We start from the raw sequence: 60,379 nt of genomic DNA, 5'->3' as shown, positions 1-60,379 counted from the left end.
GAGTGTTCATGGTTCTTTATAGAACCATTTTCTTTACTAAAGAACCCTTGAAGAACCCTCTTTTTAAGAGTGTATATATACTCGTTCTGAAGTTGACGCCTGAAACACATTCCAACCTTTACTAAAGAAAGGTTCTTTAAGGAACCATGAACACTCAAAGAACCCTTTGCATGATTCTTGGCATCATGAAACGTTCTTCAGATTGATGGAGAATGTGATGTAGATAGTTTTACATAGAAACTGTTTGAAAAGGGTTCTTCTGTTGTTACAAGCTTGACATGGTAACCATAGAAAACACTTTTGGGTGCTATATAGAACCCTTTTCAAAAAGGTTCTGAACAGAACTATCTACAGCACATTCTGAAGAACACTTTCATGATGGAAAGAACTCTTTAATCATGCAAAGGTGTTCATGGTTCTTTATAGAACCATGTTCTTTACAAAAGAACCATTAAGGAACCATCTTTTATAGGAGTGTAGAAACACTGTAACATGCTCAAAAAGCATCTGAAAGGTGGTGGTGATGTAATCAGGTTTGGGTAAATCATGATGTTCGATACCTCAGCGTTAAAAAACAGCATGTTTCTGTGATGAATATCACATTAGCTCAGGAATATTTTGATAAACTGTTGTCAGTTCATTGCTACATCTGTAAATACAAGCTAAGGCTGTACTATGCACAACAGAAGCAGTATATCAAAAAACAGATGACACAGAATTCAGACAGAGCATTAACTGCACTTCACATACTGTCCCAAACCTTTTTGGAAAAGAAGTTTGTAGCTTTTAGAGACATTTAACCTCTTCAGACGTCTGGTTCCTATCACCACCACTGTGAACAATTCTGACTGTCTATGCTTCTCTAGAACAGAGTATTTCACACCAAACCACTCTGAATGACTTTGTTGACTCTAATATTGTAATTATGAAGAAATCTGTGAAATACCAGTGGAATTTCCTTTAAATATATCGTTTGGCTTAGCTTGGAAAATCACATAATGCTAACTGATGGCTACAGGCTCAACAACATTAGCTTGTATGGTGGAGCTCCTCCTTTAAGAACCAGTTTGGCCCTTTTTCCCCAAAACCAATTCTTTCAGTTCGAATCTGTAATGTTGTAAATGTGCTTTAATTTATGCCTGAGGTTTGTGGCTTTTCACATGACCAGTGACCGCAAGATAGACGCTCTGTAAGAAGTATTGTAGATTTGTAGACTTTGCTGTGAACAGTAATGCAACATCAGACTCAGCCACCAGAGGGCAGCAACCACTAGACTATACAGCTATGCAAAATAAAGGAGCTTATTTACTGAGGTCTTTTTTGGGCTTCTGCGTGGTCATTTAATAACCTGAAGTCGAAAGTTGTAAGTTGAATTCTGCAGTGAAAATATTCTAAGGAATAGAGCAGTAGGCTTAGTATCGTCCTATAAGAGATATATTTCTATAAGATTATACAGCAAACACTGCAAATACACTGCATTGATAACACAGTGGGATAAACATACACTATGTGGCCAAAAGTATATGGACACCTGACCTATATGAGCTTGTTGAACATCCTGTTCCATCCTGTGGGGCCTCTTCCACATTAATGCCCATTGTTTTGGAATGGGATGTTCAACAAGCTCATATAGGTCAGGTGTCCATATACTTTTGGCCACATAGTGTATGTTTAACCCTTTTTTGCGGCTATAACAGCCTCTAGATTTTGGAGTGTGTCTGTGGGAATTGCCCATTCTGTCAAAAGAGCTTCTGTGAGGTCAGACACTGATGTTGGACGAGAGGGCCTGGCTCACAGTTGACGTTCCGATTCATCCCAAAGGTGTTCAGTGGGGTTGAGGTCAGGGCTCTGTGGAGGCCAATGGAGTTCCTCCACACCATAGTAATCAAACCATGTCTTTATGGAGCTCGCTTTGTGCACAGGAGCTCAGTCATGCTTGAACAGGAAAGGGTCTTCCCCCAAACTGTTCCTGCAAAGTTGGAAACATAATTGTCTAAAATGTATATGCTGTAGTATTAACATCAACTTTCACTGGAGCTAAGGGGCCCAAACCCTGAAAAACAGCCCCTGCCCATTACCCCTCCTCCACCAAACTTTACTGCTGGCACTGTGCTTTCCGGTAGGTAGCGTTCTCCTAGCACCTGCCAAACCCAGATTCATCCATCAGACTGCCAGATAGTAAAGTGTGATTCATCATTCCAGAAATCATGTTCATACTGCTCCAGAGTCCAGTGGCAGCGTGCTTTACACCACTCCAGCCAACACTTGGCATTGCACATAGTGATCTTAGGCTTGAGAGCAGCTGATCGGCCATACAAACCCATTTCACCAAGCTCCTGACACACAGTTCCTGTGCTGATGTTGCTTTCAGAGGCAGTTTGGAAGTCTGTAGTGAGTGATGCAACAGATGACAGGTGATTTTTACTCACTATACACTTCAACACTTCCGAGATTGTGTGGTCTACCATTCCATGGGTCAGCTGTTGTTGCTCTTAGATGCGTCCATTTCACAGTGATAGCACTTACAGTTGACTGAGGCAGATCTAGCAGGACAGAAATTTCATGACTTGTGGCAAAGGTGGCATCCAATGACAGTGGCACGTCTGAGCTCTTCAGTACGATCCATTCTAATGCCAGTGTTTGTCTATGGAGGTTGCATGGCTATGTGCTTGATTTTACACACCTGTTAGCAATGGGTGTGGCTGAAAGACTTGAACTCAATAATTAGGAGGACCGTCCACATACATTTGACAGCATAGTGTATCAGTGAACTACAGGGTTTTCAGCAGGGTTTAATCGTAAAGTGCTGAGGAAAACTGCATCAGGTATTCATGTTTATGAATGTTCCATAAAGACCCTTATTCATTATTCACTCCTAGCTCCCCACTACAGCTCCTCTGAGATCACGAGTCTGTTTTCAGGGATGAAAGAGGCCTCATGGAAATCCCACACAGGGAAACCAGAGAATCTGCTGGATGAAGTCCAGTTAGTTGATCACAGCAAACGTCAAGCCTGAGCAGCAGTCCATTTAATATGTATGTTTTTCATATTTCAGTCAATTTATGTTGCAAAGGACTGTGTGGAAGTTGGATCTCATGGGCGATTCTGAGTCAGGAATAGTGAGGCCTAGAAACGAATCCCACAAGGTCAGCAATATGGCAAAACATTGATGTGGCAAAACTTGAAGATATCCTCACTAAGTGTGTGTCATATAAGTGTATATTATATACTTATACATATAAGAATTGAAATCATGCTAATTACCTAATGGGGGGTGTAATCATGTACACGATTCAGTTCAGTTGTGTCTCGATTCCATACATTTTTTTATGCGTAAGAAAAATGAGGAGTGGCTGTAAATGAGCTATTAATCTGTTCATGTTTCCATTTTTAGTTTATTAGTACATGCAACATTATGAAAATACAATATTGGAAACAAAAGCTTTATAGCGTCCTTATCTAACACTCTAGCCACAAGCTATGTTAGCCCCAAGCTAAAAAACTAGCCACAGACCAACATGTATGCCTGTTACTTATCCTTTTATGAAAGTTTGTGATATCATCTCAATACTGTAGTAGGAAAAACACTTCTATGTATGTGTGCACTGCATAGGCAATAAAATGGTGGTTCAGGTGGATTTGATCTACTCATCAGAGGCCTTTGCAGCTCGAGTGCACCCTATCGTTAAAGCGAAAAGGAGGCATAAAACCACGTAAACATTTTGATTTTCTACTTTTCACTCCAGTTGTTATGCTGATAATATAATCTCTTAGTAAGTCTTGATAAGAATGCCAACTAGAATCACTTGCATGAGTGTCCAAGATATTGTGTGTTGAATATCACAGCATGCGTCATTATTGAATATTGGCTTCAACGTCAACAATATATATCAGAATAGTTAGTGAGACATGACTGGCGACCTGTCCAGGGTGTTTCCTGCCTTCCACTCAGTGACCACTGAGATAGGCTCCAGCACCCACACCTAGAAGCAGCTTAGATAATGTGTGTGTGTGTGTAGTGAGATAATAAGCATACACAGAACAGCTGCGCTAAAAAATATAGATCAGCACATTTTTAAATTTAATGCAATAAGGAGAAAAAGATAACAGCATAACAAACCAACGTCCAATCAGCACCGTTACTATGCATTTTTATATTGACAGTAGCTGTTTCCATTTCATTTCTGTGAACAACTTGCTTCTGTCAAACTCACTTTTAGCAATAAAATTGCTTTGCGTACTAATTACTGGAAAAAAAAAAACAACAATAACTGTTGTCACATAAGTTGTTTCGCACATTTCAATCACTAATTTCACATTTCAACTTGACATTTTGGCTTCCAGGACATTTTATTTTTTTCATTATACATTTTAAAATCATTTTTCCCCATTGGAACCATTAGATCATCGCAATAAATACCACGTTCTACATCTTTTGAACTCAACAGCTGCCCTTAACATTGTGTGAAAACATCATGATGAATGGACGAATAACATGGAGAATAACGTCTCTGTTCACTCACATTAAAAGTAAGAACGTTTTTTGTCCTCTCCGATAAGGTTATCGTCTTGTTTTTGTTAGGACAGCGACAAATTTAAAGATCCTGTTTGTCTGCCACACAGAGCTATTAGAGCTCTTTCCATTAAGAAACGTTGAAGTCTTTTCTGTAAATCTCTCTCTGCCAGAGGTGAAAAGTGGCAGCACTCATAAAAACTCTTGCTCCTCCTCTCCACCATGCTGTTTGTTTGCATTTCTTGTAAGAAAAATGTAAGGGAAACCTGCCACAGGACACGAAATTTATGCATAAATACACCCCACTGGCTTTAACTCACTCACTCACATGTAGCAGACTGAATCTTCTCCACAAGGGGCCGCTATTAGCACTTACTTTGGTGCTTTGCATCAATGACACTGTGTCCATGTTTCCTTGTAATTGCAACTGTCCCATGTTATAGAAGTACTGAAGACGCCTGCTATCTGCTGAACAGAGTGTATCGTTATGCAGTTTACTGCAACAGCCTATCAACAGCATATCACCCATCCCTCCCACATTACCCATCGGGTCATCCGCAGCCACAATCAGACGGGCTTTGTCAGCCTAGAATCTGTTCATGATTCAGCCATCAAAAGAAGACATTTTCATAGTTACTAAATAAAGGTATTTATTAGGGATGTCAATAAGACACTGATGTAGTCTAGCAGTGCAAATTATGAGCGTTTGTACACAGCATCACAGCAGCACACGGCGGTGACAGATTAAAAAACAAAACAAATCAAAACACTGGAGGCAACAGCTACCAGACATGGACTTTCCTCCAGGGAAGAAACAAAACTAGGGAAAACTGTAAGAACACCACACAAGTGCACTGTATCTTGAGCTTCAAATCTGCTACCCATGGGAGGATTTGGGTGGGAAATAGGGTGGTTCTAAAAAAGAATAAGTGTGATTTATGACAACATAATGAAGAAAATTAAAAAGGAAACAAAGCGACATGATCAAGTAGAAATAAATATTACAGAACATGGCTGATTCAACAAACCAATCAGAAAAAGAAACAGCTAAAGTGTCAATATTACATTAAATCAAACTTTACAATGCTAGCCAACGGAAGCCCTATAAAATAAACTCTTAAAGGCATGGCTGCATATTGATATATCAGGTGATGTACTGTCTAGGATACTTCCCTTAATATACAAAAAAAACCTACTGTAGTAATAACCGTACTTTTCTTCTACTGTGCTACTCGAAAAAGAAGACGAAAAATGGCAGCTGAGGTGAAAAAAAAATAGCCAGACTTGAGTTGAGGCTGTGAAAATAGCTCTGTGTTTACAAGAGCTTCTGTAACGTGTCAAATAACGGAAACTGACTCATTATTTTTCCAATGACAGAAACACCCCTGCATAGCCAGACTTGGATAATTCCTGAAACTCCGTAAACATTTAGGACATGCCTTTAGTTTGCGTTCCCAACAATACCCTGTGCAAGTTTTGACTTCTGACAGCTTGCATGGCATGTGAAGTACTTCTATTAGGAGTGGGTGATATGGCAAAAATATAATATTGTGATATTTAAAGACATTTTTACTTGATAGTTTTTTTTTGTTTTTTTGAGGTTCGATGGTGCCACATTTAAAATAAGTACTAACACAAACGATGAACATCAAGATGTTAATTCAAAATCCAGTAAACAGCCCCAATTAGACTATTTGCAATGAAAACTGCAGTTGGTCAATGTTAAGCACTGACAACATCCACAATTTGCTCGGAAAAGCATATTGTGACGTAATTTATCACGATAATGATAAATATTGTCATATTGCCCACCCCTACAGTCCATTTAGCACTGAAAGACTCTGTTAACCATATTTTAAAGTACTCAATTTCATCAGTAATGGTTATAATTTATTGTAATTGTTCATTGCTCACAGAACAGATCCACAGATCTCCCAATTGCACATCATGTGAGCCTCCATAACTGTGGCATAACTGCTTATCCATTCAAGGTACAGTGCCAACAAACATAAGTGTTTTGCCAAAAAATAACAAAAAAGGTAGCACTTCAGCATAGAGGACATTATGATACACTTTTAATGCACTTATAGAACCTCAACATGCCAGTAGCAACACATGTAATTAACTGGCTGCTTATAACTGCATATTAAGCAGTAAATAGAGTGAACTGAACAATTTCCAGAGCACAGTTGTGTCATCATAATGTTTTGCATTGTAGATGTCCATTATTAAGCCCTTATTAAGCCTCATCTAGCCAATAATGACTTACTGGCTGACAATTACATCATCACAGTAAATGAAGTATTTTCCAGAGAACTTGAGATGCTCTTATTACGCCTTATTGAGAGTCAAGACCAAGGAAAAATAATCTGAAATTTCTTTGCTTTTCGGTTTACATGCATTATTTACATGACAGATATCATATTATATTGCTGCCCAAAGAAAAACAAGTTTCTCCAAAATGGCAACTTTACAGGAAATGGCATTACTTTTTATGTAAGTTAATGTAAAGAGGTTTTATTCCAAGCAATTTTGGAGTATTTCTGTTGGCCCATTCGTCATCAAATTTTCACACATTGTAATGGGTGGCTGGTGTGCTCCAACCATGTAGATAAAATAATAAAAAAAAATGGAGATATATATTTTTTGGACAGTGATGAAATACTAGACTATCAACCAATAGGTCAAATGTCCATTTAGACTTTTGAAAACAAATGATGGATAACCAACAATGATAGTCAAGTACCAACTACGTGCTTGAAACAGCTTAATCAGGACATAAGTGCACTGGAAAATGCTTAATTCACCCCATTTGCTGCTTAATAATGTAGTTATTAGCAGCCAGTTCATTATGAACTCCTGGTTTGTTAAGGCTCATTATAAGGGCGTTATAATGTCCCCCATACTGGAGTGTTACTGAAAAACAAATCAAAAACTTAACGCAAAAAATAAGCAACACCTTTCACATCCACATTGTGCTTGGTAAGCTTAAGGTCATCTCAGTGAGTCAGCAGAAAGCATGGCGCTGAGGATGATGGACAAGTAGTGTTCTTCTGGTTCCAGGCTGGGGAGGTGCACTGATACTGCAGCTGGGAGTGGGAAGAGCGAGAGAGAGATAGAGACAGAGAGAGAGAAAGAGAGAGAGAGAGCGAGAAAGTGAAAGAGGAGTGTGAGATAGAGAAAGCAATAGAGACAGAGGACGCAGAGGGACAAGGCTTTAGCAGGAACAGCCGCCTTCGCTGACCGGCTGTTCCGGAGGCTTCTCCAGCTTTATGTCGATCACTGAGGAGGAGTTAAGGCAATCAACTGCCGATAACAAGAGGAAACAGTTTGTGTACAGTGTTTACGCAAGAAAATGCATTCAAAGCAGTGTAAATATTTTCCTGCAGGGCGTACTGAAGGATACTGTCTTCTCTGCTCTTGTCCTGTGTGCTCTCCATGCCGGGCAGCGCGGCAGCCACGCGCCGGAAAAGCTGGAGGAGAAAATAAACAAGGCGCTATTGTTAAGATCTGCCGATTAACCAGAGGAAAAAAAAAAAAAATAAAAAATCAGCAGTCAATCACACACAAGAAGAAGCCAGAGGAAGCGTGTGTGTATGTGTGCGCGTATGCTCAACACATCTTCATTTTGGGAGAAAGAAAGCATATCTTAAAGTGGCCACATGATGAAGAAACAAAACACAGCATTCAATCATTCAGATGAAGAGAAGTTAGATTAACTATCAGCACAATTTAGGTGCGACAGTGAAATAAGCCAATCACGTTTTGATTTCCAATGGGCGGGACAAATTTTGTGATTTAAGAAAAAAGTCACTCTAGGCCTTCTGGAAGTTTTAAATACGTCACTGACTGTGAATACAAGCGTCAGCCTGATCAGTGTGTTGTTAGAAATGGAAAACAGTGACAGCTCTATGTCGAGCTCCATACTGGAAGAGTCACTGTGAAACTGATACATAAAATATAAGCTAATGTGTCTGTTGCAAGCTTCAAGTAAAACATGGAGTGTCTTTTAAAAATCTGTGTTTGATCTAGAACGGCCAAAAAATTAGCCAAACTACTGTTAGCTTAGCGCTAACAAACTACTAGAATCCCCTTGGTTTGGTAATTTTCACTGTAGGTTTAATAAATTGCACACTTACAGCCTTTGAAACGCTTCTTGCTCAAAAAATAACAACAACAACCGTATGTAAGCCTACAGCCTACTGTTATTATAGCCTGTTTTTATTTTTATAAACAAAGGCTACTATTAAAGACTATTAATAACAACAATAGGCTGTCTTTACTTTTAATCCTTTCCTGCTTTTTGAACAAGGCACAATGCAGGGCAGCCAACATAGGTAACTTACATATATTCCATTCTATCGAGTTAGTTCACACTGCAGTCCCACAATAAAAAAAACTAATTAAACTTTTAAAAACAATTAAGTATTCAGACCTTAGATATTTACAAGGATTATGTTATGGTCTATTTAAATGCAAAGGAATTAATTGAGATAGTAATAAACTAGTAATAAGCTAAATATATATCAACTCATAATCTATAGGGTAACTTCTATTGGTAGGAACCTGCCGCAAACCCTAAGGCCTACATATAACATAATAAGTTTAATTTTTAAATGGAAAAAAAATACTTAATTCAAAAACGCTGTTTTACGTTTTCATGCCACTACCGAAACACAGAGTTTTAATCCACAAGCAGAGCCTAATTTTAGCCACTCCTCTACATTTTAGAGCAGAAAGTGAGACTGCATCCCTGTCCTTCATAGCCACATGGATGCTTTCAAGTAAATGTGTCCCAAAATCTGAAAATCAGTGTGGAACATTAAGAATTGTGACTACTGAAACACATTTTCTGCAATGAAGTACTTTTTTGTTCGCCAGTCATGTCTTGGTTAGTGTTTTTGAGCTCTGCTCAAAATGAGCTAAAATTGTCACTACCAAAACATTTGGTAAAGTTGGGTCGAGTTATTATTGTTTTTTTCGTCAAAATGGAATGTTTAATCCTTTATTTTATTGAATGAAATGTAATTATGGTCACTCAAAGCAAAAAAGACTTTAGTCTCAAGTCCAAGTTGGTTACAACCCAGTTTTTTAAAGCTTTAAACCAATTCAGTAGAATGATCCATTTATGTCTTAAATGCTTAGTATTTCATTCTAGGGGCTAAAGACGTTGGAAAATGGTCAATTTTGACTGTTTTTGACTCACAGAAAGCCCATAAACGGTGAGTTTCAGGGAAAACATAATATTAAAAAAGTAGAATATGGCCCCTTTAACTGCATTTCACAAGTACAGTCTGAAAAGACCCAAATTATACTTTAAACTTAAAAGAGAAGCCTAACTGTGACGTTACAGCTCCCCACAATGCATTTCCTTGTGCAATTAATCACAAATGATTGACAGCTGGAAGGCAGTATTCCTTGTGCTGGTCCCTCAAAGCCAGAAGAGAGGATGAATCAGCAGATTGACAGCACTGAAGCTCTGCATGAGAAACGGCTTGAGCCGAGCAAGATGTCTGTTCTGCCTCGGCCCGCTTTCCGTTTCACTCCAACAATGAGGCCAATTCAGAGCCTCCAGACAGCGTTCTTTTCTCCCCACTACGGAGACAATGGCTGCTCAGAACAGGCCCTGAATACCCAGCTTTCATCCGACAACAACAAAACCTGTCAGAATGACAAAAGTTTGAGCTCAAAGAGTGGGAGCTTTTCCTGTTCCTCTTAATGTATCACTGTGCGCTATGTGATAGGATTGTCATTAGGAAATTCTGTGATGCATGTTGTACGATGCTGTATACCTTTCAGTAGAAATAACCTTTCATAACCTTTAGAAGATGCTAAACCAATTCAGAGTCGTTGTCATTTGGCGGTCACTGTCTATGCGAATTTGCTGACCATAACTCAGTGATTAAAGAGAAGCGTGATAAGCATCATCAGGTGAACAGTGAGAATCAAAAGCTTATAATTATGCAGATATACTCTCACAAAAAGACAAAGTACTGTGCAGAAGTCAGAGAACGCCCTTCATTTATTCCATTTCTAGTCAAAACAGTCATTAAGTAGAAGGTATTAAATTTTTAGTGACCCATTTAACACAAAATTAAACAGAATCCTCAATAACTAAATATCAATTTTTCTTAGTATTAACTTGTTCTCTCTTTGCCTTTGTCCAGTCTTTTCACATTGCCTCCAATCTTTTCAAAATACTTGCTTTCAGCTTTCAGAAATCTGCAAGGATATTTTTCCACATCTCCAAAGTTCAGTCTTAAAAGTTGGTGCACTTTGTGCTTCTTGATCTCCAAGTTATCCCAGATACACATCTGGACTCACCAGTCCATAAAACCTTACTCCACATCTCAGATGTCCAGTTTCAGTTTTCTGGAGCAAGTTTCCTTCTTTTGTGTCTATTTCTTTTCTCAGTAAGAGCTTTTTGACAGCTACACATCCTTTCAGACTCCTAGCGCTGTGTTGTCTTCTCACAGTGGAAGGATGGCTGTGGATGTTTTCAGATCTTAAGTAAGAGTGGAGCTTGATTTTCTCCTCTCTCTCAAAGATGAAAGCTTTAAGTGCTGTTTATCTGATAGGGACAGTTTCGGTGGTCTGCCAGCTCTTGCAGGTGGTTGTTAGGAGCCCCATTTTCCCTCACTGATTTTCCTTTGACTTTCCTTTTTCTTATGCAAGTGGATTATTTTTCATATAATCTCATCAGAAACATCTTTATCCATTTTAGTGGGTACAGTTTTTGTTGGCAGCTGTAACTATTTGGTTTTAAGATGGAGGAGGATGGAACAGTTAAAGTGGACTATGTGCACAAAAGCGAGAGTGGACATATTGATAGGTTTGATATATATATAGTTGAGTCTTTTTAGCAATTTCCTGTTAAATATGTTTCCTGCTTGAAAAGTGAATAACCTGTCCTTAATGACTGTTTTGACTGGAAAATTGAAAAAAAGGGAAAGGGTGGTCCCTGACCTTTGAACAGTACTGTACATTGCTAGCATCTGACAAATCAAACCAGCTACCACCACTCTTGATCATCCCTCAAACTTGAGGGGATAAAAGTGTGCTCGAGTGCATAAGAGGATGTGTCACTGCTAAAATCAGTGGGACACTGACACACAGGTGGGCATGCGTGAGGGCAGCGAACAAAAACAAAATATCAAACCCACACACACACACAAACACGCTCTACCTGTTTCACATTGTATCCTGTCTTTGCGCTCGTTTCGATATACAGAACATTCATTTCTTTAGCTCTCTGTTCTCCCTCTTCAGTTGTTATGTGTCTGTGATGGAAGACATGCGCATTGCCATTCACACACACACGTTTCATTCACAGCACGTTCACACACATCGCCAGGACACACACACAAACAAAAGCAAGAGAAAAAACAAATGTAAACACATTGAAGTGAAAATGTTTTCCGCACCTGGCCTCACTGCTGCTGCTGTTCCTGCTCAGTACAGAGCCTCAGTCTGACACCAATGCATACTAACATTAACATACTCCACCACTGAGTTGCCAGTTGATTAGGTACACCGACGTTATACACTTCTTTCATATTCATTGGCCATTTTATCAGAGATTTATACAACAGTTCTGGCCATGCAAGCTGATGGTTGAGAAGCGTTCTAACTGTGGTGTTATTTCGCAGTAACGTCACGGGTTTTTCACAAACACTGTATCACTCCGCTGAGACGCCATTGCTAAGCAACAACTCTGACAGCTGTAGGAGACGCTCAAGCCATTTGAACGTTTTTACTTCTTACTTTGCCACAAACAGAAAATGGACACTTAAGATCACATTTGACCGACAGCCGATTTGGTCAGACTCTGAAGATGAGACTACACTAAATTCCCAAACTGTCAGTCGGTCTGTGTGGAGCTGGAGAACGAACTGCCGGCTGTGCAGCGAGTGGGCGGAGCTCGTTACTCTGACGTAGCAACAAGCTGCTTGTTCAGGAACTACAATTTGGTGGAAGGAACTGCGAACATTTAAACATATTAAACGCCGCGTTCACGGCCCAGTTTATCAATTTATTACTTTATTTATTTAACTGTTGTATAAAAACGATAGAACACTCGAGGTCATGTGTTATCGCTATAACATCACGTGCCTGCGTCCAAATCACAGCTGTGATGTTATTTCGTGACAACACACTCCCTCTCGTGTTCTATAGCTTAAATCTACCATAGAAGTCACTTTCTAGGTTTACATTAAGTGTAGCCCATATGTTGCACAATCCCATCAGCCTTCCCTTTATCCCATCTATCAATGGAAAGGGACCACTATATGACCCTGTTGACCAGCTACACTGCTGGGATGTTGACCACTGATGAAGGGCTAAAATTGTGTGTGTACTCCTAAAAGGTGGACCAACATGGAAAATATGTCTTTTAAAGTGGCTAGTAAGTATATTTAAAAGCCTTTATGAATTCATTCCAGCAATACATACACTACAGTGTCCTTGCACATCAGTGACATGGTACAACTACTGTATCAGCATTAGCGCTGTGTTGAGAATGGTCCACCACCCAAACAGTATTCTATCTGGTTCCTTTCCACCGATGGTCAGGGTAGAGTAGAGATGGACTACGATCAGTAATGGTACACAAGTACTGAATGGCCAATAATATCAGCCTACATTTCTATCACTTTTGGCAAGAATATTGACACTAACATCTCAACTTTTTTTTTTTATCATGCCACCGTCAGGATTCAAGCTTGTGTATAACATGTTATAACAAAACATTTATTATGAAAAATAAGAAGTAATTAACAGAATCCGATTATGAAAAAAAGTTCTAGGGAGCTCCACCCCAGTGCTACAACATTTATATTATTTAGGTCTGTGCATTTCTAATGTTTGAGTTTGCGAAGTGCACCATTTGAGAACTGACAATCATATCAGTCACTAAATCACTGCTTTGACTAAAACTACTGGAGTATAAAATGAATGTCAATCTGAAATTAAAACTGTTTTTTTTGTTAGTTTTGTTAGTTCATGTTCCTGATCATATTAAGCATGATTCATCTCATCATACCATTTAAAAGTAAAAATGTTGTTTTCTGTAATTGTTGGTAGAAATGTAGCGACCACCTCTAAATCATTTGATTTGGATGACATCACCACTATTAAATAATGTTAACCAATATCATACCCCTCCCACCACCAATCGCGAGAAGACACTTAGTTACCTCAGAGATCCTCCCTGATGTTTGACTCAGAAATACATCACGGTATGGAGGGAAAAAGCGATGTGATTTCTGTAGACTTTAAAATCTAAAATGAATCAATATATAAATACATATTTTATAATATAATTATGAAATTGTGTTAGCATGAGCTTCATCCACAACATTTTTGTATCCGTAGCACCTTCCTAAAAAGCGCTCCTGTATGGTTGGTGTACCTGATAAACTGGCTACTCCAGCGGTTCAAACTTATCTGGACACAAAGGTCATCTTAAGACAGTGGAGTAACTATGATTTTGAAGCCAATCTGTTATACACGTTCTTAACATCACACTGAACTTAACATTCAGTTAAGAAAAAAAAAAACTCTAACAAAAACTATAGTTAAATACTAGCTGCTGATTTGAACTTGAGCTGAGGATCACAGTGGGAGCAACAACAGCGGCAGCTGAGGAGGACCGGAGGCTGCGGGTCAGGCTCAAACTCACCTGCTTCACATTGTAGCCTGCTTTAGCACTAGTCTCAATAAACATTACATTCAGCTCTTTGGCTTTCCTCTCGCCCTCTTCAATAGATACTTGCCTGTGGCAAATGAAAAGGTTACAGATGCTGGAGAGTTCATAAACAAAGCATTTTCAGAGATTTCAGCTGTTTTTTTGTGCATTACAATGCGAGTGAAAAGGAACACTGGTAAACCTTTCATCTAGGCCTGTGTCGGTGAGCCATCTCAAAACCACTGGAAGAAAAAGTGTTGCTATTATTATCTCTGCAAGTACATCTGCTGATGTTTCCAGGAACATCACTAATTAAGTGTTCAGAAGCATTAGTAGTTGTACTTACAGATTCTCCTCCTTCTTCTTACTATTATTATTTATATTACTATTACAGTAATGCTTTTTCCTCCAGTAACTTTGAGGCCGTTCCTAACTCTTAAGTCTGAAATCATATCTATGTTAGGTACAATAAACATGATACTAATGTCAGATATCACATCAACAAAATGTTTAAAAGTTCCACAAACGAATCCTGAAATTAACAAAATAAAGTCATCCAGATTGGTTTAGTGCGAAATGCTCCGTTCCAGAGAAACTTACAGACCCAGAATTGTTCAATGGTGGTGATAGGAACCAGACGTCTAAAGAGTTTAATGCCTCAAAAAGCTTCCTCACGGAAAGCTATAGCATAGAATGGTTATGATTACATTGAGTGTGTATACATTCGCTCAATAATCGGATCATATTAAGACTTCTGCAGTTATCCGATTATTCGAATGGTCATGTAAACACCACACTCCAATCTAGAAATCCGATTAAGAAATCCAATAAAAAGAACTGTATTTTAGCTCAGTTATCAGATTTCTCAGTGCATGTTACTCTGATTTCTGTTGGATTTCTCAGTCCGACAGATTTCTCAGAGAACAGACAGTGGATGTCGTGAGATGGCAGCAAAACACTGCGCTAAACCAAACACGAAATGAAGGATTTAAGTATTCTTCATCTTCTAGAGGACGCATGTTCATATTTTTCAGGTAAAGTGGAACGATGTTTAAAAACAAAAAAAAAAAAGGCAGCATGAAGTCTGAGTTTTGCGTAATGTTTACGTCACGTCTTCTTCTGTGAGTTTATTGGCTGGTTGCAAAGCAGAAATCTGATTACTGTCTTCTCCATTATCTGATTACTCCAGAGCATGTAAATGTGTTGATTGGATTACTGACAATATCTGATTTTCTGCAGTTATCGGATTATTAAATGCATGTAAACGCACTCACTGTCTGATGCCTGTTTTATGATAGTTTCGCAAAATGATTTTGGCCTAAAATGTAGATTTTGAAATCCATTCAAGGTGGAGAGATACATGTGTGGTGTTATAAGATTTCTTAAGGGACCATTTTGTCTTATATTTTCAGATTTACCACTATTTTAACGAACAATGCATATAAAAACTCAGAAGACACCTGTAGGTTCACTGGTCATTCTGGTATCGCAAATAAAATGGCTGTATTTGTGATGTAGCCATTGCAACCCCTGGTTCCCATCACCACCACTGTAAAATATATCTGAGTCAGTAAATTTCTGCCAAATGAAAAATCAGTGCTGTGATTAACCAGGCCTACGTTCATCACAGTTCCTTTACTCAGAATTTGCAAGACGTAAAAAACAGATTATTAAGAAACACTGATGATGTTTGACGGTAGAAGGATATGACACAACAGCTCCTGGGCGAGACGTTTAGTAACTCCGCTATTAGCACACACCTTTTGTCAGCAAGATCTGTCTTGTTCCCAACCAGCATGATGATGACATCACTTCCTCTCTCTGTTCTGACATCATCAATCCATTTTGTTGTCTGCTGGAAGGAGTTGACATCTAAAAGGAGAAAATAAATACCATGTTGATTCGATCTTAAATCAAGCAAAATGTCACTGAACAGGAAACTATAGATGAAAGTACTGAAAAGAACAGATGAACACCAAACTAAGCACAGACAAAGACAAACGAAGGGAAAGGAAAAGGGCAAATAAGGTTCTCTTGGCTCACGTGTCTAGAACCGAAAGTGCCGAATGGTGCTTAAAATGACTCAACGTGTGCTAGTGATTACAGGATTACAGGATCAATCCTTTCCAGCAACTTCAATCAAAACTTCAATATATCCAGCAGGATTACTGAAAACAGCAGAATGCGATAACGAACCTCAAAATAAATGGGTTATTGTCACGAACATGACAAATACTGGGACTCAACTCGAAAAGATTTAAATGAAGATAAATGTATAATATTTTTTTCTCGGCTTTTCAGAATCTATATACTGTTGCTAGACAAAGTATATTAAAGCTAATTATGCAAAAACATATTTTACAAATTGCAATATTTTGTGATTTTATGCGATTACTGCAAAATATTAACAGCCATTGAGGTTTTTCCTTTCTCTAAAACATTTTGTTATGATACACTTCCTTAGAGTTTACAAAGAAGAGATTAAAATTGAACAGCTGATTCAAGAGTTGAAAACAGTACAAACTCTTTTTTTCGTAATTAGAAAAGTAATTACATGTAGTCACATTGTGGTAATTAAGGTAAAAAAATACTATAGAAAAATGAATAACTTTTAATCTTTTGCTGTATCCAATCTGGAGAGCTACTAAATTACATGCTTATCTGCATGATGATTAAGACATGCAGATATTAAAGGACATAATATGTGATAATGACTCAAATGCAGGTGTGCTGATTTTGCCCTGATTTCCTAAGATAAGTCCCCCTTTATAAAGGACATACATTACTACGATTCATTCACTGGAAACCGGCATATAAGAAAGGCCACTAACACTTTTTAACAAAGCTGCTAAATTGGCAGGCGGTCCTAATTAGATGTCACTGATCCAGTACCGTGTTACTGGGCCGTTATCAGAAAAAAAAATTACTAGATCACATTTTGGAGGTAAAAAGAAAGGATCCAATCCTGTAACAAAGCTATCCTGAAACAGCACACATTCACACAGTGTGCTGTGATTTTGTTAGATGTGTAGTTCTTCCTATGGAGCTGTAGAGTGGTCGAGTAGTTTTTGATCTATCGATTCTCATCTTAACAGGGATTAGAAGTTGCTCATTTTAAAGCGTTTGTTATTTTTAAACGAAGAGATATCGGATTGGTTTCAGACAATACTCATGGTTTGATATCGGTATCAGAAAAAATTGGTATCCTTCCATGTCTAGACCTAATCAATAGTGAATTCATGTAATTCTTAACACCAGGACATAATATACTAATAACAACTACAATAAGAAATAGCAAGTTCAGCATTCATGGCACTGATGGCTAAAATAAAAATGTGATGCCTTAAAAAGGTGGGAAAAATTAAACTAAAGATACAGAGAAACATATAAATGCAAACGTAAAACATTCAGAAATAAAGAAAAAGAGGGGGGAGGGGAAAGTGTGCGGCAGGCGGAAGAAGAGGAAAAACAAAAAGCCAAAAAGGTGTGAGTGAAGACGCAAAAGGTCAGAGGAAAGAAATCTGATTTTATATGGCATCTCGTGTGCTCTTCCCCCCCCGAGTCCTGGGCCGCCGGGCTCCGCACTCACTTGTGATGTCATAGACTACGACGGCCACGGTGGAGTCACGAATGTAGCTGGGGATCAGACTGCGGAAGCGCTCCTGTCCGGCCGTGTCCCAAAGCTGCAGCCGCACCTAGCCGACCAACCGAGCCCCAGAGAAACAGCAGGAGGAGGGAGGGAGAGAGAGGGGGAACGGAGAGAGAGAGAGGGGGAGAGACGGAGGAGAGGACGCAGTAAGAGAGGAGGGAACTGGACGGAGGACGGCGGGACGGGGGGGAGGGTTTGGGGGGATTCAGGCCAGCAGGCCTGAGGTACCTACTTGTGATGTCGTATACTACCACAGCGGCGGCCGAGTCACGGATGTAACTGGGAATGAGGCTACGGAAGCGCTCCTGGCCTGCTGTGTCCCAGAGCTGCAACCTGATCTGTGTGGGATGGGACAAATTATAAAGGAAAAAAAAAAAAGAAAAAGAACCAAAAGTGGGAAGAAATGTGCAAAGAAAACAGCTGGAAGTAATGATGACATGACCAAAAGTAATGATGTCCAAAAGTTTGTAGGCACCTGTTCATCCAGTGTTCATCCAGAAATCAAGGGTATTAATTGGGGCTTTGCCCGTCTTTGCTGCATTAACAGTCTCAACACTAGCTGTTGGAACACTGCTGTGACAATATGATTGCATTCAGCCACAAGAGCATTAGTGAGGTCAGGTACTGATTAGTTCTGGATTTCTTCAACTCATCTCTAAGGTACTGGAGCTCCATCACTTTAGAGAATGTAGTTTGCAGTTCCTCTTTAGCTAATGCTTGGCACTGAGCATGGCAACCTTAAATTAATTTTATATGATGTCTAACAATAAATTAAATCTACAATACAAAATGATAAATTGGTCAGATTAAACAGGACTGCACAGCTCTCACATCTGTGATTAAAACATACATTCCATAATTTGCATTGTTTCAATCGAGTCTGCCAGTCTGTTAGCTCATCTGAAGGGGCGGCTTTCTTCACTAAAGGCGTCCTCAATATAGACATGAAAACCTGCTGAAAACCTCTGCGTTATTACATTTTCTTTTGTGTACCTGAACTTTTTAGTCAGGTGCTACCAGGTACCTGAGTTGAAAGTTCGACGGCCATTGCAACAGTAACTAAAGGAGGCAGGACCTCGAACATGTCAGTTGAACAAGACAGGACAGTTGAACACATCAACAATGGATGCATCTTAAACTCACTCGCAAAGTGTCTACATACTTTTGGACAAATATGAAAGAAAAAGAATGGGTTAAAAAAAGAGGCTCTCAAAAAGCACAAAAAAAATACATGAAGGGGTTAAACAGACAAACATTCAACCAACGTGGAACAGAGACAGACTGGATGGGATGTCTGCAGTACTGGGATGGAGTTCCGCAATCAGAAATTGCTGAAGAAGAGTCATCAGTTAATTGATATGAGAATGAACAGAAAGGGATTAGGAGGAAAAACAGGGAAAATCAGGCTGATTTGGTCAGGGTAAAATAGAGTTAGAGAGAACAGTAGGTGGAGGCTCAGACAGAAGGGCAGAAGATGCAGTCCTGGCACTGGAGGGACACACAAAGGCCCAGCTTTGTGGCAGCCAGGGCTTTCAGCCGGTACTGCAGTGTTCAGAGGGATTCACTGGTAAATGCATTAGTTACAAATGGCCAAATCAGCAGGGGTGTAAAAATGCAAGGTGACTGATGATCAGCATCGACTTTGGAATGTTAGAATCATTTATAATTGATTATAATAAGATTCAACGAAGTACGCACTAATTTTCTAGCTAAAATTCTCCAATTTCATGTACCATGTTAAGAGCGTATTGTTGTCACTGTTTATATTTCACTACTGTGTATCAGAGCCCAACCGATATATCGTTTGGCCGATAACATAAGCTGATATTGTCAACCCGCAGTTTAATCAGTATCTGCAAAAATACCACAGATAATACACCGATAATTAGTGTCATTTCTTGTTTTCAGCATAGGCCAATACCTCGGACACTGTGGGGCCCAATATGAGGCACCACCCCTTTAACCATCAGGCTAAATTTAAACACAAAAAAACAACAAAAACAGGTAAAACTTATCCAGACCTGACATTTCTCATAAGAATAACATGTTAACCCAGAACAAAACTCTTAACAAAAATCTTAAAAACTAATATATAAATATAAGGTTATATCTGTCAATATTATGGGTTATCTAGAATATCAGAGCCTGAAAATGTGTTTCACACAAAATTTTCATATTGTTTGGGCCCTACTGTGTAGCTCTTCCATTTACATTTGTGCACTTTTTAAATACCTCTAAATTGTACGAAAATAACAATCAAACTAAAAAAGTCCTGAGGAACTGTACTTGAATCAAAAGGCTGTAGGAGATTTACACCCCTGCAAATTTAACAATTATAGCTGTTGCCAACACGTAACAAAGAGCTGCGACACCATCACGTGACATATACAGTTAAACATAAGTTATCATCATATGGTCATGCAAACTACAGTGAGTGAAAAGAGGGACAGATTTAGACTTTATTAGGCCAACAATAAGACAGAATCCAGCCTTCTGCATAAATGCTTCAGCTTTACAGCCATAAGCAGCAGTTCAGAAAGGGCACATGCATCATACAGAAACCATTCACAGAGTTAAAGAAAAGATTCTCCACATTTTTCTACATTTGAAAATAATCCTCCACATATGACTGAGACTGAGCATTATGAGTCTTGGCCTATAGACTTTAAACATGCTGACATTTTGCCCTAGAACAAGATCTGGTCTAAAACCATTTACCATCCTGAAATGTACACAAATAATTGGCGAACCTTTTCTTTAAATACACTGTACGTATATATACAAGTTACAAATATACATGAACAAGTTGTGTGTAAAACCCATCCTTTTCATCACATAACAATTTATAACTTGAATGCAACAATCAGGAAAGTTGCACTTCAGTATGAATTCACAATGTAACATCATTGTCATCATATAATTACTGACTTTACTACACCTAGGATTACAGTAGGGCTGGCCCGAACAGCCTTTTAGAGGCTTCAGATCCACTTATGTTTCTGAAAATGTTTTTGTATACTTGTTCTCTAAACCACCCCCTTTAAAAATATAAAATAATATTTTTACATTGTGACGTGGCAAAAATGCATTAATAATAAGGCTGAAGCCCAGCTGCTCACGTACTCTATGTTGCTGACAGTATCTATGACTGCAGCCCTCTCAGTCAAATGCAGCTCTAATGAGAGTCACTTGTGTCACTCGCACACCATTAATGAGTCGCGTATCTAGATGCTAAGGATAAACATATTAAAATGATCATTTTATGTCAACATCAACGTCAGGGTATAAGTTTGTTTTATCAAGTTATTTTACTTGGCTAGTCCCCTTTTTAGTCCCCTAAGATTCTTCAGTGCATTTGAAGTGCTCCCACATGTGACTCCCTTCTTTAGCCTCAGTAGCCACATGGACAGTGGTGCAGTTTGAGGTCGAACGACATGAATGCCTGGCATGGATTTATTCATCTAAACCAGATCAAGTTTTTTAGTTTTTAAAGTTTTCCATATATTAACTACAGCTGTTCTATCTAAAGGTTTTTGTTGTTGAAATGTGTTGTATTTTAGGCTAAAAAACACAAGCTTTTGAATACTAGATAGAGAACCGCATACAAATCAAACCAATAATTATTCAAATTATTCGAGCCAGCCATAGATCACACACTAATGTAACATTTGAAAAACATCATTTCGTTTATTTGCTGTTAGAAGAAATTAAAAAACATGCTGAAGTAAAATAAAAGAAACTTACTGTTCTGTCCTCAAGGTACATCGTTTTCGACAAAAAATCAATTCCTATTGTGGCCTGCAGATTCAAAAAGTGGCACGTCAGGCAGAGAAACTTCAAAACACAACATTCAATTTATGGATTATGTCAGTTTCTTCAGCACATACTTTCTGAAAAACTACACAACTCAAAAATGAGCCCTCACCTGGTAGGTATTATCAAAGCTGTCATACATGAATCTGGTGATCAGTGAAGTCTTCCCAACTACGAGAGAGAAAACAGAGCCAAAAACATAAAACTGTCAGTCAAACATTTTACTATTTAAATCTTCAAACTTGGCTGTACTTGTAACATTATACATAGTGGTCAAAATCTTTTATGAAACCAAATACCATCTCAGTGATGGACACGACAGCTGTGTAGCATTGTGCAAGACGTGTAGTGATGTGTTTATGCACTGTAATTTCCCTAATTTCTGTATGAAATACTTTCTGATGTATTTCGATCGTAAAAACACATGAATATGCTCTCCGCCAGACAGGTGTGAAAATCCAAAGTCTGGAGAATGAGTCAACAGAGCCGCCCAGCCCTCTTTTAACTCAGAGTTTATCCTGTTGCCCAATGTGTCTTGGCTGAAAGTCTGGAATCTGCAGCTTTCGCTCCATGGCAGCATGTAACACACACTCAACAACAACCAGTAAAATGGAGATGCTAGGATGCAGGGCTGTAATGATACCCACATGCCCACCAGGCCTCTAATGAAACAAACCGCAAAAACAAACAGATTAAAAATATAAATAACTTCAGAAAAATAGCCCAGTCATAGCATAAGCCTACTTTACTCTGATAGGCTGCACCCAGCTGCCTATTTTTGATCATAGATGGTTTCCACAAAAGACAGGAAATGAGAGACACTTGAAAGAGAGCAAGAGGCATTAGTGACAGTTCTTAATGTCAAAACACTATTTTTCAATACTATGTTGAAATCATCACACCCTTCCTATGATACAGCCTGAGGATTTCACAGCTTACCTTGCAATTAATCTCACAGAAAGAGACTCCTGTTGCAATCGACAAGATCATCTAATGTAAAACACAGGTATTAAATCAGTTGTGAAAGCTGAATCAAACACATTATCATTCCTGAAGCGCTTTAAATGTGTAACGGCGTTTTCACTCTCGTTCTGAATACCCGAGTCCGCTCCCAGAACTAATTCTGAGCTTGTCTCAGGGAGGGTCTCATTATGGCAAGTTTGTTTTTTAAAGTGATACCTTCTTGTAAACCATGGATCGATCACAGAATTCGAATTTGAAAATAGATTATCCAAAATAATTTAAATAAGTAGATTAATCTGTCTAAAATTGAGCAAATACCACAGAAAAACTCAAAGCTAGGAAGCAAACATTAGCCTGCCAGCTGCATTCTAGTACAGGGTGCTCAACCCTGGTCCTGGAGATCTACCACATCCAAGACACTTAATATTCAGATGCCCCTGAAGGCCTATATAACATGGATCAGGTGTATTAGATTAGGGTTGGAGCTAAACTCTGCATGGTTGTATATCTGCAGGATCAGGATTAAGCACCACTGTTATAATGCCTGTATCTCATTCAAGCACTCGAGTTTAGCTAGGCGGACTGCCCGGCCTCCATTATTGTAAAGGAAATGCTGATCAGGGATCGGTTCTCTGGACAGCTCCCGGGCTCAAAAACAGCTTTCACCATCGGCCAAACATGCTCAACTCACATAGCAAATAGCCATGGGTCTGGAAAAAGGCTGAAGTGTGAAAACCACAGCAGCCTAGAGCCGAGGTGTCCAATCTTGTCCGAAAAGGGATGGTGGACTGAGAGTTTTTATACCAACAGAGCAGAATCACACCGGCTCAACTGGGGAATGAGACTAAGTGAGGAATCAGATGTGCTTCTGCTTGTATAAGATAATTTTAAAAATAAATGTGAAATTATATCACCCAAAATGATAATTCATCAGAATTTTCATCCCCTTAAATTCAGTACCGACTACAAAATTTCAATTAACAAATCGTCAAATCAGCCAACCTAGAAGATGACAACACGCACCCGGTAAAAGATCTGCCTAATGAATCCAAACCTAGCCACAGCAGTCCTCTTCTGCTGCCTCGTCTTCCTCATTCAACTCCTTCTACTCATCACAGAGGCTAATTAGGTAAGACGTTCCCTCCATTTACCTCTTTACCTCGCTGCACAGAAATGGAAACGAGCACTTCAATTATGCATTCCTGCTAATGAAAGAGATCAGTGCTTCTAAACGACACGTAATGTCTAATTAAGGCCTCTTTGAGGAAGCAGCCTGATAATGACTTCAGTGCTCTGAAAGGGGGAGTTTGTGAGAAAGGTGGGCAATTTCTAGTTCAGTCATAACCATTTGTAAGAGGCAAATGACCTGCTTGGACAATGTCCATTAACTCTTTGAAACTGATTGCAGAAAAAGCACCAAAAAGCTGTTCAATGAGCCACTACAGACGAGAGTCTCAGCTGTGCTCCATAATTACATCAGAAAATACTACAAAAACAAGGTCTGTAATCTAGGACTGAGTACATAATGGTTAATGCTTGAAATAGGTTGCTATATTTTACACAGATACACTTTGGCCCCATCAACAATGCTCGCTATCTTAAAAGGCATGTGACCTGAGTGACCGTGAATCATTTCAGACAAAGGAAGTCTACAAAAAGGAGAGTGGGTGAATTTCAAAAAGGATTTTAGCATTGCTGGTTTTGCCTGTTTCTACCACTTGACCTGCTAAGCAGCAGTTAGAACCCAAAAGTATAGGAGGCAGGAGAGGACAGGAACTGTAATTACATTCCAGCAAGTCTCTGAAGGACACAGAGATGAAAAAAAAGCAACGAACAGCCATTATAAGCTTTCAGAAGGCAGTGAAAAGTGAAATTGACTCAAATCAAGTCAGTGATTCACAGAGGGGTTTGCAAAGAGTAAGAAGCATCATAACCTGGGGAAGGGGGGCAAAGATATGAGCCAACACTTGTGCTAATTATACACTGGGATCATTCCTAGCATTCTTGTGGAGGAACCTGCAGCAGCTGCTGGACGAGAGCTCATTTCCTTATGACTACTGCAGTCTCCTCCCACTGCCTGCCTTCACCAACACTAAATGGTTCCATTGTAAAGACTCCGAGAACTTTTTTTTATGGGTAAGTCAATATTGGGTCATGTTTGTGACAAATATGTATAGACGCCTGATCAGGGTTAGAAGACAATCAGATTCTGATATCATTCTCTGAATGCTTTAGGTTCTCCTGATAAGCTTATCCCACCAAGTTGCATGCAAAATGCAAAGTCCAACGCTGTATCAGGAAGGGGATATGAGCTGTAGAAAGGGACAAATATGCAAAGAACCTAACAATTTTGCATCTACTGAAGGTTGGACTTCATCAAAGGCTTACATCACAGCCTTTAATATGGAAAGAGTCAAAAGGCCAGGAACGAATTGCAGGATAGCATCCCAGTGAGAGCTTTCCTCTTCCTCCTGCTGTTCTATTTCGGACAACTGCTGCACTTACACAAGCTCCTTGCCACCATCACAAGCAAAATCTACTGAGCAGAGAGAGTAGGGGTGGGTGACAAGGCAAAAATATCATGACACATGAAGACATACTCACTATAAACATCAGCCATTATAATATTTAAGTTCAGACATTTGTAACCATTTGTAAGAGGGAAATGAATTGCATAGATAATGAATGATCCTATAATGATACCTCTTTGAAACTAATTGCACATAAGCACCAAAAAGCTGTTCAATTATCTACAACAGACAAGAGACTTAGCTGTGCTCCATAATTACACCTGAAAATACTAAAAACACAAGGTCTGCAATCTAGGTCTGGGTACATATTGGTTTAATGCTTGAAATAGGTTGCTGTATTTTTACACAGATACACCTAATATTTAGTTCAGTGAAACTTTTTTAAAAATGCCATCAAAACCTTGAGTATGATTATCGTTTGACAGACTGCAGTGCACTAAATCAAACTAAACAAGGCTAATTATTACAGACAGCAATTTTACTAAGGCTACGTTCACATTACCAGGCTGAAGTGGGACAAATCAGATTTTTTGCCCTAATGTGACTCAGATCTGATGTTTTCAGGGCTGTGTGGACACATAAATCTGATCTGTTCAAATCCGACCTGAGCCACTTTCATAAGTGGTCCTAGATCGGATACATATGCGATTCATGGCCATCGTTCAGCGTTACCATGGCAGCAGCGCCCAACAGACGTTACAGCCTGTAAGCCTGTAAACGGCGGAAAAGCAGCTCATCTCACCTTTTCCGCCTTCGTCTCGCTCTAATAATGAAGCTGAGAGCTGAACGGAGTTAATTATCTTCACAGCGAAGCTCGTTCTGCTTGTTAGTTTGTGCTGATGATGCACCTGACATTACTGAGTAGGATGTGCGCATGCGGGTCATTTCAGGACGCCAGTCCGTTCACATTCATGACAGATTTTGAATCACTTACCTAAACGAGTGTGAACAATTGTCTCAGAGAGATCGGATTTAAACAAAAAAAATCAGATTTCAGCAATGAGGCTTGTAATGTGAACGTAGCCTAAAGTTAATACTAGCAATCCTAAAATCAAGGATGCAACCAATCAAAACAAATCAATGACAATACTGATAGTTCCAGTTGTAAATTCTAACTGGAGGAGCAGAGTTTGAAACCAGCGTTAAATACTTGTCCTCTGTCTCATCACTTGTGGACTTTTGCTTTTGATATAGTAAATTGCTGTAGTTGTGCTTAAAAAGTGGCCCCGAACACCATCAGTTTTAGCTGGACACTTCAATTTTTAGGCAGCTTATCCAGCAGATCCAATTATCTATTGCGCCCTCATACAGTACAAAAAGTTCCTCAACCTTAATGATAAACCTGTCTATTCAAAATAAATACATATTTTCCAATCAATAGCATTGGTCAAACGGTCACTTGCATCCCAACTAATTTTTCTTTCTTTGTAATGAAAGAAGCATATAGTGATGTAATGTATCACAATAATGATTAAATATTATATTGCACACCCCTAAGAGACGACTCTCAATCCTAACAATAGTAATAGATGGTAGATAAACAGATAGTAACGGTGTTTGGCCAGAGTTCACCAGGTTTCATCTCAAGACGAGTTAGACAGGCGTGCGGCCTGGACAAAATAACACAGACATAAAAGAGAGCGCTTAAGAGACGGCAGAACATGACTCAAGTTCTCTATGCTCAGCAATCAATGCCACCTCTTATACTGGTCTCAACATGTTTTTAGTTCACTGCAAGGCAAGCTGAGACAGCATTCAGTTGCTCACCCTGTACCGGTGCGAGCGCAGTCGGCCCATGCTGCCTGGACAGGATGTAAAACCATTGTTGTGACCTGCTATGACACTCATTTAATGCGTGAAAACCAAATAATGCTTCTGGAAAAAAAAACAGCACAGAACCCTGGTGGAGTGGTTGTCTACAGCTTCATCCCCTCACTGAAATGTAGTTAAGAACAGCTGGATTAACAGCGACAGATCTGCCAACTGTGGAAACAAGCAAAAGCTCACAGTCCGTCACGCAGTCCTTTGGGCAAACCCAGACAGAAAAATGTCAATTCTACCAGGAACTGTTTTCATACACACCTTCTGGGCTCTTTCTGTAGTGACAGAAACATATGCACTATGAGTTTGCACATTATGGCAAGATTAATTTGAAAACACCTTTAAAAGCCATAATGCATGGCTCATTCAGCATGTGAGAGCAAAGAGAACCGTCAATCAGACAAGCAATCCTCGGCTGCACCTGCCCCAGACCCCTTAAGCTAGCCTATGAGCTGCATCCAGATGCTGTAGCCCAAAGACAAGCGTCCTACACAGCATGCGTTCACTTGTTTTTCCACCAACTTATCATGCTGTACAGCACAAAAAGGCAGATCAGATGGAAAAAGTGCATTTTATGTTTAAGACTATGATTCCACCACATACTTCAGTTATGAGGTTACTAATATAACTCATATGAAGGGTTGCTTGAACTTGGCCTCTCCTGATCTCTGACATCTTTTCCATGACTCTGATTTATGCCAGAAGACAATAATATCATGAAAAAGCCTGATTATTTCTGTCAATGACCATTATTCTTAGACGATAAACGCTGCAGACAGATACATGAACTGCCCTTCAGACCAATATACACTGACATGCAGTGATAACATTAATAAATGGTTCTTTGCGTGATGAAATGGTTCTTCAGATTGATGGAGAATGTGTTGTAAATGGTTCTACATAGCACTAAAAAGGTTCCTGCTACAAGCTTGACATCGTCACATCAGCAGATTTCTTTTCGGTGTGTTCTCAGGAAGGTTCTCCATAGAGCCACATAACATATTCTCCATCAATCTGAAGAACCATTTCACCATGCAAAGAAAGAAAGGTTCTATACAGAACTCATGGTTCCAAGGGAACCATTCCCTTTAATAAAAAACTCCTGAAGAACTATGTTTTTGACAGTGTAGTGTGACAAATGATTCACCTCCTTATTTATCAATGACAATTCTCGTCATTGCGAATATCTAATTTAACGTTTGTTAAGATACACTCAAAAACTGCAGCATAACTAAATAACACGACTAGCCAACTCGTGTTAATGACGTTAAATATACTAAATAAACTGATATGAATACAGAAAAATCATATTTAGATCACATAGCCAAGACAGGGAGCTTACTAGCCGGCTGCCTAACGTTAACGTTACCATTAGCAGTCCGAGGGCCGAGAGTTAGCATGGAGCTAACAAGAAATAACGGACCATTTCTGACCCTTCCAGGCGGAATAAAGCCTTTACATACCGCTCTGCTCTCCGAGGAACACCAGCTTGAATTTCCTCAGAGGGTTTCCAAAGTCTCCGGCGGTCGACATGACTGCTGCAGGGAGGGAGCTGCCGCTTGCGGGGGTTTGGTGCTTTACTGGCGGCTGGCGGCTCGTCCAGCTCCGGTAACCGTAACTCGGAAGACTGGGGGGCGGTGCGGGCGGTACAGCGGAGGCCGCGGTCAGAGCAGTCGAAGGCCGTTTGGGTGTATAAATGCCGTTATTCCTCCTCAAGCCTAAGTCTAAAGTTTAAAGTTTAAGTTTTGAGACTCTCCCCCGTCACTCCATCGCTCAGACTGGCAGAAGAAGCGTCGACCAAAAGTGATATTTGTGGCTGTGATTGGCAGGCAGTTCAGACCAATGACGAGGCTGAAGGTTGGCTTCCTATTCGCCCCCGTGTTGTTCGAATTCTCCCATTCCACCTTAAATGGTGCCGCAGTTACATTCCGGCGCCTGAGGTAACTGAAGTAAGTGCTGCACCATTTAAGGTGGAACGGGAGAGTTCGAACAACACGCTGGCAAATGATAGCTAACTTCAGCTTCGTAGACCAGATAAAAGGGCTAAAAGACAAAAGAGTAAAAATAAAGGAATAATCGCTTCTTTATTATCGTAAATATTTCAGAATCGCATTTATCCATGTAGACAAACAGACAAAATACGGCGAATGAAAGACTAAAGAGTGAGGTAATTACTTTTCTGAGCTAATAAGCCTGAAAATAACGCTAACTTATACAGTAAATGTTGACATAGTTCGGTTTATTTAATGTGGAAGGTAGTGGGAGGGTTTAAAGCGTTGAATCCAATGTAAATTCCGTTAAATGGTTTAAAGACTCGGTTTAGTTGAAGAGGCGGGATGACAGTGAATCAGGGTTTGGTTGAGGCGCCACGTCACGGCCGCCTTACGTCATCGCCTCTTTTAAAAACGCCTGCATCATCACGAACATCATCAGGTTAAAATCCAGATCGGTGTGGAAGAATGACACAGATATGAGTCACATCCGAGGCAAAAATGCATAGCCTGTGGCCATTAATTAAAATAGAACAGATAAATATTAGGTAGTGTGGAAGGCGAGCGAGACACAGACACCTAAATCTGGTGACTCGACTGGCCCTGTCTGATATTAAAGGGCCCATGTCTTACATTTTTCTTGTAGTTCTATGTTCTGTACGTGTTTTATTTTCCAACTTCTCTTTATAAACAGGGTAAACAGTAAACAGGATGCCCTTGATGGCTGACCATTTCTAATATTAAAGGGCCCATATCCTACATTTTTCTTGCTTTCCCATTGTGTGGTTTTATGTTGTGTGATTTTATTATTTTCCTACTTTACACTTTATACTTCATGCATTAGAATTGAACAGGCTGTTTTTGGTCACTGTGCCCACTAAGATATATGTAAATAGTCTCTGGCCTCTTTGGCCCAATCCCATTTCTTATTTTTACCCCTATCCATTGTTTTCGAGTGTTGCCTTGCCGCTTGGAACTGAGCTACAAGGGGTAGTGGTTGAAATCTTCCCCTACAAAATGGGACCCTCAAATAAAAACAGCATTACTTCATTAACAGCTACTAGCGCTGCTCTGTAGGCGACCCTGCCAGTCTGCAGTGACAGCAGAGGAGGGTAAAGTTCAGCAACCTCACTGCTGGGCTTTAGTTTTCAAAGAGGGGGTCGATTATTCATTATCGTCCACCTCTAATTCTTCAGTGATATGAAGCTGAAGTCAGTTATTCAGTTTATTCACCAGCTTCTTGTTTGAATTTCCCAGTTCCACCTTAAATGGAGCAGCAGTTCTGACACCTGAGGAACCAGAATGTAAATACTGCACTATTTAATGTGGAATGGGAAATTTAGCTAGCTAGCTACCAAGACATCAGCATAACTAGGGATTTTTTACGCTTGTTATAAAGAAAAGGGCCATAATACATTAAAACAACATTTAACTAAGATAAGTCAATGATCAACGTACCTTTAATGGTGAAAATTTTAACATTTGTGCGTTTCTTTGCTCTCTTGCGCTGCCATCTTACGTTTTTATTCTCGTAACGCCCCGTTTGGAGTGAGTCTCTGAAAATCCTCTGTTTGGGGGGTCATGTAGCCCTAACACTTCGCCCTACCCCTCTATCTAAACAAAGATCGGGACACCCTACTCCTAGACGTGAACGTGCAAAACGGAGGGGTAAGGGCTTAGTGGTAGGGATGACGGGGTGAAATGGGATTGGGCCATTGTGACTTCAACATGAAGGGGCAGGGCTTAAACTGGTGTAGACTGAATAGGTGAGTATTATGTAAATGTGTTGGATCTTGTGACATCACAACAGTAATTAATTCAAAATGAGCTGTTTTTGCAGTGTAGTTTCCATATACTGCTCATGTGGACAAGGTACATATATGCTGTTTTAAACTTTAGCAATATTTCCATCCTACATCAAACTCTTTTGTTTCAAAATTTAGCAAAAACATTGAATCATTGTGTCATTTCTTTAGCATTATTATTCATTCTTATTCCCAGCTGCAATATTTTTGTGCACTGTAAAAGGTACAGGTGTATATAGAAAAAAATGTGATTTTTTTTACACCTGCTGTTTTGCATGTGTTTTATGTGTATTTTAAACTCATATCTCTTTAACATTTTATTAAAGGGCCCATATTCTACATTTTCTTTGCATTTCACCTGAGGTCCATTTATGATGTCTGTATGTGTTTTTTACACTGAAGAAAAACATTTATACATCATTTTCCAACTTTTTGCCCTCATAATTTAAAAAGGCGCTGTTTTTGCTATATCTTTAAGGCTGATGTATGTAAATGACCTATAAACCAGTCCAGGTTAATGATTTCTCTGCAATAGTCGGGACTAAAATGCCTCATGCTGTGGGAGAATATATATGTACATGTGTTGATGTTTGTGACATCACAGAAACAATAAATGCAAAGCTGGACCAAATGGACTGGGGAGTAGATTTTGTGTTTTGAAACTTTAACAGCGTTTACTCAGTATATTGAACTCTTAATAAATATAATATAATAAATATTTTAAAAAAATCCATGATACGGTCCCTTTAAACCAGGCCTGTCCCCAACTGTCTGAGGTCAGGTGCCAACCTAAGGAGTTAGAACCGTTTCGCCCAGTAGGTGGCAGTATTGGGTCGCGCCTGCTGCAGAGAGAGAGAGTAAGAGAGAGAGAAGAAGGGAATGCAGTCTACACACTTCATCTAAAGTCTAAATTTGCAGCTTGTTGGCGTTTATTAACATTTTTCTTTTGTAATTTGAACGTGGTATTTGAAAGGATGAACGCGTTAACAGGAAAGGTACAGTAATTTACAGTTAATAACTCAGCAGTTGCGTTGTTTGTGCTTCCTAAAGGTCACCTGAGCCTCCATGTGTTAGATTTACGTTGCTGGATTAGCTGAAAGCTTCTGCTGCTTTTTGGCTGTTTCAGAATCTTTAATACAAATAATGAGCTGAACATATAGATTTTAACATTTTAATCTGTATTAAGTTTATATTTAGAGCACTCTAGGCTGTTTCGGTAAGGATAAATATACATACGCCCATCAGGCATAACATTATGACCACCTCCTTGTTTCTACGCTCATTGTCCATTTTATCAGCTCCACTTACTATATAGGTGCACTTTGTAGTTCTACAGTTACAGACTGTAGTCCATCTGTTTCTCTGCATACTTTGTTAGCTCCCTTTTACCCTGTTCTTGAGTGGTCAGGACCCCCATGGACCCTCACAGAGCAGGAACTATTTGGGTGGATCATTCTCAGCACTGCAGTAACACTGACGTGGTGGTGGTGTGTTAGTGTGTGTTGTGCTGGTACGAGTGGATCAGACACAGCAGTGCTGCTGGAGTTTTTAAACACCTCAGTGTCACTGCTGGACTGTGAATAGTCCACCAACCAAAAATGTCCAGCCAACAGCGTCCTGTGACCACTGATGAAGGACCAGAGGATGACCAACACAAACTGTGCAGCAGCAGATGAGCTATCGTCTCTGACTTTACATCTACAAGGTGGACTGACAATGTAGGAGTGTCTAATAGAGTGGACAGTGAGTGGACACAGTGTTTAAAACTCCAGCAGCACTGCTGTGTCTGATCCACTCGTACCAGCACAACACACTAACACACCACCACCACGTCAGTGTTACTGCAGTGCTGAGAATGATCCACCACCCAAATAGTGCCTGCTCTGTGAGGGTCCATGGGGGTCCTGACCACTGAAGAACAGGGTAAAAGGGGGCTAACAAAGTATGCAGAGAAACAGATGGACTACAGTCTGTAACTGTAGAACTACAAAGTGCACCTATATAGTAAGTGGAGCTGATAAAATGGACAATGAGCGTAGAAACAAGGAGGTGGTCATAATGTTATGCCTGATTGGTGTATTTGTAGTATATTTATTGTTATCATGGTAAATTGCATTACATTACAATCACAAAATGCTTTTCTGGACATTGTTAGTAGATTTTTGTGGAGGGTATTTAACAAACAGGACTTTTCAATTAGCCAGATAACCAAAGCCCAAAGTTGAGGAGGATTGTCCAATAGGAATGCCCCTCAGCTCTTTTCCTGTTGAACAAGTTGACTTAAAGGGTTCATATCCTATGTTTTTCTTCTGTTTTATTTCCCCATCTTTGAGGTATGAGTATAAGCAGTGAATTAATTCAGGTTGTTTTTTGTAGATTAGTTTTCATATTTAGCCTGTGTGGATTGGAAAGTGAATGGTAAAAAAACTTTAACATACTGCATCAAACTCATTTTCCATGATATGGACCCTTTAAGTTATCTGGCTAAAGTGAGACCCCCTAGCCCGCCACCTCCATTTGCGCACAGACAGCAGATTACTCTTGCGCACATAACAACAGAAGATTTTATTTTCTCTCTACAGATTTTGCTCATTCAGAACACACGGGCGTTGATCCAGGCTGTATCTCTGATTCGGTGAGGGTGCTGTTTTTCCATACTTGATTAAATGTCTGCTAATAGGAGTTTGTTTTAACCTGTTTATGTCTTTTACATTACAGTGCACCTTTATTAAAGCAGCAAGTGCCATTAGGTAAGATGGTTGTTCTGTAAATGTAAATGATACATGCTGATGTTTTTTCCCTCACTTACTTTGTGATCATTCTACTAATAATGTTATAATGTTGTGATGATGGTGACCTTTACTATAATTTGTGGCCCTTTCTAGGTTTCTTGTTGACTGACAGACAGTACAGATCCATGCCTACACACGGAATTGGTCGTTACAAGTATCTGCTTCCTAAAGAGCAGGTAAGGCTTAGTGCTGAGATGTCCAGCTATGTTTCTGTGATTTATTTATGCAGAAATTTTGAAAAATCAGTGGAATTCCTCTTTAACTGGAAAACATCAGTAGTAATTTCTACCAAATTTGATGGCATTCTTCTCTACTGGAACTTTTTTTGCAATTATACAGCCAAAGAAGAAGAAGGAAAAAGTTCAGGTGAAGCAGATCAAGACCGCCACTGGTACTCAGTACGGGGTTCTCAACGTGTCAGTATCTGGCTATGACATGACCCTGGTAGAACATTACTCCCAGTACATCCATAACCTCTGCAATCGCCTCGATATCAAAGTAGATGAAAGGTAACATATGATTTTCTTTCTTTTTATTTTGTCAGACTCTGACTGTGTAGATGGTTGATTAAAAGCTGTGCTGAAACATAACTGCATGTTTTTCTTTCTCTTGTTATTTGTCAAGCTATGCATTGCCAACTAAGAGCACAGAGGTCATGGTCATGCCAGACCAAGGCACAAAGATGTATGTGGATGTAGTCCTCAAAACTCACGAGAGGGTCGTTCAGGTAAAAACAGTTCTGCAGTGTCGTTCTGAGTGTCGTTCGGTTCTTCTATCGTATTTACTTGTCAATTTTTTTTCCACAGTGAACATTTAAAGGGCTCATATCCTACACTTTTCTTGTTTTCTGTCGTTTTCCTTGAAGTCCAATTATGTTTGTTTGGCTTTATGTACCAAAACAGTTTATGTTTATATGACCATTTTCCAACCTCCCTTTATCTTTTAGAATTGAACAGGTTGTTTTTGTTACTGTGCCTTTAAGGCTGATATGTAAATGAGTTCCGTTCTCATTGGCTGCTCTGTATTGTGCCTCATTTAAGAAGCAGTCTGGACTGAAACTCTCGACTTCAGTGTAAATCAGCGGAGCTAAACTGCTGTAGACTGAATAGGCAGATTTATGTCAATGGGTTGTTTTTTCATGATATCACAAAAACAGTACATTCAGAGTGGGATGTTTTTGCAGCTTAGGTTTCATAAGCTGTGGAGTGAACGGTATGTTTTGAAACGTAGCTAAGAAAAGTGAGGAAAATTTGGTTTTCCAAGATGTGGACCCTTTAAGTTATTGTTTTAAAACAAACAAAAACAATGCTAGTAGTCTCAGAAGCATCATCTTCAAATAGCAATAATTATGTTTGGTGGTAATAGTTAACTTTTATTTCTTTCTCTGTGTAATATATGTTTAGATAAGTCAAATGAAGGCAGCACTTGCTCCTATATTTATGGAAGTCCTTCTGAAAAACCAACCAGAGGGAGTCGAGCTCTCCATAAAGGAGGTAAGCATAACAGGCCATTTACATTTATTCACATCAGCAGCTGAATTTTGTGTAAAAATTACATCTCAATACACTTTTCGGGGCCTGTGCTTGAAAGAACAATGACCAACTGCATGTTTCATTATGAAGAGAGCATCACTCTTAAAAAATATTGTTCTTCAAGGGTTCTTTGGTAAAGAAAATGGTTCTATACAGAACCATGAGCACTCAAAGAACCTTTTGCAAGATTACAGGGTTTTTTGCATCATAAAAGATTCTTCAGGTTGATGGAAAATGTGAATAAATGTGCTACAGATGGTTCTATATAGAACCTTTTTGAAAAGTGTTCTATATAGCACCCAAAAGGGTTCTTCTATTGTTACAAGCACAATAGAAGAACTCTTTTGGATGCTTTATAGAACCCTTTTCAGAAGGTTCTATATAGAACCATCTACAGCACATTCTCAATCAATCCGAAGAACCTTTCATGATGCGAAGAACCCCGTTATTTTGCCAAAGGTTCTTTGAGTGCTCATGGTTCTGTATAGAACCATTTTCTTTACTAAAGAACCCTTGAAGAACGATCTTTTTTAAGAGTGATCCTGTTTCATTATTTTTAGTGCAGTATTGTATGTGAAAAATTAGTTTTTTCAACTTATCCAGCCTCAGAAAAACAAAATACCATAATACAGATTGTGTATTGTGAAAATATCTTGAAGTATAATGATTTTGTATTCTTGTCATATCACCCACCCATAGCTCTGAGTTCTTTCTATTCTTGCATTGTCTGTTTTAAGGCTGTTTCAATGTTTTTCTTTTGTTTTCTGTTTTTTCAGCACACTGAGGCAGATTACCAGACCCGGTTTAAGGCACGACCAGAACTGGAGGGCCTACTAGCACAAATTGGTTAAAGTTCTTAAAAAAATGAGTGGATGCTGTTATATTTTTTTCTTTTTCATGCCCCATAAGGAAAAATGTATATCGTCGATGTCCAATAAAAACCATGTAGCTCCATTTTTGTTGATTTTTATTTTTCTGCATCTTTTCAACACGCTAGCTACGGAGCCCCGCTGGTGACATCCTGTATAAATAAAAATAATGTACGACTTAGTAAGGCATGGGAATGAGATGATAAAGTCATGGCCACGACTTAGTAAAGCATGGGCCTTACTAAGTCGTGGCCACACACTATTTGTATTTATACAGGACGTCACCAGCGGGGCTCCATACACTAGCAGTCCTTCTTGATGTGTGAAAATTTCATGATGATTGGACCAATAGAAATGCTCCAAAATCACTTGGAATGAAGCCTCTTTACATTAACTTACATTGAAAGGTGAGAGTGTTTTCGCCCTGTCCTGTAAAGTTGCTATTTTGGAGATGCTTGTTTTTCTTTGGACAGCGACGATATGCAAAGTGTATTTATCAAATACATTTTTGAAATAATATCAATACATTTTTTTTTCACAATTTACTTATTGTTTCAAATACATTTTGGAGTGAAACCGTGTATTTGAAATGCATTTTGTACATATAAAAAAAGTGGATTTTGTTTTTTCGTATGGTCATTACATTCATTGTACACATTGTCTGAAAACATGCTAATAAAAGTGGATGTGGAACGTTATTATTGTGCTGAGCTGCTTTTTGTCACGTTTGCCGGTAATTTACTGTGTCAGTTAACTATAACTTTCCCGAAATATTACGTCCAACAGTATTTACATTTTTTGCCTTTGGGGTGATTCAATTTGTAATGACGTTCCTGCAGAAACTACATTACCCAGCAAGCTAAGCGGACTCAACATAGCAACCGTGCCTAGTAACAGTAAACTAATGTCGGGCCTCGACGTTTCTGGAGCGCAGTCAGATTAACGTTAATCTCGTAAAAGTTCGCTACTTTTCTGATTACTAAACTGAAAATGGGCAGAGACTATTACGCTGCATTGGAAATCAACAGAAATGCAACTGATGCCGACATAAAAAAGTCGTAAGAATTGCTTATGCTTTTTGTGGTAACGCTTAAACCAGTGATATAGCTGGTTATCTGAAGCTAGTTTACCTGAATGGACATAATGTACACCTGTTAATAATACAGCTCTTTCACCAGCTGTGCTCTAACTTGTCTGATATCAGGTATCGTCGACTAGCGCTGAAATATCATCCTCACGCTAACAGCCTTCCAGGAGCCCATGAGAAATTCAGTGAACTTGCCGAGGCTTATGATGTCCTGAGTGACCGTAAGTAGCCTACATAAGGATGAGATACTCAGCCACTAAGTGCAAAGACATGAACAAAGCCTGATACAGTTTAATCCATCTATTTTAGATATTCTCTTCATCAGTGTGGAGGAAACTGGGATGTTAACAAACTAAGCTGTGTACACCAACCAGCCATAACATTAAATCCATATGTGAGCACTTTGTAGTTCTACAGTTACAGACTGTAGTCCATCTGTTTATCTGCATGCTCTGCTAGCCCCCTTTCACCCTGTTCATCAATGGTCAGGACCCCCACAGGACCACCACAGAACAGGTATTATTTGGGCGGTGGATCATTCTCAGCACTGCGGTGACACTGACATTGTGGTGGTGTGTTAGTGTGTGTTGCGCTGGTATGAGTGGATCAGACACAGCAGTGCTGCTGGAGTTTTTAAACACCTCAGTGTCACTGCTGGACTGAGAACTAAAAATATCCAGCCAACAGCGTCCTGTGGGCAGCGTCCTGTGACCACTGATGAAGGACTGGAGGATGACCGACACAAACTGTGCAGCAGCAGATGAGCTATTGTCTCTGACTTTACATCTACAAGGTGGACCAACAAGGTAGGAGTGTCTAATAGAGTGGACAGTGAGTGGACACAGTGTTTAAAAACTCTGTGTCTGATCCACTCGTACCAGCACAACACACACCACCACCACGTCAGTGTTACTGCAGTGCTGAGAATGATCCACCCCCCAAATAATACCCGCTCTGTGGTGGTCCCATGCGGGTCCTGACCATTGAAGAACAGGGTAACAAAGTGTGCAGAGAAGTGGTCAGTGGAGCTGATAAAATGGACAGTGAGTCTAGAAACAAGGAGGTGGTTTTAATGTTATGGGACCTCTCAACAGTGGTGTAACTGAAATAGTCCCCCATGTGAATAAATAAAAGAAGCAATGAATAAGAAAGACCGAATAATTTGCTTGTTTACTCATTCTTGCTGTGTTTCAACTAAGCCGGTGCTCTAATGAAGGTTAATGGTATAAGTATTATTATCATAGCTACTAATAAGTCATAGATGTATAATTCTATAAGTAACAATATATAAAGCACATATATAGTAAAGGGGGGCTGCAGTATGGCCCCCCAGCCTGCACTGTTAGTAGTTATACCACTTAAAGTGGAATTCCACCAATTTTTCAATAGTCCTCCATAATGAAATGGTTATTGTATAAACCAAGTCATTCAGAGTGGTTTGCTGTGAAATGCTCTGTTCTAGAGAAACCTAGAGAGTCAGAATCATTCACTGTGGTGGTGATAGGAACCAGACGTCTGAAGAGTTCAATACCTATGAAAGCTCCCTCAAAAACATGTTACATTAAAAGGTTACAGATATGCTGGCTGATGTCTTAGACACTGTTTTCCAAAAGTTTTGGTCCTAAAACATATTTTTGAAATCCATTCATGGTGGAGGGGTACAAACAGGGCATTGTGAGGCAAAATAGTCTCCAAAGAAAACACATTTTTTTTCAGATTTCTCACTATTATACCATCATCAACATTACATATAAACTCAGAAGACTCGTGTAGGTTCACTGGTGGTTTTGCATAGTATTTGTGTTGTAGACATTGCGACCCCTGGTTCCTATCACCACCACTGTAAAGAGTCGATAAGTTTCTCTACAGTGAAGCATTTCGCATTAAAACCACGCTCAATGACTTTGTTTACATCTCATCTATTAATTTATGCAGAAATTTTGAACATATATTTTGTAAAAGTTGATAAAAAGTAACCATTTTTAACACTACAGCTCGGAAAAAGGCCACATACGATAAGTTCGGTGAGGAGGGCCTTAAAGGTGGAATCCCTGCAGATTCAGCAAGTGGAGCGTGGTCATCGGGATACGTCTACCATGGAAACCCTGATAAAATATTCAGACAGTTTTTTGGAGGCGACAATCCTTTTGCCGGTAAGCTGATTCAAAATGTCTGCTTTCCTGACCACTAGATGGAGCTTTATTTCACTGGTGTCTTTAAATGTCCCCTCAGACTTCTACACTGCAGATGGCATCGAAGTGGACATTAATTTTGGAGGGCTTCGTGGACGAGGAGTGAAAAAGCAGGATCCACCAATCGAGCGTGACCTTCATTTAGCCTTAGAGGACCTTTTTTATGGATGCACCAAAAAGATAAAGATATCCCGACGAGTAAGAGCTTTGAGTGTGTATTCTAATAAGGCAGGACTACTTCTCATACCAGTTACTGTGGAACTGAGTAGAATACTGAAAGGGGAACTCCACTGATTTTTTAAATTTCAGCCTAAGTAAATGGTTAAAATATAAACAAAGTCATTCAGAATGCTTTGATCTGAAATGCTCTATTCTAGAGAAACTTACCAACTCAAAATTGTTCACAGTGGTGGTGATAGGAACCAGACGTCTGAGTTATCACATGAAATGGTTATGAATACACTGCCTGATACATCGTTTTTAATAATTCTGAGAAGGTTGTGGCTTAAAATGTAATGTTATTATCTTTATATATAATTTTTTTTTAATCCATTAATGGTGGAGGGGTACATGCAGGGTGTTGTAAAGCAAAATAGTCCCAAGAAAAGTCAGATTTAACACCATTTTACCATCATCATTATTATATACGAAAACTCAAAAGATGTGTAGGCTTACTGGTGGTTTTGGATAGTAAAGAAAGTGCATTTTAGATGTTGCAACTCCTGGTTCTTATCACCACCGTAAAGAAATCTGATTCTGCAATGGACTTTTCACATCAAACCGCTCTGAATGACTTTGTTTACATCCGAATAGATGAAATATTCATAAATTTTGAAAATTGTGGAATTGTCCTTTGTACATGTAAATTGGTACAGATTACAAATTACATGACTAAAAATGTTGCACACTTAAAAGGTGTAATTTGATCCGATTCCTTTCAGACTTCTAATCTAACTACCTTATTCGGTTCCATAGGCAGAAGACGCACTTGAGCAAATTTCAAAGGTGTTCTACTGTAATTATTCAGTGCTTGATTTTTGTTTACAGATAACATTATCTATATTACATGTAGTTCGTTATTAGCCAACGCTGCTGTTTCATGTGATCGAGTTTCAGTGCTTGACTGGTTTTATGTTTTCCTGGGACATAATCATAGCATATTCCTTTAGGTGATGAATGAGGACGGCCACACGTCCAGCATCAAAGACAAGATTTTAACCATCACTGTGAAACCAGGTTGGAAAGAGGGGACACGGATCACGTTCCCCAAAGAGGGCGACCAGGTACGATTATGGAAAACCTCTGTTGTTTTGTGGTTCCATCAGTTCTGATTTACTTTCTTTTAAAGTAACCATATCATATTTTGCTTTATATATTTTCCCTTAAGGTTCACTTATAACATTAGTGTGCTTTATTGGCCAAAAATCATTTATACAATAATTTCATCTTTACATGCCAATTTTCCATCCAATCTTAGAATTAAAACAGACTATTTTTATGACTGTGCCTTCAAGACTGACATATGTAAATAAGCCCTGTTCTAAATGGCTGTCCTGTATTGTTCCACATTCAAAAAGCAGTCCAGGCTGAAACACTCCTTAGAACTTCAGCGTGAAGGGGCGGGGCTAATCTGTGGTCGGCTGAATGGACTGGTATATGTAAATGTGGGGATTTTTGTGACGTCACAAAGGCAATTCTGTTTTTGTGGGGTAGTTCTCATGTATAGACTGCATGGACTGGAAGCTGAATGGTATGTTTTGAAACTTTGTTTTAAAAAAGCAAGGAAAAGTCAGTTTGGGCCCTTTAAAGATGAGTAGCATTTGCTAAAATAGAGCTCAACAGGCCAAATGCTAATATTTGCTATTACACTTTTTCCTCAGGGTCCAAACAGCATCCCAGCAGACATCGTCTTCATTGTGCGCCAAAAGCCTCATCCACGGTTCACCTGTCGAAATAATGATTTGATTTACACAGCACATATCTCTCTAGAGATGGTGAGATGCTAATATGCGTTAATAATGTTTTTATTCATTTTAAAACGTTATCTAGATTTCTGCATTAGAGCTTCTCATTTTGATTGAATGGAGATTTGCATTGTGTCGTAATAAAACCTCATATCTCCACAACACTAACTTTACAGGAGCATAAAAACATCATTTTAATGCATGTTAATGTAACAAGACTGTAATCCTACACACTTAAAATGAGTTCATGGGTTCTTTAGTAAAGAAAATGGTTCTATATAGAACCATGAACATTAAAAGAACCCTTTCCATGATTAAATGGTTCTTTGCATCGTGAGTGTTCTTCAGATTGATGGAGAACGTGCATGTGGATGGATCTAAATCAAACCATTTTGAAAAGGGTTCTTCTATTGTCATGATGTCAGGCTTGTTACAATAGCAGAACCCTTTTTGGTGCCATGTAGAACCATTTTCAAGAACATTGTATATAAAACCATCTACACCATGTTCTCCATCAGTCTGAAGCCCCTTTAATCATGCAAAACGTTCTTCGAGTGTTCATTGCTCTATATAGAACCCTATTTTTTTTTACTAAAGAACCATCATTAAGTGTGTGGTAATTTTCTATTGGTCTGTTTATCACAACATAAAGGGCAGCTGATGTTTTGAAATGTAGAATAATAAAAGAATAAAACAGAGTTAAGATGTTTTGATATGACAGATGATTTGCTCCACAGGCACTGACTGGCTTTTCATTGGAGGTGGAGACACTAGATGGCAGACTTCTCAACATTCCTGTCAATGACATTGTACAGTGAGTATGATGTAACTTCAGCCTTCCATGTCATGCGCAGTTACTTAAAGATCACCTATTTTAGAATTAATTGCCTTTATGCTCTAGTATAAAGCTAAAAGAATTAAAGCCAGCCCAGCAGGACATTGTAATGATACTTAAAAGTATTTTTTAATTAATACTTTTTATCTATAATTCTATAAACAGGGTCAAACTTTCAAAGTGGCCTATCACCATAATATTGAAAACAGAGAAAATGTATAGGGGCCAATATGTTCAGCTAAAAGAGCTGAGTAAATGTTAAGGGACAAAATGAAAAACTAACTGACTTTGGTTTCTCACAGCCCCCAGTACAGCAAGGTGGTCACTGGAGAGGGGATGCCTTTATCCAGCGACCCATCTGCTAAAGGGAATCTGATTATCCAGTTTACTACTCACTTCCCAGAGAAGCTCACTGCTGAGAAGAAACAGCTCCTGAAGCAAGCGCTCACCATGTAATCTACACAGCATGCTTCTTTTGTCCTTTCTTATCTATTAATTTCCATATAAACTTGTGTACATGAGTGTTTATTCAAACTAAAGCTTCTGTTGAGAAATGAAGACACTTTTTTAAAGCTTTATTAGCAGATTTTAAAAAGACCTTAAAACAGAGAGACAAGGTGAAAGACAAAGGGAAGACCAGCTTTCCAGTCCCTGGGATATACTTGAATGAAAGCAAATAGGAAAAGGGTGGGTGGGATTGGTTGGGGGAGGGTTGGTTGGGGGAGGGTGGGTGGGGCAGATGTCAAATGAAGGTTTAACTAAAGCAAAAACAGAATAGCACCCCTAATAGCAATAGCCAGGACTAAAGAGGAGAAGAATAAGTCTTCTTTTTTCCTAAAGAGGACTAGCCATATTATGGCGAGCTGCCATCATGGCACGTTTCAGCTGCTCATATGTGACGAACATCACCACATTCCAAGAGCCCAGCCTCAGGAAAGAAGGCATGAATCTGTAGAAGAGATTTAGAAATGATTGTAAACATGTGGTTCCAACAATAGCAAACAGCAACACTAACACTGAATTAACAGCAAAAATCAAAAAAGTTACCCTTTGTAGAAGGCCATAGGTCCCTCTTTGGTCAGCATGGCCACAGCACAGTTCAGGGCACTGCTGTACTGGCCTTGGGCAGAGTTCATGTATCTTGTTTTCACGACATCCACTGGAGAAGCAATGACTGTGGTGCAGAAACCAGCACCAAAGGCAGATGTGAAGTGGCATGGAAGATCATCTGTGGGAAACAGAAACCACTTAAGAGATCTGCTGAAACAATTACACCATCCAAAATTAAGGCTGCTCAATGTGGCAGTTATCTTACCAGTCATGGGTGTAGATCGCAGAAGAGTGTCCTTAATGATGTCATAGGTCACCAGTTCAGTACAGTTTACAATGGCATTGCGGGCAACGTTTGGTCCAGTTCCTGACAAGAACAAGACACTTTCAGATTAAGACTGCTCAGCTGCTTACTTTGAGTCAGATGGTTTTCCTCCCAGGTCACGTATGCTTACCTTTCCACAGGCCACGGACCCCCTCCTCCTTAGCAATGGTCCGATAAGCATCCATGGTGCCCTGGTAGCGTTTGTTAGCTGCACAAGCGCTAACCTGAGCTTGAAAACGGACCTTGACCACATCCGTGGGTTGGGCCAAGGCCACTGCCATCGCTCCGGTGGTACAGCCTGCCAGCAGGCGGCTGCCAATCCCAACATCTAGTGTAGAGAGAGGGTAACGTTTATATGCCATGCCTTTAACTCATTTCCGCAGGCCTTCTAGTGGCCATTCTGTCAACACAATATATATATATATATACACACACACACACACACACACACACACACACACACACACACACACACAAATTTTTAATCCAAATAAATCTAATTTAAATTTACAAATTTTGAAAAGTTATAAATATTAGAATTCAAGGCTAAACCAAGGGACCCCCAAAACGGGCGGAAATGGCATTTTGTGGCTGATGCTTCATGGCACACTGATGTAAAGGTGGCAATTCAACAGCACTTTGTGAAATATTGCAACTGATCATAATCCATTATGATATTTAATGAAGTAAATCTTTTGAAATGCTGAAACTTGGTATAAATCTAACCTGTGATTTCTTGATGCACAAATTATAAATCCAATAGTTGTTCAGGGTTCAGGTTTACACCCCTAATCTCAGTCTTAAAACAGGCTAGTTATCTCTGTAGCCAAAAGGGAACCAAGCTATGTTGCGGCAAGAAGGTGCCTGTACGTACGTTCTGAGCCTTTGGTGTAGAACTGCTTGACCGAGTCATACAGGCCGATGCGGACCGAAGCGAAGCTCATCTGGCGCTGCAGTCCAGCCACAAGCCCATTGTAGAGACTCCGCGGCCCCTCCGTGCGCACCATGGTGGTGATGGTGCCAAACACGCCGCGGTACTTCACGGCTTGAGCATGACTCGCTTTCGCAGTACCACTGGACTCCCCTTGAATCTGTACAGAACAAAAAGGGGCATGGAGAGGCTTTACAGGGACTTGAAAGGGTGAGCGGGAGAGGGAAGGAAGAAGACGACAGTCTCCAGCCACAGGGTGTCCATGATGCACCGTTCCTGGATCTGCATGGTCCTAGGGCTTAAACATCAGCTTCTCTGTCAGCCTACTAGACTAGTGCAAGGAAGAAAATTGAGTTGAAAAGAAAAAAAGAAAAGGGAAGAGCCGATGTCAGTGTGGGCTTTAAAAGAATTCGGATTAAAGTCAGTTATTCTGGCATGATGAGCTGGCCTTGCTGCTCTGGGACTCACACTAAGGCAGTGTGCTCCTGTAACAATTTCAAACTTCGTCACTACACCATTCTTCTGCTGCTGGGAAAAGCCATTTGCTGTTATTTAATTTGGCTATTTTGGAACCTTACCTGGAGCCTGACTTTGGCAGTGTCTAAAGGAAAGGTGACAAGGTCAGCGATGCAGGCTGCAGTTCCGGCGCCAATAAACTTCACAGCAGCCGTTGGAGGCACATCAGCAGGTCTAAAGCCAACCATTTTTGCGCTTCTCAAGGTGACAGGAATGTGTAGATGGAGAAGGACGAAGGATGTCGAAGCCCAATGAAGTGAAAACAAGATAGGTGAACTCTACCCAGATCTGAGAGGGGAACAAGAAAGAAAATGCAACTCAGTATATGGTACTTTGTGACTGTAACACATCCTTAATTTCAGTTTCAAGTAAATTAAAGCCGTTTTCTAATAAACCGGAACAATCCTGGTTGGGAGGGTGTTTAACAAAGCAGGATCACAATTAGCCAGATATCTTGAGCCAAAACAGAAGACTGTCAAATAACCATCCCTATTCAAAAATTGTAATATATGCAATCTAATTAAAAAAATAAACACAGTACAGATAAAAAAAATACACTAACACTAGATGGTATGACTAAACAAAGCAGTTTTTTTAGTTAGTTGGATAACTTTAGCCAAAAGAGATGATTTACATTATGGTACATTTATTGCCAAGCCTGTAAGACATTCTCAACTTCAGTTAGTCTAAATTAAAGCCTTTGTTTAACTAAAAACAGAACAATTTTAGTAAGAGGCATTTTACAAATCGGAATCTCTCATTTAGCTAGATAACTTAAGCCAAAAGCAAAGACTGAACAATACGTGTTTAAGGCACTCAACTTTTGGGGGTGATTAACAAAGCCGTATTTGATTGTAGTTAGCTGGATAACTTTAACCAAACGTAAAGACTGTTTCAACTGTCCAGATGATGGTACTTGCGTGCCTGTAAACTTTTACTTTCTTTAAATAAAATCTTGTCAGGAAGGTATTTCACAAAGGAGGGCTGGCAAATTACTGTTGCTAACTTATGTTTTCCCTGTACTACATCCTTAATTCCATAGGATGCCTCACAAAATCTGATAAGCCAAAAGTGAACAATGTCCATTGGGAATGATTCCCAACTTTTTCTACTGGACATGCTCAACTTTTGGCTCAAGTTATCAGGCTTACTGGGAATCCTTGCTTTGTGAAAGACCCCCCTCCCCCAGGCCTCCCTTCCTCTGGACAAAAACAACCAGAGAACAGCGAGTCCCTTGCGACTGGAAACAAGTGCTGGTGAGGTGGGGGAGGTGTGAGCACCGCACAGAAACCTCGCCTTTCACAAATTTACAGAAGTGCTGCTGCTCTCTGATTGGTCCCCCCGTCTGTTGCTAAGCTCATCTTGCTCAGCTCGAGTTAAACAAAAGTGCTGTCGTCATCGGGAGGTGAGACTAGTTTCCGAGCAGTTACACAACACAAACGATACCACATCCTCACCATTTTCTTCGTTAAGATGTTTTAGGCGTGCAAAATGGTTAGTTTGGGCTGGTCAGAGTTAGAGTGAACCGTTAAAATGGAACCAAAGTATCTTTATTGTTTACATGAGGCTGAATTCAGCGTCTTATTCGAATTATTCCGTTCCACCTTAAATGCCGCAGCAGTTACATTGTGGCGCCCGAGGCCTCGTGCGATTGAACGTTACTGCAGCGCCATTTAAGGTGGAACGGAAAATTATGCATCGTGTTATTTACCTTCACTCAGGAAACCCCGGGCAATGGTTCCAGAAAAGTCAAGATTCTCTAAAGGCGTCCCTCTGGTTGAAATTACTTTCAACTCTAATCTCGTTGCCTTGTTCTTCCATAGAAAACCGGTCAGAAAACGGACACCTAAAAAACATACTCCTGGAACAGAACCAAAACAAAAGAGGTCAGTTAGCTCGACGACTTCCTGGTCAAAATTTGTCAACTTTTAGAAAGTCCACACATAAACTAGATGTCACAAAGTCAGGCTACTGACTCTTAAAGCTTAAGACTTACCGTAAACAGGATAAATAAGAAATGTTATACGAAGAAACGGGCTTTGTTTTCCTCAGAAGACAACCTGCCGCCGGAGTCGAGGTAGCTACGTTAACTGGTTTCGCCGACACAAACACTGGCGTGGGATGAATCGAGGAAGCAGCTGATTATATAGCCTGCCGGCGTTTTCCTAACCCACCCGTATTCCGACACAAACGGCTTCCTGCGCTGCGATTGGCCAGTGGTTCATATTTACCAGAGCCATGCGGATAGCTCTGATATTCGCGTGCGATTCGCTCATTTGCATATTACGACAGGATTGGGTAGAACGTCGTATATTTGCATATCGCCCTAGGATTGGCTAGTAGTCGTCCTCAAAAGCAGTCCGCAGATTTGCACGTTGCGATACAATCAAGGGTTTGTCGGAATATGGGTGGGAAAAAAGTCCCTTATTCTCTTTCACAGCTGCAGCACTGTTTACTGTAGCTGCTGCTCGTCGTGTAGAGTCACGCCACCATGATCATTTTATTTGTCTAAAAATGTCGTTCTAGGTTTGTGTATTTATATCAACACAATTACATACGTTTTGTTCATTTCTCAAATCCAGAGAGACTTTTAGAAGTAGCGACATCCTGTAACGTAAATTGTGAAACGTGGGGGAGACAAAAAGTGCACTACATATATTATAGTGAAAAAAAAAGAAAAGATTATATATATATATATATATATATATATATATATATATATATATATATATATATATATGCACAACCCCAATTTCCAAAAATTTGGGACGCAGGGTAAAATGTAAATATATGTAAATAAAAACAGAATGCAATGATTTGCAAATTTATAGACCCATATTTTATTCACAGTAGAATATAGAACACATATCAGACATTTTACCATTTCATGAAAAACATTAACTCATTTAGAACTTGATGGTAGCAAGTGGTACTATTGATGGTAGTAAGTGGTACTATTGAAAAACAGCTGGAGGAGGAATTTGCAACTAACTTAGATGACTGGGTATAAAAAGCATTTTAGAGAGGCAGAGTCTCTCAGAAGCAAAGATGGACAGAGGTTCACCAATCTGCATCTAAAATTTGTGGAACAATTTCAGAAAAATATTCCTCAATGTAAAATTGCGAAAGCTCTGGACATCACACCATCTACAGTACATAATATCATCAGAAGATCCAGAGAATCTGGAGAAATCCCTGTACACGAGGGACATGGCCAATGGTCAATATTGGATGCTCATGATCTTCTGGCCCTCAGGCGGCACTACATTAAAAACAGGCATAATTCTGTACTGGAAATCACTGCATGGGCTCAGGAACACTTCCAGAAATCATTGTCTGTGACAAATGCAAGTTAAAGCTGTATTATGCAAAGAAGAAGCCATATGTCAACAAGATCCAGAAACACCGCCGTCTTCTCTGGGCCAAAACTCATTTAAAACGGACTGAGACAAAATGGAAAACTGTTCTGTGGTCAGATAAATCAAGATTTGAAATTCTTTTTGGAAACTACGGACGCTATGTCCTGCGGACTCGAGAGGAGCGGGACCATCCAGCTTGTTACCAGCGCACAGTACAAAAGCCTGCATCTCTGATGGTGTGCGGTTGCATTAGTGTCTATGGCGTGGGCAGCTTACACATCAGTGCTAAACAGTATATAGAGGTTTTATAACAACATATGCTCCCATCCAGACAACTTTCAGGAAAAGCCTTGCATATTTCAGCAAGACAATGCTAAACCACATACTGCATCCATCACAACAGCATGGCTTCACAGAAGAAGAGTCCGCTTGCTGAACTGGCCTGCCTGCAGTCCAGACCTTTCACCAGTAGAAAACACTTGGCGCATCATGAAATGTAAATCCGGCAAAGAAGACCCAGGACTGTTGAGCAGCTAGAATCCTATATCAGACAAGAATGAGACAACATTGTTCTCCCAAAACTCCAGTAATTGGTCTCCTCACTTCCCAGATGTTTACAGACTGTTAAAAGAAGAGGGGTTGCTACACAATGGTCGACATGGAACTGTCCCTTTTTTTGAGATGCATTGCAGCCATATATATATACATATATATATATATTCATACATCGTCTAGACCATTTATCCTTCTGGGTTGCGGTGGGGTGCTGGAGCCTATCCCAGCTGTCATTGGGCAGAAGGCAGGATACACCCTGGACAGGTTGCGAGTCCATTGCAGGGCAGACAGACAGACATACATATACAATCACACACACATTCACACCTAGGGGCAATTTAGCATTTCCAATTGGCCTGACTGCATGTTTTTGGACTGTGGAAAGAAACCGGAGTACCCGGAAGAAACCCACGCAGACACGGGGGGAACATGCAAACTCCACACAGAAAGGACCCCGGTCGCCCGGCCGGGAATCGAACCCAGGCTGTTCTTGCTGTGGGGCAACAGCACCACCCACTGCTCCACCGTGCCATCTATATATTTCTTGATTGATGTCAAAAGTAACAAAAGCAGGCTTTATGACAACTCACACTTTATGAATGTTTACATAGATTTATGTCAGTTGTCGTTAGGCTTTTGTAGGTGTCAAGTAGCCCTACCAATGCTACCCATCAGTAAAGTGTTACCTTTTTTAATGCCAGATTTACAAGGATCATACATGAAATGGGGTCTAAAGTGTTAATACATGCAAGAAGCATGTCTTTTACTGCTGTAGCAAGAAAATGCTCCACATCAGACATTCTGCCTTTAAATGAACTGCTGAGTCACAATGAGAAGTCAGTATACGAGCACATGTGTGATTAATCAGAGAAAAGCTTCTTCTAGTTCCCACTCCCCTTTTTAACTGAACCGCTACGTTATGTAATGCATGCATCCATTAAATTGTCCTTTGATGTGAAGGCTGGAGAGTATGCAGATGCATTTGTGGCATATTCCATATTCCAAAGCAACAGTTAACATTAATGCATAAAAGTAAAGATTTTAAATAAGATAGTGCCAACAGCTCAGAGAGTATTTGTGAATCATCTTTCCTGGTCTAAAACACTCTAAAGCGGTCTAGAAAACACTGGTGGTAGTCTGCATGTAAACAGCAAGGTTAAGTTATTGTGTTGAGCCAACGTTCACGTGCCTCATTTATGGATCAGCAGTGCTGCACACTGCTACCTATTAGGACTCCTAATAGATCTGGACTAAAGGAAGGAACACTGAGTGCAGGCCCTTGCTACTTCTGATGGGATAGAGTTCAGGTCACCAAGGCAGCCATTCTAATTAGTGAGTTCAGCTACTTTAAGGGGCACCCATTGCTGACACAGATGTTCAATTGTGCTCACACAGCTTGTAAAATCTCCAAAGAAAAGCACTCTGACCAATAGAATAGGACGTTCTGGAGCAGCCACACATAAGCCTTAGGCCACCATGTCCAACAGCAAACGTCAGCTAGTATAAAGTAGAGCTGGACAATATGTCAATATATATTGTTATCATGATACATAACACCGCAATATGTCACTATATGCTGTTCTGAGCATATTGTGGTCATTGTCAATACTTAAAAATCACTTTCCAATAGCATGTTTGATTAGTGCAGCACAGTGTGAAATGTTGAATACAAGTAATTGGATTCATAGTATTTGATAGAATTTTTAAAACATGCCACTTCTTTGTCTTTTTGCCATATTGTCCACCTGTATTACAAAGCCCCCAGCATTGGGCTGTGTCTTCTGGAATAAGGAGCACCGTCCAGTACCTTGGGGACATTTGTGATCCTAATCATCCATCGTCAGTACCTGACCCATTGATGCCCTCATGGCTGGATGCAGTCAGAACCTCACAGCAATGTTCCAACATCTGGTGTAAAGCCTAACCAGGAGAGTAAAGGCTGTTACTGCAGCAAAGGGGGGCAAGCTCCCTATTAAAACACTTGATTTTAGAAGAAACTCTTTGTCACTTTGTCACATTGAGTTAGTTTTTCATCTTGTCAGTTTCCTGAGCCACAATGGCAAACGTGAGATTCTTAAAGTGAACGTTTCTGTAAACAGTTGCGCTAACTAGCCAGCTAATGCTAACAGCTGTTTAAAAGACTGCTTGAGCTATTTATTTCTGGGCATTAGCCTGCTCTTCTCATGATTTAGCTAGATTCATTTCCTCCTTGCTTGATGCTCACTTGATTTTACACAAAGCTCAGATTTAACTGGAAACCAAAAGATGAAAATGATGACAGAGCGTGAGACTGAGACGCCGTCTGCAGTGAGCTTCTTGTGCTTCTAGGACAGGATGAGTGACACATTAAGCATGCTAACGGTCATGGCTACTCAAGCATTCATTTTCAAAGGCTTAACATTCACACAACAGAAAAACAAAACACAAATATATAGTAAAGAACTCCACATATAGAAATACAAAAGTAGTGCAATGACAGCTGAAAAAATATAGCCTACAAATTTTTTATAGTGAGGTTATAGAGTTATATCAAAAATACGAGCTGCTGATTTGGTAAACTAGTGGAATTATTGGATGTGTTGCATGAAACGTTTTTGAACTGTTGTATCTGCCAAGTTGCATGGAAATGATGTGGCTGGCAACTCAAAGTTTTACCAAGTAAAGCTAGCCTTAGCAAGCTTTCTGTGGGCTAATAATGTGTCTTCAGTAGCATGAATTCGCTAAGCTAACAGACTCTTTATGTTTAAATCTTTATTGAAGGAGTTTATATCCAAACTGCACCATCCAACATAAAGAAGTTACCTAAATGTCTGTTATGAGCTTTGAATGTCTGAGTTTAATCTCGAGAGCTTCTATAAAATGCAAACATTAAACATAGTTAGCTTGATGCTAACATAAAGTTAAAATCACCATTACCAGGCTAGCAGAAATTAGCATTATCGTAGTGTTGGCAAAACGAGTGAACAAAGCTACTTCCAAAGCAAATTAATAGGTTTCTAGATCAAACCTTGCTGTATAAACATGTGTAGCTGGCACATGCTCAAAATTTAGTGACTGTGCTTGGTCTTTTAGCGTAAACACGCTGAAAAAGCTGATGTGGCCTCACTACATTGTGCTCTGTGGCAGCCATTATTGTGCTCTTCACCCCCACACAATGTCCATACCCTTTACCCCACCCCTTCTGGCAGAAACCAATCAGAGCCATGATCATTAGCATATCAAATCAACACCCAAGAAACAAGCTGCAGTAATTCTGCATATATGATAACAATATCTCAAAGAGATGATTAATAAAGCACACCAAACACAAAGGTATAGTCTCAGATTCAACATTTTTATTAAAGTGCTGGAGTGTATTGGTTGGTTATTTAAGAAAAAGTGTCCTATTTGTACATTTTCAAGGTATGAAAATGGAATGAACGTCTCTTGTTGCTACTCATACATAAGTTTTATGACTTGGTCTGACGTGTCTGCCTAGCTAATGACCTACAGTGTAAAAATAGCCTCATGGCTCTTACAATCTCTTCCCACATCTGCATGCTGAAACAATTAAGAGGTCAACACTGACTTGATTACAGTGCAAAATAATGAAATTATTGATAAGCCAAGCTGAGTAAGTGTCAGTGATTGATTGATCAACTGTTTTGGTCTTTTGATTATAGTTGTTTGATGTCGCCAAACAATCTGAGTTAACGTTAAATTTGAAGGCATTATTGGAATTTAAGATTTGGGGAGTTCTGTTCAATTTGTATGATTTGATAGTGCAGTTTGAGACAAAGTTCACAGATTATCCATTATCCATGTTTTCAGTGATAATTTTAAAGTGATTGTTGGCTGACCATGGATAGGTTTCCTGAAATCATCTTAGCAAAAAGTTTATTTTTAAATGGTAGAGTGAGAATCACACTGAACGCTCTCTCTACCTGTTATCTTGGGCAAAATGGGCCTTATTTGATTAATCCTGAGTAAGCACACTGACTTAACTAATACAATTTAAATTCTTGTTTTTATTGACAGGAATGGACATTGTATAAAAGACTGTTTTAAACAATTAATCAACGTAGATGTGCGTTCATAATAGTACATACATTTCACCAGCTATGGACCCCACATTCATAAGTTCATAGCACTTGTAAACACAGCTGTGAAGCACTAACACTTCTGTAAACATGACTGTACTCTTCTACATGACAGAACATATATGATAGCTCTACAGAGTAGACGAATACACAGCTCTATAGGAAAAGTATTGAAATGTTTTTCGCTTCTCTTGGAAAGTGTCCTTATTTCCCAGTGGTTTTTAGCCTCACAGTCATTTTTTGTGTGCATTAGCGCAAGTTAGAGAGTGCAATGTCCTGCATTTGCCTAACAACCCGTCTTCTAGTAGTGGTAAGCGTGACCTTTGGCCTAAATCCACAGTGGGTTATCTTTACTGGTCTTTTTTCTTCTCAGTCCATGTTTAAGATAAAACTTAATCCCATACCGTCTTCTGAGTCTTCTCCCACCACCACAGAGGATTTCCACACACCCGTATTGTCCTCTCCGGGGAGTAATCAGATTCAAAGTGAGAATACGTTATCCTTCATATCTTTTTAAGGCCTTCTTTGTGCAGCGGCAGCTCAAAATGGCGACTCCCACGACTGCTGCGCTCTTGTCATGGCTCTCTTGATTTGCTCGTAGGAGACAAACATCACAATGTTCCAGGATCCCAGACGTAGAAACGAGGGCATAAACCTGGGTGGGGACAGAGAAGCAAACACCATTATTTATTTAATCGATGGCTTAATAAAGAATGCTTTATATAACAAAGATGTGAGTCATGTTTGAAGCCATAGAACAGTCACTGTACCACACACATTAATTATGTGTTAATGCGTAAGTTATTAAAAACAGGCATGTTAATAGATTTGATTATTATTTTGCTTGGCAACCATTGCCAACTGTTAATACTGTTGCTAACTGTTAACTACATTATTAATTTATTGCGACTACTATTAATAACATATTATTGAACGTTGGTATACTGTATCATAATGCATTCTGCTGTTTTATGAACGCTATAAGTCATCTGAAGCAGAACATTACAGAACATGACACAGTTGGGAGACTTCTATTCAGTTTGGCCAAACTCCTTAACTATGTTTAAATCTTAGTTAGTGATAATTTTAGCTCTAAATGTCGATTGGCCGAACCACATTTGAAGCCATTGTAAAATACAAAATACTCTGTATAAATGCACAACTGCCTCACAACTAGTGCATTCTGTATTAATGCTCCAAGTCACTAAAAGCTATTGTGCTGTGAATTTTTGCTCTCATGGAACAAATGAGCTGATAAATGATGTACAAACCTGGTTTTGTTTAGTCTGAGTTGCTGAGTAACAACTTTTTTCTTAACAACTAGGCTAAAAGATAGCAGGCTAAACAGGCTAAAAGGGCTCTCCATTAATATTCAGTGTTGGGCTTTGAATTGAAGTATTTTCTAAAAACTTCAACATAAAAAGTAAAGAATATGTTACTTGAATGTCTTACATGCTCAGTATTTTGGAAGATCAGCACTAAACCAAGCATGGGAAATATGTGGCACTGCATTGAGACACTAGTGGAAATTAGTCTTATCGCTGTGGTGGTAATTTTGTGAGCAAAACTATGTATAAAGCGAAGGTTTCTATATTAAACACTGTTGTATTATGATTTTAAAAATTGAATTGCTACATTGGGGAACAAACATTTGAAAAAATTGATGAAATGACTGGAATATATATACGATGGGTGAATGAAAGTTCTCGTTCTCTTTCAGAAGTCTGTGGTTGATTAAATATTTTATCGAAAATTTGAGTATTTTGTCATATTTTATTTTGTTGCCATAAAAGCAATAAGCCACCTGAGACCATGTGTTAGTGATTTTTACCATGGTGCAAAGCTTAACCCTTAAATATATTCCAACAAAAAATCTAAAAATATTGTCTATTTTTTTTTACATTGTCAATAAATTTTTTGAAAGTTTTACACAATCTCAGCACTATAGATTGATTTGTTTAAGATACGCCATTGTATATATGAACAACTAATGAGTTTAAGGGTTAGTGCTTCTCCTAAAAGACATATGGATGTAAAATCCAAAATTTTCTCACCCCTTGTAGAAGGCTGTTGGTCCTTCTTTGGTCAGCATGGTGATGGCACAGTTAATGGCACTGCTGTACTGCCCTGGAGAGGAGTTCATGAAGCGGGTTTTCACCACATCCACTGGAGAGGCCACGACGGTGGTGCAGAAACCCGCTCCAAACGCAGCCGTGAAGTGGCAGGGTAGGTTATCTGAGGGGAAATTGGCAAACGGAACAAAATAAGACGCTGTCTCTTCTGGCAGGCAGTGCACCTGAAGACTATTTCCAAGGTTACTTGTATGTTTCATACCTGTCATTAGATCGTACTTCAGGATCAGCTCCTTAATGATGTCATAGGTGACCAGCTCAGCGCAGTTGACGATGGCATTTCGGGTGATATTCGGCATGCAGCCTGAAACACAATCATTTTCCCACCGTCACGCTGCTGTTGTAATATTGGGGCAGGTTTACTAAAATTAACAACAGTCTACTGGCTTATTTACTAAGAACTTCCATGCACTTGAACAAAGGTACAGGTTGTTGCAGCACTTGCAGTTTGCGATGGCACAAAATGTTAGTAAATCTGCCATAATCTTGTAATTTGGTGTCCAGTGGAAGCTAACAATAAGCGTTATTACTCACCTTTCCACAGTCCTTTGACACCTTCATCGCGAGCGATGGTCCGGTAGGCATCCAGTGTGCCATTATATCTCCTCACTCCATCAGCTACACGTGCTTGGGCCTGGAAGCGCACCTTCACAACATCTGTAGGCTGTGCAAACGCCACGGCCATGGCCCCCGTCGTACAACCAGCCAGCAACCGACTCACAATGCTTGCATCTGGACAAAGTGTACAGAGAAAATCGTGAATGCTCTTATCTTGAAAAGCCATTTTAGTGTTTAAGGTCTTCAGTAGAACGCTCACTTTCAGATCCTCGGGTGTAGAACTGCTTCATAGAGTCATAGAGGCCAATGCGGACTGAGGCGAAGCTCATTTGTCTCTGCAGTCCAGCCACTAGACCGTTGTAGAGACTCCGCGGGCCCTCGGTGCGCACCATGGTGTTGATGGTGCCAAACACACCCCGATATTTCACTCCCACTGCTCCTTCTGCTGCTTTGGCCTCTCCCTGGATCTAAAACCGGCAGAAACCAAACCATAATAAGATGGCTTACCGAGAGAGCTCTGGACAATTGCATGCATTTATGAAGTAATCAGTCATTATTCATTTAATTACTTCGGAGAAGTCCAGCTGGTTCTTACCTGAAGCCTCACTTTGGCCGTATCCAGGGGAAAGGTCACCAAGTCAGCGATACATGCCGCTGTTCCAGCGCCAAAGAACTTCACTGCGGCTGTTGGGGCCAAGTCTGTGGGCTTGATTCCAACCATCTCTGCTTCTTCTGTGAGCTCAAAAGTTGCAGTATCTTATTTGTTAAATGTTGTTTTGGAGCAGCTTATGTAATTACCTGTGGAAAGCGGACAATGAGTGAAAACCGGTAAGACAAGAGTATTAATAGCACCTATAGCACTGATTCTGAAGGAGACACAACAGGGAAACAGACTGTGTACACGTTTTGCCTTAGACACTACCAAGAATCTAGAGGTAGATCTTTTTTCATGTGAGATAACAAGAGAGAAATCTTGTAACATGTACCTCAGGTCTTTTCAACGGGGATTCTTCTTTGTTGTGTCAGTTGTTTTCCATTTGAGATGTCTTTGGCCATAAAAACTATGGAATTTGGATTAATATCCCGAAGTAGCATACCACTGTAGGCGACGAAAGGAGAATGTTTAGAAAAAGTTTGCCGGACTCCAATGTAGGCAGACGCTCTAATGGAAATATGACCAACAAGCACCTGTTATTACTACTAGACTCCCATTTTTCAAAAGTATCGCCAGTTTATTTACCTTGTTGTACAAATCTCCGATTCCAAATTCCGTCTGGAAAAATGATAGAAGGTTAGCCTATATTCCCGCAGGAAGTATTCCAAAGAGCCACTGGTTGAGGTTACAGACTTCTGGCGAGCTGTCACACGACTCCTCCAATTTATAGGCGCACCGGCGGGCAGCCGCTCAGGTTGTTCCCACTGTGTTGCTTTGCTCTAAGATTAACTCTACTGTTTACGTCATGCCAGTGTATGGCAGGCTGTTTACTAGCTCTAGTTCTGCACACAAGAAGCTAAACAAGCTACTGGGGTTTCTATGTTCTCTTAACATGATGTCAATGTTGTTTACACTATTTTAATTCAAGTGTTCTTCTCTCAGACATCAGGCAGTGTATGCATAACCATTCATAACTTTCTGTGAGGGAGCTTTTAGAAGCATTAAACTCTTCAGACGTCTGGTTCCTATCACCACCACTGTGAACAATTCTGACTCGGCAGGTTTCTCTAGAAGCGAGCATTTTACATCAAACCACTGACCTTTAATTTATGAACGACTTTGTTTACATCTTAAATATTATACAATGCAGAAATTTTGAATAATCTATGGAATTCCTCTTTAATTTCTCAAATTAGATGGAAAGTAATATAGGCGGCCTACCTGTCAGAGTTGAATCAGGAACAATATACAAAAACGTATGTTACAGTATAATTAAAATTTCAGTTTTGGTTTATATCTCTGTATTTTTTATTTAAACCATTTTAGATGCTTAAGTAAACCTAATTTTGGAGTTTAACAGTGGCTTATTGTTCTGTTATTCTTAGATGTCTCTTCACATTTTAATAAGAATCATTTTTAGCAACTGAAGTAAATAATGTCAATACTTCTTTCTGACAGCTGTGGGCTTGGCCAAAACTAAATGTTGCTTCACGTTAAATTTCTGCAAGGCTGAATTTGGCTTCTTATTCTTCTGCTTTTTTTTTTTCTGTTCCACCTTAAACAAAGCAGCAGTTACATGCTGGCATCTGTACAGGCACCTGAATGTACAGTTTATGGTGGAATGGGAACTTTGAATAAGAAGCCAACTTTTAGATAATTCACTTATATCCTCAGAAGATGGCTTTCAACAAGTTTTGCCTGAGCTCTCTTTGAATACTCTTTCAATGTGCTTGCAGTCGTCAGATTCATCTGCTCGGGCAACCTTACAAAATGTTCTTGTGCTGGTTGCGTGCTATTGCACATTTCCACTAGAGAGGTCTCCAAATCCCCAAAGCTTTCAAAGTGTAGCTTCTGATAATTTCCATTTAAATTAAATTCATTTCATTAATCTAATTTTGTCTTTGCTTTGACTTACTTTTGTCGATAACTGTGTTGATGCAATATATTTTATTTGTGTGGAAATTTGAATAAGAACTTTTATATAATTCACTTACATCTTTGGAAGACACATCCTTCACCAAATTTGACTGAGTTCTCCTTAAATGCTCTTTCAACGCTCTCACAGTCATCCAATTCCTCCCCTCTGGGAAGGGGTCTGAAGCACTATCTTACAAAAACAACCAGCCTTCTGCATGTTGCATGCAATTACACATTTCCACCAGAGAGGTCTCCAAATCCCCAAAGTTTACATAGTGTAGCTTCAGGTAATTTATATATGAATTAAATTTATTTCTTCAATCTAATTTTGCCTCTGCATTGACTTACTTTTAGCAATAACTGTGTTGATGATATATATATCATTGATGTGCAAATGATATACACATATGAATCAAGTCAATTCAATGCACCTTTTCACCCTTTTGAAGACCCATCTGGAAGGCTGGAATTTCACACCAAACAAGATCTTGTTGGCTCGAGGGTTTGCAGAGGCTTATTTGCCTATCCTGTCTGGGAGGGGGGCTCTCTCATAGCAGCTCTTTTTTTATCTTTAGCATTTTTTATATTTGGTGGGTGCGTTGAAATGATTGCAGTAACTTCAGTGAAGCTCATAATTCCTTTGATTGATTTTGCATACATTACACTGAGAGCACGCACTTAGACAATAGTCTGAGAGCTTTTACTGACCCAACCCAGGCATTCTTTGACTTCCTCTTGACATAGATTGATACTAACCGAAAGCATGAGCTTGCCTACCACTTTCACTGCATTCAATTTCACGTTATACCTGTTTTTGCAGAGATTATCAGAAAAAAAGGAGAGGAAACAATGTGCACCCGGCCCTCATGCTCCTCCTCGAACCCATAAAAGTTGAGTAATGCCTCAGTCCCAGGAACACCATGCATGTGAGCCAATCCATAGATGGCATAGGGGTGGGTGTGCATGCAAGGCATCTGCACGCAATCAGTCAGGAGCCTCTGCAGGCTGGATTTGTCTGGTTCAAAAGACCCCCATTAGCCATGGGGAGGAGGGGGGGGGGCAATAAACATTGAAATGACTGGCCTCAAGTCTGGGTTCAAGACGTTCTCACATCGCTCAGACTGCCTCACAGCTCACCCCTCTGCCTGCTGACTTCTGAAGTGCTTTCCTTCTCACTAAGAAGCCACTTGCATGCTCAAACTGCCATTTGTGCTCAACCTGTTTTTGTTTTTCTTTCATTGCATGGTGATTTTATATAATGCCACCACACATTAACTCACGTGAACACCTCGAAGGAACTGAGAGACGGTGGAATGTGTGGTTCCTTGCTTAGAGCAAATGAAGTTCCTTATGAACACCTGCATTCTCAGTGTTTGCCCAAAGGGGTTCTTTGAAGCAATGTTTTAGAAGAATCACTTTCATTTCCATGAAGAACCTTACAATGAGAAGTTTGAGTGGAAAGGACCTTTTTAAAATTTAAAGACACTTCTACACTCAAAAGATGGTTCTTCAAAGGTTATTTAGTAAGGACAATGGTTGTCCTTAGAACCATGATCTTTCAAAGAACCATTTGAATGCTTGAAATGGTTCTTTGCATGGTGAAATTGTTCTTTAGATTGATGGAGAATGTGTTGTATATGGTTCTATATAGAACTTTTTTTTGTTACAACAGAAGAACATTTTTTGGTGTGATATAGAACCACATACAACACATTCTCCATCAATCTGAAGAACTATTTCACTATGCAAAGAACCACCTATGCATGAAATGGTTCTTTGAGTGTTCTTGGTTTTAAATAGACTTATTATCTTTATGAAAGAGAATTTTGATTTTGAGACATTCAGAGGGTCTAAGAGGTTAATTAAGGGGTCCTGGACCCTTCAGGACCCCCTGTATTTCGCAGCTTGGTGCTGGTCATTTGTGTAGAAAGTGAATTATTATCCTTGGGGAAACTAACTTGTCTGTTTTTTTTTATTAATTGTGAACGTTTTAAAGGTCCTATGGAATAAAAATATAAGGTCTTTAAATGTCTAAAAATGTTGTATTTGTAACTAATAGAGGTATTCAGTTCCAAGACGATGCCTTAAGACTGGGTTAAAAATAATTCTACACATTAAGCTTATTATAATATCCAGCTGACAGCAGCCCTGTGGTCAGAAACAGCGAGAGCGAGAACTGATAACAATGTCAAAGGTCCTGAAAAGACCATGCAAGGAAAAGAGAGAGCAGTAAGTGGAGCTGGCTAGATAGGGAAGCTAT

At 39.6% G+C, this 60,379-nt stretch overlaps 5 protein-coding genes across 9 annotated transcripts; 2 read left to right on the top strand and 3 right to left on the bottom strand.

Moving 5' to 3' along the window:
• Positions 1 to 5,137: 5,137 nt before the first annotated feature.
• Positions 5,138 to 28,772, bottom strand: rab6a (RAB6A, member RAS oncogene family). Of its 5 annotated transcripts, none has more exons than XM_036594583.1 (8): positions 28,439 to 28,772; positions 21,773 to 21,831; positions 21,592 to 21,645; positions 18,080 to 18,185; positions 15,959 to 16,070; positions 11,700 to 11,793; positions 7,920 to 7,986; positions 5,138 to 7,795 (listed from the first exon to the last, which is right to left on the bottom strand). In XM_036594583.1, exons 1-8 carry the CDS (start codon positions 28,506 to 28,508, stop codon positions 7,731 to 7,733), a joined length of 627 nt encoding a protein of 208 aa, XP_036450476.1. In that variant the 5' UTR covers positions 28,509 to 28,772; the 3' UTR covers positions 5,138 to 7,730. The 5 variants fall into 5 exon arrangements, 4 of the variants coding, with proteins under 4 accessions (XP_036450476.1, XP_036450475.1, XP_036450478.1 ...); XM_036594582.1 differs by lacking the exon at positions 11,700 to 11,793 and adding an exon at positions 14,193 to 14,286 and having other exon boundaries at positions 28,439 to 28,771; XM_036594585.1 differs by lacking the exons at positions 11,700 to 11,793; positions 18,080 to 18,185 and adding exons at positions 14,193 to 14,286; positions 17,788 to 17,893 and having other exon boundaries at positions 28,439 to 28,761.
• Positions 28,773 to 31,598: 2,826 nt separating this feature from the next.
• Positions 31,599 to 36,049, top strand: mrpl48 (mitochondrial ribosomal protein L48). The gene is made up of 8 exons (XM_036594919.1): positions 31,599 to 31,766; positions 33,354 to 33,406; positions 33,490 to 33,521; positions 33,657 to 33,739; positions 33,903 to 34,072; positions 34,188 to 34,290; positions 34,967 to 35,056; positions 35,872 to 36,049. Exons 1-8 carry the CDS (start codon positions 31,746 to 31,748, stop codon positions 35,944 to 35,946), a joined length of 627 nt encoding a protein of 208 aa, XP_036450812.1. The 5' UTR covers positions 31,599 to 31,745; the 3' UTR covers positions 35,947 to 36,049.
• Positions 36,050 to 36,878: 829 nt separating this feature from the next.
• Positions 36,879 to 42,498, top strand: dnajb13 (DnaJ heat shock protein family (Hsp40) member B13). Its single transcript, XM_036595158.1, has 8 exons — positions 36,879 to 37,022; positions 37,169 to 37,272; positions 39,046 to 39,204; positions 39,284 to 39,441; positions 40,413 to 40,526; positions 41,124 to 41,237; positions 41,945 to 42,021; positions 42,345 to 42,498. Exons 1-8 carry the CDS (start codon positions 36,955 to 36,957, stop codon positions 42,496 to 42,498), a joined length of 948 nt encoding a protein of 315 aa, XP_036451051.1. The 5' UTR covers positions 36,879 to 36,954.
• A 300-nt stretch (positions 42,499 to 42,798) lies between these two features.
• LOC118824771 (mitochondrial uncoupling protein 2) lies at positions 42,799 to 47,007 on the bottom strand. Its single transcript, XM_036595161.1, has 8 exons — positions 46,861 to 47,007; positions 46,576 to 46,725; positions 44,927 to 45,152; positions 44,292 to 44,508; positions 43,548 to 43,745; positions 43,358 to 43,459; positions 43,090 to 43,270; positions 42,799 to 42,991 (listed from the first exon to the last, which is right to left on the bottom strand). Exons 3-8 carry the CDS (start codon positions 45,050 to 45,052, stop codon positions 42,877 to 42,879), a joined length of 939 nt encoding a protein of 312 aa, XP_036451054.1. The 5' UTR covers positions 45,053 to 45,152; positions 46,576 to 46,725; positions 46,861 to 47,007; the 3' UTR covers positions 42,799 to 42,876.
• A 5,750-nt stretch (positions 47,008 to 52,757) lies between these two features.
• On the bottom strand, positions 52,758 to 56,951 carry ucp3 (uncoupling protein 3). Its single transcript, XM_036595380.1, has 8 exons — positions 56,788 to 56,951; positions 56,534 to 56,646; positions 56,143 to 56,345; positions 55,807 to 56,014; positions 55,524 to 55,721; positions 55,192 to 55,293; positions 54,912 to 55,092; positions 52,758 to 53,512 (listed from the first exon to the last, which is right to left on the bottom strand). Exons 3-8 carry the CDS (start codon positions 56,266 to 56,268, stop codon positions 53,398 to 53,400), a joined length of 930 nt encoding a protein of 309 aa, XP_036451273.1. The 5' UTR covers positions 56,269 to 56,345; positions 56,534 to 56,646; positions 56,788 to 56,951; the 3' UTR covers positions 52,758 to 53,397.
• Positions 56,952 to 60,379: the final 3,428 nt, after the last annotated feature.

The sequence above is a fragment of the Colossoma macropomum genome, unplaced genomic scaffold (genome assembly GCF_904425465.1).
Source record: "Colossoma macropomum unplaced genomic scaffold, Colossoma_macropomum, whole genome shotgun sequence".
Classification (NCBI taxonomy): domain Eukaryota; kingdom Metazoa; phylum Chordata; class Actinopteri; order Characiformes; family Serrasalmidae; genus Colossoma; species Colossoma macropomum.
This window is presented reverse-complemented; position numbering and strand designations above follow the sequence as displayed.

Bases quoted from the DNA above. Each gene is read 5' to 3' on its own strand.
- rab6a (XM_036594583.1), bottom strand. From the start codon at position 28,508: ATGTCGACCGCCGGAGACTTTGGAAACCCTCTGAGGAAATTCAAGCTG. The intron at 21,832-28,438 runs GTATGTAAAGGC...TCTCTCTCGTAG, and splicing joins GTTCCTCGGAGAGCAGAGCG to TTGGGAAGACTTCACTGATC. The intron at 21,646-21,772 runs GTGAGGGCTCAT...TTGAATCTGCAG, and splicing joins GCTTTGATAATACCTACCAG to GCCACAATAGGAATTGATTT.
- mrpl48 (XM_036594919.1), top strand. From the start codon at position 31,746: ATGAACGCGTTAACAGGAAAG. The intron at 33,522-33,656 runs GTAAGATGGTTG...GGCCCTTTCTAG, and splicing joins AAAGCAGCAAGTGCCATTAG to GTTTCTTGTTGACTGACAGA. The intron at 33,740-33,902 runs GTAAGGCTTAGT...GCAATTATACAG, and splicing joins ATCTGCTTCCTAAAGAGCAG to CCAAAGAAGAAGAAGGAAAA.
- dnajb13 (XM_036595158.1), top strand. From the start codon at position 36,955: ATGGGCAGAGACTATTACGCTGCATTGGAAATCAACAGAAATGCAACT. The intron at 41,238-41,944 runs GTGAGATGCTAA...TTTGCTCCACAG, and splicing joins CACATATCTCTCTAGAGATG to GCACTGACTGGCTTTTCATT. The intron at 42,022-42,344 runs GTGAGTATGATG...GGTTTCTCACAG, and splicing joins CCTGTCAATGACATTGTACA to CCCCCAGTACAGCAAGGTGG.
- LOC118824771 (XM_036595161.1), bottom strand. From the start codon at position 45,052: ATGGTTGGCTTTAGACCTGCTGATGTGCCTCCAACGGCTGCTGTGAAG. The intron at 43,460-43,547 runs GTAAGCATACGT...TGTTCTTGTCAG, and splicing joins GGTCCGTGGCCTGTGGAAAG to GAACTGGACCAAACGTTGCC. The intron at 42,992-43,089 runs GTAACTTTTTTG...TCTCTTCTACAG, and splicing joins CCTATGGCCTTCTACAAAGG to ATTCATGCCTTCTTTCCTGA.
- ucp3 (XM_036595380.1), bottom strand. From the start codon at position 56,268: ATGGTTGGAATCAAGCCCACAGACTTGGCCCCAACAGCCGCAGTGAAG. The intron at 55,294-55,523 runs GTGAGTAATAAC...ATTGTGTTTCAG, and splicing joins TGTCAAAGGACTGTGGAAAG to GCTGCATGCCGAATATCACC. The intron at 53,513-54,911 runs GTGAGAAAATTT...GTCCCCACCCAG, and splicing joins CCAACAGCCTTCTACAAGGG to GTTTATGCCCTCGTTTCTAC.